Genomic DNA, 72089 nt, shown 5'->3' on the forward strand with positions numbered 1-72089 from the left:
GCTGAAGGGAACAGCTCGGGAAGACAGTCTTGCAGAGCCCCAGCCAACCTAAGCCAGGTGTTATCAAGAACATGTCAAGATGGTGAGAAAACAGCATTCTCAAAATCATCCGCTTCCTTCTCCATCACAAATACAAAGTTGATTATTTTAGTGGGAATTTAGAAATTTGAAAAAAATATTCTTAAAGTCGGTAACAAGCTTCATTATAAAAACAGTTACTGTGAAGGTGCTGGCGTAGCTCTACTGTCCCAACCCCTCTTCTGGAGGAAGCCAGAATGGGGTCATGTAAAATGTTCACTTTACCAACAAACTCTGTTTTTCTAATGAGGACACTAAGATCCACAGGGGTAAATTATCTTAACAAGGATTAAACAACTAACTAGAGCTCTGGTTCTTTGATTAAGTACTGAAATCTGTATCCAATAATAAATTTGTTCAATAAAAGGAGCTTCCCTAATGCACTGGTTCTAACTCATGATCTTCAAACAGCCCATATCCCGTACACACATCTAGAGGGGATTTTCCTCCACTACCACTCCCAAGACAGCAAGGCCTAAAATGCTGTGAGTGACATTCTGCCATTCATGTCCCAGTAGCAGTATTGTGCCTGAGCTTCAGCAAGGCCATCTAGGCTCTTGATCTGCTCAGATGTTTAACTTATCCTGTTCAGTGAGCACTTGATTCTAGCTAACTAAACACCCACTTTGTATAAGGCACTACGGAGGTTCAGAGGTGAAAAACATGATGAGATTCCTCTGCATCCTATCAAGCATCACTTTGAGAAATTTTAAAAATGTGGGTAAGCTCCAAGGCCACAAACTCCAATGCCTGCAGAGGCCCAGCTGACGACATTCCGGCTGGGTTTAAAAGAATTACGGGGAGGGGCAGCGTGGAGTCAGGACTGTTTCCAGCTGGAGAGTGAACGTCTGCGCTAACAGGGCAGCTGCTCCTCATTGACAGCCAATTGTATTCCCACGTAGAAATGTAGGCCCAGTGTGGCCAGTGCTGAGGATTTTTCAGGAAAAGCCAGGAATCTCAATTTTTGTATAAAATCTTTCAATTTTCCAAAAAGACCGTCTAGGCCAAATGTTCCCAGTTCAGTTTTCAGTCTCTCACTTAGCCCATGCGCAGAGCAGTCACAGAGAGTAGTGTGTAATGCTCTCCATAATAATTCTTTTCCATTTCATTTTATACCTTCTGGGCTGGCTGGTTAGCTCCGTTGGTTACAGCGTGATGTCATAGCACCCAGGTCAAGGGTTTGGATCTCTGTACCAGCCAACCATCAAAACAAACAAACAAAAAATCATTTTATACCTTCCTCCCTCCTGCCTGTCTTTAACCTTTCTTCTGCCCCCAACCCCTCCAACCCCCACTTGTGTTCAATGAACATTCAGCAGAGGAACACAGAGCGTCAATTGCTGGTGCGTTAACAGGCAACCTTGAGATACACTCCTCTTGTAAGCACTTCACTGTAGATTTTTAATTTTAAACAAGGCAACATTTATGATTTTCTTCTTTCAGAGAAGAGCTATATCAGTTTTTGTAAACACTTCAAGGCTGGGATACATTAAGAGAGTTGTGCCATGTTGCACAGTGAAGAAGTCCATTTTGACATGACTGAAAAAAGCACCAAATGTCACATAAAAGTCACTGCCTGAAGGGTTACATTAGTATTAAAACTGGTTTAAAAAGGGACCAAATAGGCCAGCCATTGAAAGACTTGCATGCGATCCTTCTCTCTAAGAGATAATGTGAATATTTGGACAATAAGTACAGACACAAAGTAGTCTACCATATTTAAAACACTGCCTACTCTGCAGGCATCAGGAGCTGAAGGCTAAGTAGCAACTGTGGGACGTGTATGAGGAGTCGATGAGAGATGGGTAACGGGGAAAGAACGGGATGGGGGAAAGAATGGGACCAGGGAAGAGAACTCGGGGGTTACCTGTAAGTAGAGACTAGAAAAGTAGAAACAGCCGACCCTCAAAGAGCATGGGATTGGAGGGCAGTACTACACGTATTATTGTAAGAGCTGACTTTGGGGTAGAAAATAGGAAGGGAAATAAAATCAATAGGAGGTGACAGACAATAGTTAGATGCGAAGGGATCAGGGTTTATGATATAAGTATGTAATATATATAGTGTTGTGCTGGAAAATGGTAAACAACTGGTTCTCCTTGGGGGTTAGGGGGATGCCCTGATGTTTAGCATTTGCTTATTTCCACGGTGGAAATACTCCCAACATTACCAGTTTCAAGCTTCAATGTGAAGTCACTGAAAGCAGGGTTGGGGAGAGAGAGACATGCTGGTCCCCCGCAAGTTGGAAGTTTGTAAAAAGGTGAAATCAACAAGATCCAAGAAAACTCAAACTCTCGAGGTGCCTCAGACCTGAGGAATGGTGAAGTCTACGGAGTGGCTGTACTGGGTTGGCTGAAGCAGGGTGACTGCCACAGCTGTGAAGCTGAAAAGGTAGAAACAGATTAGAAAGGCCCCCCCTAAATCTATAAGGGTGACCGTAGAGAAAAGGGTGGAGGATAGAATTCAGGTCCAGAAGCCAGGGAAGCAAGTGGGCGTTGTGCTTGAGATCAGCATATGGTAGGGTGAGATGTCACATGATGTTGTGACAGATATGGAAGACCTTCTATGAGCATGATGTTGATGAGGCAACAATCCTGTCCAGGTAGCAGGGAAGATGAGGCCTGTGTACAGGTGATATAGAGTGCCATGTGACTGGTGCAGATAAGGTATGCTAGAAATTAAAAGGTGAGGCTCTTAATAGTAGTGACAGATGCCACTTATTTGAGCCTCTAAATGTGCCTAGCATTGCGTTAAGTGCTTTATCTGCATTCTATTTAATCTTCAGAACAACTCATTTTACACATGAGGAAGTTGGGTCATAAAGTTTAAATATCCCATCCAAGTTTCCACAACTGGCAAGTGGGCAGAGCCGAGCCTGGAATTCAGGTCTTTCTAATACTAAAGAGATTGTCCCCCAACCACTGTGCTATACTGCCTCTTCTAGAAGATAATACTCTGATGGAGATGAAGAATAGTGTAATAGGAGATTTGGAGTTTCTTCAAAAAAATTATTGAGCCTGGATATTCCTAAAGAGTCAATTCATGTTAAAAAATATTCCCTTGCGCTTGCATGTGACAAGTATTTTTAGGATCTGCTGTTAGCAAGTGTATTTTTGTGTGATTGAGTGGGAGAGTGGGAAAAGTTTTGCAGAGCTATTTAAACCAGAATGCGGGGTGGTGTGGGGGGCCACAGCAGAGCCTGTAAAATCTCTGCTATCTAAGGTCTTGGAAAAACCACAAAGAGATGTGTTCTCAATTTATTATTCTATGTACATCCCCAGATGAATGACTAGTTAAAGGTATTGTTAAAGCATTTTAAATGACCCACTTCCAGCAGCGAACAAAATCACTTACTGTGCCAAGCCAACTGGCGTTTCTGAGATTATAAAACCACCAAAGTGAGGAGAATGTTAAAACTGCTAAGGCAAAAATGATACACAGTAATGGAGGAGAAAAATTGAGCTTTATTGTCTGCCTAGGCAGATGGCTGACCGCTAGGTGGGCCTCTGTGTAACATCCAGGGTAATTGGTTGCTGGGGTTTTTCTGGCAAGGAAGGTTCAGACCTCAGCTTGGTTCCCAAGATCCTAGCTCATTCTTTCCTAGGTTCTGCTATCTGCCTCTTCTCCACACTAGATCTGATGGTTAATCCACACAGGCAATTGAAAACAGAAAGTTACCTTTACCTTGAAATGCTTTTCTGGAAATAAAGACATGAAAAGTAATTAAAGACCAGATTTCCTAGCCGTCTTTCTCTCCTGCATGTATGATTATCTGCAGATATAAAATTGCCTGCCTGGGTAATTACATCCTCCAAATGAGGGGCAAGTGGCTAATTATGCCCACATGTGGCCAATTGCACTCTCCATTAGCCAATTATGTGCACAATCATTTGTGCACATAAATAATTGCACTCAAGGAAAATAATGGCCCTCCTTTCAAATCTTCCTGCTTGGAATGGCTGATGGAGTAATTGTCACACTGAAAATGCACTTGGTGAAGAGTGAAAGAGTATCAGATACCAGGAAATGCATAAGTGACCAGAGCTCGCAGATGTGCACTGCCTCAGATGGCATTAGGAGGCAAAGAGAGCGGGAAGGACCAGGACAAAATAGGGCCAGCCTGTGAGTTAGGTTAGCCTGCTTCTGAAGTTGGCTGGGCAGCTCACAATGTGGTGACCTTGGGCAAGTTGTTAACCTTTCTTCAGGTCTACTGGTGCTGCATACACAATGAGGATAATAATAATGCCCAATTCCCAGCACTATTGTGGAACGGAGCAGACAATTCAGAAGGATTCAGTCTCCTTTGGATAAAAGCATTACATAAATATGAGGCATTATCGTGTTGATTGGTACGTTTTCAATTGTGAAGGAAATGTAATGCCCCTCCATAGCAAAGCAGAACCACTGGTTTGGAGGGAGGAGAGGTTTGATAAGGGCAGGAAGCTTTGTTGCCCTGGCACTGAGGTTTCTACTGATGAGATACCAGAAAATGACATGTGGTCACACAGAATTCATTCATTCATTCAACAGATATCTACCAACTCTTACACTGTCCTGAGCATTTGTAAAAATGGTGAAAGACTTGGTCCTGCCTTAAGAGGTCAGTATCACATTGGCCTGTGCCATTGACCAGTGGGTTTGCCTTTTACTCTGACCTGCTCCAATTAGTAAATGAAGGAAAATTTCGCCTCACGTCTAGGAAATCCAGCACGGGATTTTGTTTTTGTTTCTGTTTTTGTTTTTAATTTAATTTTTTTATTTTTTTAAATTTATTATTTTTAAAATTTTACTTCTCAATATACAGTGTAGTTGATTTTCATGCCCCTTTACCCGTTCCTCTCCACCACCCCCCACATTGTATCCATTCACTTGACTTAAACAGTTTAAGGAATTTTTGTGGTTATTCTGTCTTCTCCCTCCCCCCTTGATTTGTTTGTGTGTTTATTTATTTATTTATTTTTAGCTCCCACAAATAAATGAGAACATGTGGTATTTCTCTTTCTGTGCCTGACTCATTTCACTTAATATAATTTTCTCTAAGTCCATCTATGTTGTGGCAAATGGCAGTATTTCATTCTTTTTAATAGCAGAGTAGAATTCCATTGTGTAGATATACCACATTTTCCATACCCACTCATCTGATGATGGACATTTGGCTGATTCCAACTCTTTGCTATTGTAAATAGAGCTGCAATAAACATTGGGGAACAGGTATACCTTCGACTTGATGATTTCCATTCCTCTGGGTATATTCCCAGCAGTGGGATAGCTGGGTCATATGGTAGATCTAATTGTTTGAGGAACCTCCATACCATTTTCCATAAAGGCTGCACCATTTTGCAGTCCCACCAACAGTGTATGAGAGTTCCTTTTTCTCCACAACCTCGTCAGCATTTAGAATTCTCAGTCTTTTGGATATTAGCCATCCTAACTGGAGTGAGATGGTATCTCAAAGTGGTTTTGATTTGCATTTCCCGAATGCTGAGTGATGTTGAGCATTTTTTCATATGTTCATTGGCCATTCGTATATCTTCCTCTGAGAAATGCCTATTCAGCTCCTTTGCCCATTTTTTAACTGGGTTATTTATTTATTTATTTTTTTTGCTGTAAAGTTGTTTGAGTTCTTTATATATTCTGGATATTAATCCTTTGTCAGATGTATATTTTGCAAATATTTTCTCCCACTCTGTTTGTTGTCTTTTCACTCTGCTGATTGTTTCAACAGAGGGTTTTTATGGTTTGATTGCTGGGTGAATTCAATGATGGAGAATCTTATAGGTTATGGTTACTTTCATTAACCTGAGAACTGTGGTTTTAATGATAATGCTAATAAGTGGTACATGTGCCAGTGAGGTATGAAATAGCTTGGTATAGGATTAAGAGTGTGGACTCTGAAACCAGACTCTGCCTGGGTTAGAATCATGGCTGTGTGATATTGGCTGAGTTACTTAACCTCTCTGTGCTTTTGTTCACTGTTCTATAAAATGGGGATTATAATATACCTGCCTCATAAAGTTGTTCTAAGAGTCAAATTAGTAAATATGCAAATAGAGGTATTTGGAATGATGACTAGCACAGAGTTAACCCTGTCTAATTTGTTCACCATTATTATTACTTGAGTAAAAATACGTAAAGAAAGTCCATCTGAGAAAAGTAGTATCAGTGGTTCACAAAGTTTGGCATGTCTAAAAAAAAATCACATGAGTAACTTATCAAAGAAAGCAAATACCTGGGCTCTATCATCAGAGATTCTCATTCTCTAGGTTGGGCTAGAGCCCAGGAATCTTCACTTTAAAGAAACCCTCCACCTCTCACCCCATATGATCCTGATGCAGGTGAACTGAGGACCACACTTTAAGAAACAGAATCACATAGAAGTGGCTCTGACTGCATCCCATTTCTTACCTAGCGTATCTAATGCTAGAGAAGAAAATGATTCTAAGGTCTTTTGATGAAGGTGTTTTGCTGGGATTGTTGCTTATTTTAGGTGGGCCTCTTAATAGTCAGTGAGACCCTGACTTGCTGTAGCGGTCTCTTCTGAAGCAGTGTTGTGTCTACAGTGTTATGGTCAGGTGGGGATCTGTTGGGCAGACTTAGAAGTTTCCCTCTCTTACTCTTCTGTATTTTCAGGAGACAAGATTTTTTTAAATTAGCATTTTTATTATAAGATGAATCCTATTTCTCTAATTCTGTAACTAAGAAAAAACAATCAAAAGCATCTACACTTAGGGCAACAAGGAACCAAAGCTAAAAGCTTCCAGCTCCAGGTGATTCACAGCAACAGAAATGGAGCTGGAGGGCTGGCCAGTTATTTCCTTTTTTAAAAAAAGTTTATTTATTTATTAATATTATTTTTTTTTACTTTCTATAATGTTGTTGTGGAGCAATTGGGGGTGAGGGGGAAGGAAATAGGGTGGGAGGAGGAAGAAGGAGGACGTATAGGATTGAGGCCTGTGGAACCCCCTCATTTCTGCAGGGGAGACCAGAGGGCTTACAGCGGTGTCTTGGTCAATGTTGAGCTGGGTGCACATGTCAGGGAGTGTGGCTGAAACCCTCACTCCCCCACCACCGCAGCTTGGGAGCCTGGGGCACTTCTCATGGTGGCTCAGTTGTCATCGCTGGGCTAGTTGTGGATGTCAGGGTGGCGTGGCCAAGGCACAAGGCCTGCCACCTCCCCAGCTTGGGAGAGCCTGGGGCTCCTCCTGTGGTGGCTTGGTGGTCATCACTGGGCTGGTTGCAGGTGTCAGGGGGGACGTGGCCGAGGCCCTCGACGCCCACCACCTTGGCTCGGGAGAGCCCAGGGCACTTCCTGAGGTGGCTTGGTGGTTGTCGCTGGGCTGGTTGCGGGTGGCTGGTTATTTCAGTTGATTGGAGTGTGGTGCTAACACCAAGGTCCAGGTTTCAATCCTTGTACCAGCCAGCTGCCCTCCACCCAGCGCCCCTGAAAAAAAAGAGAAAGAAATGGAGTTGGGATTTGGCCACAGCAAAAATATTGATCTGTTGCTGGATGCTCTACATTTTTCAAAAAGAATTGGTTCTGCCTGCTGTGCTTTGATGCTTAAGGGAAGTGGTTCTTCAAAATGCTAGTGTTTCAGCCCAGCTTCCTTAAATAGGAACATTCTAATAGTAGCAAAAATAAAAACTGTTTCTGGGTTAAGAAGGGACCCAGCACCCAATGGTTATTACACACCTTTCTCCTTAGGTGATGGGTGGATGGGTGGCCTTGTGTATTTCATAACATCTCCCAGGGCCCAAATGCTAAAGCAATTGCTGAAAAGACACCATGTATACTAGACACTTTCAGAAGTACGTTTTGGGCATAAAAAGAAATCTTGATCATTTATAATGAAAATTGTTCTACTTTAATACTATTGAGGAAAAAAAATTGCTTTTCTCAGATCTATTTACAAGTTCCCCTAAGTACACACTCACACCATATTGTGTGCTATACTAGCAGACACTGAATGGTCATCTGCTCCCCGTCTAATGCCCACGTTCCTACATTGCATCCCTAGGAATGGCATCCAAGCTCTGCTGGAGGGCAGGCTTAGCTGCCAGCTGGGGAGAGCTCTGTCTTCAGCCCTGTTCTAGTCAACATATTTATCCGTGGCCATCAGATGAGAACAGTGGTGGCATGCCTATTTAAAAAGAGCTCCTCAGGCAGCAGGGCAAGACTGGACCTAATGAGATGAAATGTAATAAGGATAATTGTGAAGCCAAACTCTAGGCCCAAAGACTCTAGCATCACACTTTTGAGAATAGTAGAGATGAGCTCTGGCTGATGGAAGCTGCTCAGCCTGCCAAAGCAGCCCATTCCATTTGGACGGCTCAAACCATTGGAAAGTTCTTTTCCACGTGGCGTTCATGTACCTTCAATCCATTGCGGCCATGGACCGCATGCGCTGGCTCTTCCTACCTCTCCCACTTTGTGCCATCCCACCTTCCTCCTGACTACCCTATTCTACCACACTGGCCTTTCCTCTGGCCCTGCCTACAAGCCCTGCACCTGCTGTCCATCCCACCTCTGCACAAAGCTGGCTTCTCCTCCGCCTTCAGGACTCAGATTTCTTCTCCCCAGCCTGCCTCAGGTGACTCTTCCAGTCACTCTCACCCTTTGTACCCTATCAATTTCCTTCATAGCACTTGCCATGATTTGTATTTACTTTAATTTTATTATTTAGTTACTTGCTCAGGAACTATCTCTCCATGTCTTCCTTGTCACTGTATACCTTCATAAGCCAGTAATTTAAACTCAGTTAATGTTTATTGCACATTTTCCTTCAGATAATTGTACATAATTTTTGGTGCATCCTTAGTTGATAAATATATATTAATTGTATTATGGTATGAGGAGAGCGAGAGTATTTGTTCACCTGCTCTTACCTACTGATGTATCTAAATGATTCAAAGTAGATATTTTACAGTCCTAATATGTGCTGTGACCAGGCAGTCTTGTATTCCCCAATATCCAACTCTTCTGGACCACTTTCCTGGATTGGGTGTGTCAGGCCATAGGGCCTGTCAGGCTGTGTGGTCTATGGAGCTGTGGCTCCCCAGGGTTGGCAATGTGGATTAGGATTCACCTGGCTTAGGATGTAGCCATTCACCTTGAACACATTTTGCACTAAAGTACCAGTCCACCCTGACCTGGTCAGTTGCCAGAGCTGTCCAGAGTCAAGGGGATGGGTGGCTGCTGCTGTGAACTCCTTTCACTAAGACTGCCAAAGAGCCACCAGACTATGTTAATGACTTCTGATTGAGGTATGGATGGAGTGGTCCCTGGGGCCACTTACTGTGCTGCATCCTCCTCTTTGGAAAATGCTCTTGGAGTAACTGCTGAGCAGGCTGAGGAAATGAAAGGCTCTCAGAGGGAAAAACACCGAGAGTCTGACTTCTCAGAACATGGTGTTTAGACACACACACACACACACACACACACACACACACACACACACACACACACACACACACCCCTACTCATTGCCAACAGTAGCAGAATTGCTTCTTCACCTCTTGGAGGAAAACCTCATCCTGTTGGAAACCGTGCTGACTAACCTTGCTTAAGGCATGGAGACAATGCTACATGCTTTTATCTTTGTACAGCTGAAAGGCCCGGTGGAAGCAGTCCTCTAAATGGAATAAAATAGAAGGGTTCCTGCCAAGGTTGGCAAATCTGCAGTCTTCCATCCCCTCCTCCACACTCACAGTATCTGAGCAAGGGGGGAGCCATCTTCCAGGAGCTTGGGCCATGGGAGGCAGTTGAAGGGAAGATGGGTGAAGAAATGAACATGGAGGTCATGCTGGCCACACTGGCTGTGAAAGAAAGGATCTACCACTGTAGGAGCTGCTCTACCCCTTTGGTAACTGCTTTGAAATTATAACTTGGCAGAAGTTTACAGGGACCTATTGCAGGTACTAGAGGAAATTCCTAAGGTTGAGGCATTTATTCCTGCATCAACACATGAGAACGTACCCTCCCACATTGGTCAATGTTCTTGCTCTTGACAATGGTGATGGGGAGGGTTGCAGACCATGGCTGTGCTCCCAGAATTATAATGGAAGCTAACATCTCTTGAGTGTTTACTATGTGCCAGGACTTGCTAAGTGCTTTCCTGTATTATGGCATCTAGGCCTCACACTTAGAAGGGAGTGGACATGAAGCAAAAACAGTTAAGGACATACTGGAATGGCTATCCTCTGTGGGCCCCTGCAAACACAGTAACAGGTGTTCTCTTCTCCAAATCCTACATATTGCTGCAAACCCTATCTATTCCTGCGGTACTCATTGTAGAATGATGACATATAAAGTAATAATAATGTAATAGGGTGCTAGTCAAGACAGTGATCAAACATGGTATCCATTGAAAGCTGGACTAACAACTCCACATTGGAATGAAGACTGCCTGTCACTGGAGCAAATCTTCTGGTTGAAGGAAAAGCCAGGTAAGTGGCCGCTCTTTGTCATATGCATGTTGGATGAGCAGGCTTCAAGGAAGGTATAGAGAGACACTTGTGTTTTCCGGGACCAAAAAGCTGCCTCACTCTTTGGGTAAAGAGTGGCCAAGTAAGTGTTCCAGGTAAAGGGGATGTGGCAGACACTGAAGTGAGAGCCACACTGGGAGCTAATACGCTCCTGACCCTGTGCATGACCTGCCAGAGCTAATCACTAACAGCTGGAATGCTGGGAGCACGTGCTGCATGTCCTTGGCTGAGGTTACCCTCACAGCAAGGACTGTCCTTTTACAGAGAACCATTGAATTTGTGTCTTCAGCTAGGCTAGAAAAGACATCAGGAGAGGGACTGTGACATCTTGTAGAAATGATGGCCCAAAGAGTCTCTATTTCCTTTTGGTACTAAAGTAAGACTGACCTATCTTTGTGCTTAGCAACTCCCTAAAACTCTTGGGAGAAGGAAGCCTTAAGAGGAATCCAGTCATCCTTCTGTATCAGCAGGGGGCTGGTTTGAGGACACCCCAGTGCAAACTCCAAGGATGCTCAAGTTCCTGATATAAAATGGCATAGAATTTGCATTTAACCTATGCATATTCTCCTGAATAATTTAAATCATCTCTAGATTTACTTATAATACCCAACACAATGTAAATGCTATGTAAATAGTTGTTATACTGGATTTATTTGTATTTTTTTATTATTGTATTGTTATTTTCTATTTTTTCAGTTTTTCAAATATTTTCAGTCTGTGGTTGGTTGAATTTGTGGTTGTGGAACCTGCAGATACAAAGGGCCGACTATGTATTGCACTCTCTAGGATGTTGGTGGGGGAGGGGGCAGAGAAAGGGAGTGCCTGCTTCAGGCTGGTCATTCAGGAACCCAAGCTGGTAGGAAATCTGCATTTTTAACTTTTGGTTTCCAAGATTATTCCAGTCATTGAATATTCTTTTGCAGCCCTCAGGAAAGAGAAGATAACTTGGAGGAGCATGTGTGGGAATTGTTATGGGCCAGACTTAAGATGCACATAGACCATTTCAGATCATACTTAGTGGAAGGGGGTCTGAGAAACATAATCTAAAGAGACAGCATCTGTAGATATCTCGTAGTCTCTGCCACCTAAGATATGATGGCTCTAATTTTCTAATTAGAAAAATATAATCAAGAATATTGATAGCTAATGTTTAGTCAACACTTACTACATACCAGGCAGTGCTTTAAGTGTTTTGCATGAATTAACTCATTAAATCCTTATAGTAGCCCTTTGAAGTCAGTGTTGTTGTTATCCTGAAGTACAGGGAGGTCAAGAAGAAATGGCCATATATGCACCTTCAGTTTTTGAAGCAGCTATTACAATTTTTGAAGCAATTCCTACAGGATCTGGTGTGAGAAATGCCCTACCAAGGTGTGAGCAGGGGGCTGCGGGGCACAGACACTATGTTAGGCAGCTGGGGATGGGCGAATGAATGGGTTGAGCTTAAAGGGTAGTTTGACAGAGAAGCTGATGCTTGGCAACTTTTGGGGGGCCTTGGAGGTTGAGAGGGACTTCACCGGAGAAATGGTGGGCAGGGGCAGAGGGGACTGAGAGGAAGGAGGCAGAGGAAACTGTAACACGACAGAGTCTGAAGATACGATAGCATGTCAGGATATTAAAAGATAATTTTTTTAAAGGTGAAATCATGACCTTGGGCAAATATAAAATGAACAAAAGTCAATGATTTTATTTAATTTATTGATTAATGGGGGAACCAATAAGATATTGCAACCAGTTCAAAGGAGAATTCAAAGAATCATGCTTATATAGGCACTGAAGAATGCTGAAATAAATTTACAAATTGCAAAACTGATTAATCCACAGAGAAGTAATCAATTACATTCCATGTGACATGATTCAATTGCTTCCTATAAACAGGAATTGTTTGCATCATTATCAATTTTCTGCAACTAACAGAGTTGTAAAATAGCTCAAAGAGTGAAAGACAGAGATAACCCAGAAGGGTGTGCTAGACAGGACCCCACATTTTTTTTCCCCCTCATTTCAAAGTCTTTCACAATTTTTCCTGATAAGGGAGTATCAGTGATTTTGTATGACAGGAGATGAGACTGGAAAGATGGTTGGGACTAGGTTTTAAGGGGTAATAAATGCCATGCAAAGGTATGTGGATACAATTCCACATGTCAGTGAGGCTCCAATTATTAATAGAGTGTTTAAGAAACACCTGTAGAGCTTGATATAAATTCAAATTCCCAGGCCCAACTCCTCAAAGTTCTGATAGGGTAGGTTTGTAGGAAAGCCTGGAAAACTGCAATAGTATAAAAAGCAACCCAGGTGATTCTGATGCACTTCGGGAAACACTGGCAAAACTATTACAGAGCCATTGAAGGTTTTTCAAGCAGGGTAAGTAACACGAGGATGTCTATGTTGGAGTGGAGGAAACTCAATTGGAAGTGAAAGATGGATGGTTTTAAAAGACTGCACAATGATAGCAACAATAGCTAATATCTGAGCGCTTGTGATGGGACAGAGAATGTGCTAGGCCCACAGCATACGTGAAATGTAATGGGAGCCTGATCCAGTTCAGTGTTAGCAGGATGAGAAAAGGGGCCAGAATTGAGAGATTTTCACCAAAGCCTAACAACTCAGCCTCCTTTTCCCAAATTCACACTCATGTGCCTCCAAGCTCTTCCTGGCCCTCAGGGACTGGCCCAGGCTCCTAACAAGTAGAGAGATGAGACTTTCCCGCAACGTAAAGCCTGGGCTTTGGAACTCCCTGAATATTACTTGGGTTTTCTAGTAACAGAGCAGATCTGAACAATAAAACATTCCACGTTCCTCAACTCATAAAGCTGCTCATCATTTGGAGGGGGTAGGGCTGAAATGCAATGATATCACTATTTTCAGTCATCCGTGAAATGAACATTCTGAGCAGATACAGTAAGTTGATGTACCACCCGTGAACAGGGTGAAATGAACACTCATTGGGAACACTTGCTATTCTAAAAAGAAGGCAAAAGAAGGAATGGTGGTGGTGGAGCAAACCCTTTAGATTTCCCCCAATCCTATAGTGCAATGGAAGATAATTAAATTATCATTTTAATTGAGTAAGCACTCATAAGGCCCTTATTATTTGAAAATGAATTTCCTCCTAATTTTTAGTGTGCAAATATGATACAATAAACTTAAGCTGTTTTAATAAAACATCGATTTGCAGAAGCTGTAGTAAGTTCTCCCAGGTCAGATCTGAGAAGCCATGAAGAACAAATGCCACCTCATTTTCCCATGGAACTGGAAAACAGAAATGAGTAATTCAAACCAATAATTTAATTTTAGCCAATAGTTAGACTCTCCTTCCTCTCCTAACTTTTCACCTGAGTTGTTACCCAGTATCCCCACTGGGTGGCTTGAGCTATCCTGTTTGTGTCACCATTTCCTTGACCCTAACTTTGCGTCTGTTAAAGAGTGGTTATGCAACTGAGGCTACCCTAAGCGAGGACTCTCCAGGCCTGGGTTCCGACTTTCTCTTCTTACCGGGAAGGCTGTGAATGACCTTCGCCAAGATACTTACGGTCTGTGCAGAACTGCAGGCTTGTCATTTCCAACGTGGAGTTGATAATCCCGTCTCTACCTTGAGCTCACACTGAGAACAAGAGTACATGACTGCAGCTATTTGAGAGCCTCATGGAAAGATGTCTTATAAATATTATAATTAATGTTATCATTAAGTATTGCTTCAGTGAAGATCTTCCAAGTATAAATATCAGCCGAGTAAGAAGTCAGTTTTCCCTGAAGCAAAATTGAAATTTGAAAATGAGAGTGTCGGGAGCTTATTTTGCAAAATATGATTCCAGCAGTTCCACAACACATACTTGTACATAATATTTTTTCTACATGGACTATTGACAACAAAATTTGACTTAAATGACTTAAATCCAGGAATGACTAGAACCTTAGTTATAAACCCAAAGGGAGGTTTCTAAAATGTTTTTATGTAATGGTTTTCGTGACAATTAAATTTTCTGTATAACATCAATCTTTACAAAAGCTCAGCACCACCATGTTATGTCTATTGATTAAGAGAAAATATGCATATTTACAGATATATATACAATCTTGTCTTTTGTCTGGTTAGTTTAGAGGTTAGTATAAACTATTGCAATGTGTTGTAGCGGACAGAGTACAGAACTGAAAGTCAGAACACCTGGGTTCCCAGGAAGCCATTAATAGGCTGTATGGTACAGCTGGTAGGGGAGAAAAGGTGTGACACCATTCCTCACCCATCATAAGGGGCACGACCAACATTCCTATAACAAAGACAGATTAACAAGAGAAAAGCATAACAGATTTACTTAATCAGAGTTTTATGTGACATGAGAACCTTCAGAAATGAACACCCAAGACCCAGGGAAAACTATTTTCATGCTTAGGTTTGTTTGACAAAGAACGGACAACCATGTAGAATGTGATTGGACAAAAAGGTCTGATCTAATAGTAACAGACTGAGGGGGAACCCAGCAAGGCCTGTCTGTTCAGATTCTTCTTCGCCTCTCTCTGTAGCTTTCCTTCCTCCCAGGTATGGGACAGGATCCTTCTAGAATGAAGGTCTTCAAGGGAGAAAGGAGAAAATGACCTTTCTAGATTTTACGGCTTGCTTTGGAGGAGAGGGGTTGTAGTTTCTATGACCCACCTTGGGAAAGAGGCATTCTGGCTTCTATGATTCACTTTGGGGGAGAAACAGGTTGGGGAGACAGGAGGGTGGTAGAAGTTCAGAAAGACCTTGGTTCTGAGGCCTTTCCCACTTCCTTCAGTTCAAAGTTCTCGGCATGCCAGAGCACCATTCTTTGGGGTCTCATTTTCTGAGCCCCCAATAGCTCAAGGCTATTCAAAGTGTGCTGCCCAGACTATCATGGGTATTCCGGGAAAGCTAGTTAAAAATGTAAATCCTTGGGCCAGACCCTAAACCCATCAAATCAGAATCCCTAGGTGTGGGGCCCTGAAATCTGTATTTTAGCAGGCTCTCCTGTGATTATGATGTGCATTAGGGTTTGAGAAGCCTTGTGTAGCGGATTCATAGGATTGCTTTATGAATTAGACCAGATGTCATTGTCTCAGGTTTATAGCTGACATTGAATAAATGGTAGTTGCCTTGTTTCTGCTCTGCCACATACTAGCTATTCAACCATGAACAAGTAATTTAGCTGTTCTCAGTTTAGTTTCTTCATCTGTAAAATGAGGAACATATCTATGATACCTACTTTATGAGGTGGTTATAAAATAAGTTGAAATTATGTGCATAAAAGCTCCTTGTACACTATACAAGGACTAAACACATCTAAGGGATTAATGACAGGAAGTTGATGATGTTAAGCACGGTGTGAGTAGAAAGATTGACCCTGTTCTATGTCTGCATGGAAACTCTAAAGAATATGCACATTGGAAATGGAGGTATCATATGCGGAAGCTGATCTGCTCACCCAGACCAGTTTATAGAGACTGGTCCTCTGGTGGTGTGCAGCCAGCTGTGACAGCTATTGAATGCCAATTGTGAAATTTTCAAGAATTTTGTTATCTGATTGTTAAAAATGGTCATTATTTAAAATTAAATTATATAAGCAAACTTACAATAAAATAAAAACAAAAGTACTAATTACACCACACTCTTCCCTTCCTGATTATTTTACTCTCTGTGCCTTGAGATTATTTACATTCATCATATCCATATGGTGGCAATACTATATAACGGTGTGCTTCACTTCATAACTCCACATGGCCCGACCTTGGATTAGTTAGTAGCTTGAAATTGGCCACAGTGGGAGTGTGAGTACCTGTACCATGAAGATTGGCCAATGCTACAAATTCAGGCTAGCCTGATATATATAATCAGAACACCAATTTATTAATTTACAATGAGAAGAGTTGCCCCTTGGGCATTCCCCAAGGGAAGGCAAAAGAAGCCAGTTATACATTTTGAATGTTTAATGACATGGGCTAAGGCAACACACAATATTCACTTCCACAGCTGAGACACCAGCTGCCTTAAGGAAATGACAAGGAAGTCCTTGGGCAGGGGCACACTCTCTCATCACACTTAGATGGTCACCGTCCATCTTGCTCAGAGACTGTCCTTTGTTGGCATGACTATGGCTGACAATGCCTTTCTACCCTACTGATGGACTTATCTTTTCTTGACCTGTGGCAATGCCTTCAATCAGGTTGTAGTCAAAGCCTGGTAGCTATGCCTTTATCTTCAAGGTAGTATTTTTCAAAGATAAGTTCATGGGCTATAAGCATCAGGATCATTTGGATGTATTTTTAAAGTTCAGAGGCTTAGGCTTTCTCCAGATCTACTAAATTAGAATCTCTGCTGGTAGGGCCCAGGAATCTGTTTTCAACAAGTTACTGGGTGATTTTTATACACACTACAGTGTGAGGACTACTGCTTGAAGGTTTCTTTGCACATCTTCACTAGAACAAAAAATATTGACTCCTGAATTTAACTCCTGAAGCACTTGTATTTTTAAGTTCCTGGGGGCTCTGCACTGTAGTCCCCCTCACGTAAGTGCCACTCACACATTAGTGATGGAGGACGTTATGGACTGAACATTTGTGTCCTACCCTAAATTTGTATGTTGAAATCTTGACCCTCAATATGATCAAAGTGCATGGATTTGCTATCATGTCTATGAAGCAAAAGGCATAAACTTTTGTGAGTAGAGACTGGCACATTATCAGAAATAGAATCATTCTACCTTGGTGGGTCTTAACCAGGAGTGAATTTGACTCTAGGGAATAGTTGGCAATGTCTGGAGACATTTTTCCTTGTTAAGCTGGGAGAGGAGGTGCTACTGGCATCTAGTGGGTAGAGACCAGGGATGCTCTTAAACATGCTACAAAGCACAGGACAATCCCCCACAACAAAGAATCACCTGGCCCCAAAAGTCAATAGCGAAAGTTGAGAAACCCAATCTAGCTTCCTTTTCCCTTGCACATTCTGCTCAATTATTGTCATTTCAGCATTAGGGTTCATCCAGCAGTCTCTTGCCTCAGCAGTTTTTGGAGAATTTTTAAAGGGCTGAATCATTTTGATTTCACAGGAAAAGAATAAATCCACATTAAAGGATTTACATTTCATCTAATGATGTTTTTGCCTTTTACACAGCGGGAGCTCAATAAAATATTTTTAATTAAATAGTGAATAGATTAAAACATTAATTTCACATGCGTTTTCATAAATATTGGGAAGATAGCTTCATATATATATATATATATAACTTGTTGTCTTTGTCTCAGGTGTATCATCAGACACAACTACATGCTTTTCCTTTTGAATGGATCCAATAATAATGCTCTTAAAAAAAAAGTAAACTGATTATTATTTGCTGAGAATGTAATGTTAATAAAAGCCAGCTCTGAATCCAGTCCCCTAGATCTATTTAAAAAATTCAAAGAATGTCAGAAAAGCATGTGGCTTCAAGGTTAATGTGTAAGATTTACGGGAACTTGAAAAATCACTATGACTAAAAAGCAAGTATGAGCTCCCTGCATGCTTTTAAATTAGAATGACAGCCAAAGCCAGTTAATTATAAAAACAGCTAATTTAACAGGTTTCGTGTTTGCTTCCTGCTCAACTAGCATTTAATCAATAATTTTTAAAGAGAAATAATGAAGAAGGGGATGCTATGAACCAAATCTGCTTTTTTGTACACACCCAGGTCAAATGTCGAGTTTTTAGCTGCAATTTAGGTGTTTCCATAGTTTAATAGCCACAAAGAAATGGAAATAGAGGGAGAGTCTAATGGTAGAGAGTGAGAACGGTGATCAGGGAGTGATCAGGGAGACTGAGCAAAGAAGTTAAAAGAAGCCCTAGATAAAAGATCCTCATAATTGTTACAACATAAAATCATGGACTCAGAATTACAGCTTACACGATTAGAAATTTAAAAACCCAATTTCATTCTCTTTCAGATGGGAAAAACAGATGGCCAGAGAGCAAAGAGCACTGACCACCTACCACCCTAGAATGCAAACTCCTTAGCATACCATACAAGGCCTTTGATCTCCTGTCAGAATGAACTAATGCTTTCCCAAGTACCATTTCAGACTGTTTAGCATGTTTGCCAGTCTGCCTAGTTTTGCAATTGTTTAAATATCTGTCACTTCCACTGTACTGTAATCTCCTCATTCATCTTCTATCTCCAGTGCCTTGAATTCAATAAATAGTGATTGAACAAAACTGAATTAAACCCAGGTTTTCTGATCACAGTCTGGTGTACTTTCAAATTGTCAACTAACTGGGAACCAAAAGAGCATGTGATTTGTTTAAAATTATTTTTTCTCATATGCTTTTTCCACATATAAATGCTCCCATAAATGTTATTAAAATCTGATACAATGCTATATTTGTACTCTTGTGATTAGATTTCTTAAATGTATCCTGGCGATCTCTACACATCAAATCATTTTGAATTTTAACACATAGCTGGGTGAGTCTTGGGGACGTGTAAGATCCCAAATGTATTTTTGTTTATTTTTATTTTTCTTTTGTTTGTTCTTTTTAAAATAACTTTTGTCTTATTATAATAGTAATTCATGATCATTGCAGAAAACTTAGAAAATAGTACATAAATAAAGGAGAAAAATTAAAATTACCCACAATTGTACCATGTATTCTGATTTTTTTTTATCCCTGAAAAATAAGCCTTAAGAACGTACTAGGAATAACAGTGTAGCACTGAAGGTTGAAGTTTGGAGAAGCATAGTTGACTTAAGAAATTATCTAGTTAGACATTTTCTTGATGAAGTAATTTTGCAGATGACATAAGTAAGAGAATAAGTGATTTGCAAATCTCACACAGCTAGTAAGGGGTTGGGAGGATATTGGAACCAGATTTCCCGTCTCCAGTGAAGAGTTAAGGGAGAAGTGCTAAAATCTAACAATATTCCTCTGGATGGATATTTATTTTATTTCTACAATAAGCCAAGCAGTAAGTCATAGGGGCATTTCGTTCATCTAAAATGCCTGTACTGTATTTAGAATCTGATAAAACCCCTATTAGAATTCATCTCTTTAAGAATAAAAGGAACTGAGGAACTAAAGAGAGGGTTGGAATAATCCATTAATTATATCGGTTAAGCTTCAGTTACAGCTAATAAGGGATATCACATGACCACGGTGTGTGCTTGTTCTGAACAATAAAGAACATGAGGAAAGATAAGATTCAGGACTGAAATGTCCTTCAGCACTGCCTAGGTAGTGGTGATGAAAGTCATTAAAAGAAAAATTGATTGAGGTATTTTAGTAAACAAAAGAACTCACTGCTTACCCATCAGGAAGTGGCTTGTTAATATAGTGCTGTTCAGCTTTCTGGAAGAAAATGTTTCTTTATGCTTCTCTCTAGCCTAATTCTTATCCTGTCACTTTTCAGGCAAAAGAAAAAAAAAAAGATTGAAAATCATGGCTCTATTTTATTTGCTTCAAAAGAAACAGGCTGTTGCACTGTGCTTGGAACAGTTTATTCTTGGCCTTGATGTAAGTGTGAAGAAGGACCATGTAACTGACTAGGCAGTCTCTGAGGTAGCAGCAAATACAGTGTTAAAAAAAAAAGAGAGAGAGAACAGGCATGAAGACAATGGCTGTTTGATAAAAGAAATTAACTTCTGCAGCTCATGTGTTCTTAATATGTTTTCTTTGATACCGACTTGCTTAATAGGACCACAGCAGAACTACAGTAGTTTGTGAGCATTGCCTTTCTTATATTAATCTTTTACATTATTGAATTTATCATCGTTCGCATTTGCGTTACCTTTGGTTACTGAGGATCTGTAACTTTTATTAAAATCTGGAGCATCAAATACCCGACATATATCTGGATTCTCTGAAGCCTTAGGGCTGAACTAGAACATTCTGTGAACACTGATGTAAGACATCAAGATGGAAGTTTTGTCCAAGACTCAAGACAATAAAAACACCATATTCCAAAATGAATACCAGTCCACCATACAGGATTTTTTTTTTTTTTTAAGTCTGCGTGGGGTGGGAAGAGGTGGGGGAAAATCAAGTTTACAATTCAAGTTATTTCAGCCTTAATAAGGGTACATAAGGGTAGAAGTTGGAAATCAGGTAGAAAATATTTTGGAGAGAGGTGTTGGTATGTTATGAGCAAGTCCCCGCCCCTACCCACATGGAGGTTGGGCGGGAGAAGCTTGTCTTGCTCCGCAAGCATAGTTAGAAAGGGACCTCAACAAGCGCCTAAGATGTGAAAACTGTTGCTTGGGGGACATAATGGCCTAGTTTCTGACTCGCTGCTACGGGGGAGAGAGGTTGACTGTTTTGATGATGGAATCGAGCAGATGGCCTTCATGGAAGGCATCATGACTGTTGACTTAGGTCTTGTCTAAGAGGTCCCCGTGGAGGAACAAAGGCAGAGCACCAGTGAAGCTGGAGGTACCTCCAGTGCCGAAGCAGGAGCAAGCAACCGACTGGAACCTGGATTCATGCCCCCTGGGGCGAGAATTGACTGGGGATATCTCTGACAATTACCATCCTCACCAGCTACTCGCCTCCACACACACACACACACACGCACACGCACACGCACACGCACACACACACACACACACACGCATGCACACACACGCATGCACACACACACAACCAGCCAGCTGCAAACATATACTGAGCCTAGAAAACTCAGATACTAAATCACCACTACGAGGGTACTCTGCAAGTGAGAACTTCTCGGCTGCCCTTATCTCTTCTTGCTCCGCCTTCCAGCCTCAAGGTTAGCAAGAGGGGGAGAGTCAGAGGAGAAGTCTTAGGTAGGAAAAAAGAACAGATGCTTTCCCTCCTTCAACTGCAGAATTCTCCCTTGCCACAGGCCTGAGCTGGGAGAGGTGGAGAAGTTTTTTCATGTTTTGTTTTAAATAGAAAATTTTATATTTAATTTAAAAGCATTTAAAATTTTGACAGTATTGGGTCTAAAGATTTTAATTATTGAACAAGACCATGGTTTGTAGTGTGAAGAGTTAAGAGAATTCTTTCTATTAGCTGAGAGCATCCAGAAAAAGCCTACCTAAGTGTTCATCCAAGGGCAGGGATAGAATGAGCTTCTAGCGAGATTTCAAGTGCAGAGAGAGCCTTTATAAACTTGTTTAATGTAGTGGTTATTTCTGCAGACTTGGGGACGATAGCTCATGTGGAGGGCAGCAAAGATGTTGTTATATTTTCCCATTCTTTTTTCAAGAAGAAAGCTCAGCTAGTATAAAAGTTGAATTCAATACCCAATGAGTATACTTACATATTCAAGCCTAGGACATATCATATAAGCATCTGTTATTTCAAATGACAAGCTAGTTTGTTTTTTCCTTCTAATTTAACGAATTAATTTTCCTTGGAAACTTTTGGTTTGGATTTTAAGATTCTAAGCTTTCATCACAGAAAAATGACAGCACTGAAGATGAAAGTGTGTGGGTTCTTCTCAAGATGTTCTTAGCCCTGCAAAAGGTTCTATGCATATTAGAGCTTTCTTCTATCTCATAACCTGTATTTCTTACTATTCTCTTTATAGTCTGTAAGATTTTTAAAAGAAAAAAATTCTTCTGTGGTTAAAGGATATGTCAAAGAATAGAGAATACAGTTTTATATCAAAGGAAGTTTCACGATATGACTTTAGAAGCTCATTTGACTTACGACACAGCTTCTCCTCATGGAAAGAAAAGAAGAACAAGGCTGCAGTCTTTCTGTAATATACAGTCTTTTTTCTCCTATCCTAAAAAAGTGCATATTTCAAAGTGTGAATATTAGCAGTTGAAAAACTATTTTTTTTTTTACTTTTTCAAGGTTCTCAAAAACCTGTACCTAATCATGAATATTTTTTTCTCTGCAGATTGTTTTTTTTTCTCCCTCTCAGAAACTTTGAGGTTTCTTTACTTGACACCAGGACCAATGTCTTTTTTTAATCACATAGAGATGAAAGAGGGCTGCCATATCTCCAACCAGATGTATGAAATCCTAAAGCCCTATTTTTGACTTTGTTTTGCAAAGAGGCCCTTCTCTTTGGGTAAAGTAATTTGTTATTCACAGTTTCCTTGTCCCCGTATTATCAAGGGAAAAACTGTAGAAATTCTAAAGAAAGCTCTAGGCAATGTTTTCATCTCTGAATCTATGGGGAGTTATAAAAACAAATAGATTACTGAAGCTTCAAGAGAACTAATCATAAAATCATTACATTTAAACATAAGCAAAACTTCCTCTTGGATCATTAAGTTATAGAAGAATAGAAAGATTGCATTTTGAGATTCAGGCAAAGCTAGGTAACTTGTAAGTCAAATAAGTAAAATTTTACGATTCAGGAATAGTGACAGCAGTTGAATTTAATAGACTTCTCAAATTCCAAATTTAAAGTCTCCTTCACTGTGTTAATAAAGGTAGTGCAGCAGTAGGAATTTAAGAAAAAAATAAATAGAATGAATCAACAGTTTAAGACCATAATATGTTTTTTATTCATTCCCCTTATTCACATAAGCTTTTAAAATCATCACAAAAGATTTCAAAGGAGGGGACAGAAAATCATCTGCTTTCCCTCTTCCCAACTATCTCCTTCAAATCTGTGCCTCTTCCTAAGGCCAAGGTCCCTACTTACTGTGTAGCCTACACCCACAAGAAGGAAATCTGGGCAACCCAGTCCTGATCAGACCAAAGCCATTGACCCTCCCACTTCCTCCCAGCCAATTTGTTCTCAGCCCTTGACTTTGGACTTCATTTCTGTTCAAGTCCTAGGATCTGATTTGACTCATTGCCTAGACAGTTCATACACCTCCTTCCCTCCAGCCTCTTGTGACAACTGAAGATGACTGCTTCAGAACGAGCTCCAAGCCCCAGGCCTCTCTCTGGTTTTAGTCCATGAGGCAGGTGCCCTTGTTGAGTGAGCCTAGCCAGATAGACACAGAGCAATTTGTAAAGATTTGGATGAATTTCCTTCCAGTCTTTTTCTGATACCTTTTTTCTTTCCTAGGTACAACCATACACCCACACACATATTTGAATATCCTGACTTTTTATTTAAAATGACATGATAACATTCTATATAGTCTCTGTAATTGTCATTTAAGACAATAAAATACTCACCAATTGGTATATAATAATCTATTTGGCTACTCTGCCCTAGCAGGAACCTCTGTTGTTACCCTGCTCAGCATCTCTCTTTCCTTTAGGTAAATGCCACACTCCCTTTTTATGGGATCTAGATCAGACTATTTTTTGTTTTTTTGGGTTAAAATTTGGTGGCTGTCCAGTAAGGGGACCCGAAACCTTGACCTTGGTGTTACAAGGCTGTGTTCTAACCAACTGAGCTAACCAGCCAGTTGAGACTATTGATCACGGTGTTCTCACTCCCCATGTGGTATCACTAAAGGTAAGCAAGGACCCAAGCCAGGCCAGTTAGATTCCATCTCCAGATAATTACGGTCTTGAGCACAAACTCAAGGTTTGATTGGAGATGAGCAGAAGGTGATTAAAGCTGGGTCATTGTAATACCTGTACCCCAAAGAAAGACTGTCAATGAGGGCTTTCTACTGAGACTCCTGGAGATACCCTGGTTCCCAACCTTCCTGATGACATTCATTCAAGGAACTACCCAATCTTTCCAATATTCTCTTTTGTTGAAGATAGAGTTGCTTTTTGTTCTTTGCAACCAAGGAACTCTAAATGATAGACTTGTTGATAGGTATTTTAGTTATTTTTATTATTCTGAATACTTCTATGATAAACATCTGTGCATGCTTGTGTGTATAAATATGGCTTTTATATATTTTGTATAATTTCCCAGCAACAGAATTAACTTAGTCAAAAGGTATGAATATTTTTCTGATTCTTAATATAAATTGCCCAATTGTTCTTTAAGAGGATTATACCAATTTGCATTTTGTATTATATGTTACAAAAAGTACTACTAAAAAATATTACAAAACCTTGCCTCTATGTCTAAATTACTCAAAATAGGAACATAGAGTGCTTTCAGTTTAACTTTAAAATAATGCCTTTGGGGTGTTTATGGGATCTTACAGAGTTATGGCTAAACAGGCATTTATAGGTTGATCTGTACTAAACCTAGGCTGGTAAACAGATTGCTTATTCAACTGATTTAAATCAGTAATAAAAAGCTGACACTAACTGAACGTTTAATATACATTTTGCTAGAAGCTTTGTATTATTCTATGAAATCCTCAAAATGACCCCACTATTATCTCTATTATATGTAAGGAAAGAAAGACTTAGAGAACATGATTAACTTTCCCAAGCACTGTATTGGAGCCGGAACCCAAATCCACGTGGCTCTTAAACCTACATTATAACCAGCTGTTCCTGTAGAACTTGGGGTTGGAAAGTCAGGTTGGAGACCTGACTTCACCACTTAGTAATGAGACAGCCTTGGGGCCTACACTCAACCTCTTCGAATCTTCATTTCCTAATCTATAAAACTAAGATAATAATAGCTGCTCTACCTACCTCACAGGACTTTGTGAGTCCCAAATGTAAAGTGTCAGCATGATTACATAGAGTAGCAAACACCATAGGTAAATATATGACCACTCTGATAGGTCAGAAAGAATATTGGGGACTAGGGACACTCACTTCTCTCTTTCTGTCTGGAGTTCTGAAGCAGTTGGGATTCATAAACAAGTCCAAGAATGAGGATGAAAATACCAGCTGGACCGGGAAATGTAGCTTAAGTGTGTGGTTACAGACCTACCCACCCAGTCACTGGTAGAGCTGACATTTGTGTCCCTCCCACAGGGTAACCTCTTAGTGCACGGCGGTGGCGGAGACAGTAGGCTAAGGGCAGGCTACTCCAAAAAAGCAGAGCACAAAAGGCACTAAGCCTCAGCTGCTCAGCTCCTCCTTCCTAACCGAACAGTCACATGATTCATTCTGGACAGAGCCAGCGAGGTGGTGTGGTGAAAGAGTGGGCAAGGTTTGCTCCCAAGGTTTACCCTCCTGGAATTCTTTATGGGAATATGGGAATATGAGATTTGGGAGAATAAGACTTCCTTCTTAACAGTGAAGAATCACCGTCTCTATTAGTAATAGGAAATAGCTTACAAGGATCATAGGAAGTCTTTCCTCAAATTGTTCTGCCTCCTACTTGGCTGAGTCGAAGGAAGCCATCTGTGGCTGCTGCACATAATATTGTCAACTTTGTAATTCTACACCCACTGCCTAAGGCCCCACCATGTGGCCATAAGATTCCCTTTAAAGTGTTCCTTTAACAAACAAAATGTGTTTCCTCTTCTGTGAAATACAGCTTAGTGTCAGAACCCTTGCACGGTTTGCTGTCTGATGTAACCATTTCGCAATGTTTGGGCTGCTTACTCTGTCTCTCTGTAGGATCCTCAGGCCTAAGTCTGTGCCAGTCTCATTCGGGCAGGAGGTGCCCTGTGGAAGGGCATTGGAGACAAGAGCTAATTGGAACTTTGTGATTCGCTGTCATGGATGCCTGGTCCTGTCAATAGTGCTCAATAAAGCCAGAAGGCCAAGCGTTCGCTTCTGCATGCTGATGGCTGAGTCAGATTTCTCAGTGCAGAAGGGCTTCTAGGAGTCACTTTTAGAAAATTAGTTTGGTTCTTAAGCAGTTAAAACTCCTAGCTGGTTCTTAATCTGAGTCTGGAGAATTCTTAATTATGGCTGAGATTCTGCTATGATATTTTTGCCCTCAATATCCACAAATCTTTCTCCAATCTCTTAGATCCCTTAGTCAGTTATATCTGATCAACTTCTCTTTCCAGTCTCTGAGAGCAATAAATACACATTCTCTCAGGTTTAGGGAACAGAAGAACTTTTAAATGTCTTTCTCCTGGAGACTTCTTCCTTCTCACTGCCTGCCTTCTAGGTCCAGGCCCTTATTCTTCATGCTTACACCATTATGATTACCATTGAGGAGGTCTTTGGGGGCTACCCTGGTTCATGTCCTCCAGAAGGTCCGTTGTTCAACTCTTTCTTCAGTCCTGTGAACTGCCTTTTCAATAAATCCCTATTTAGCTAACATTGGCCAGAGTCTCCTTGCAACCGAAGAAATAATAAAACACCAGCTTGTAATGATCTATGTTGCTTCCAAACTTATGCAACATTTTCTGTCTAATCGACTTACTAATCTTTAGTACCTGCTTCCTTGTATTGGGTAATTGTCTGTGTGCATGTCTTGTCTCCCCAAATAGAATGTGGTCTTCTCAAGGGTGTTAGACCATGTTCTATCCATCTGTAGATTTCATACAGCACCTAGCAGTGCCTTTCACAAAGGAAGTACACAATAGACAGCTATTGATTGATTGCTCCATTTTTTCTCCTTCCTTATTTCCAGCTGCTCCCCAATTACTTTAAACATCTCCATGTGGGTACCAGAGAAAGCAATGAGCTTTACCTACAGCTAAAAGAGAACCCACAGAGGCAAGTTTAAATTCTGTCCTTGTATCAGACCCTCAACCTTCTGATGCCTCATGGCTTTTGGGGGCTATTGTTTAACTATCCCCTCCCCCACCCACTCTGTAAGCCTAATCTAGGCTCTCCAGGAAGTCATTACGTATTTTAATCGTAAGCAGTATTCTTGTATGTGTTTACGATACACACACCTTTATTTGTATGCGAGAGAAAGAAAAGCAGAGTGAAAACTAGATAACAATGTGTATTATTTAGAACTCTTGGATTGCAAGTGACAGAAACTCAATTCAAAGCAGTCAAAGAGGAAAATTATTGGTTCGTGTAACCTTTTCACAGAGAGGTCAAGGTGGAGAGGGCTTCAAGGACAAGGGAATAGGATAATAAGATTAATCCAGTGTGGGTCACATGTCTGTCCCTGAGGTGGTGGTGGTAGTGGTGTTAGTGGAATCTTATCAGAGGAAGGGATGTGTGTTAGGGAGGGGATAAGGCCATCATATCATGTTAAAAATGGTTTCCTTTGATGTCTTCCTAAATATTACAAACGCTTCCAACACAGTAGTACACAGGGGAAAAGACATTAAACCAGTGGGTGCCTGTATCTTGAGTCCTGTGCTTGCCTTTAACAGCTCACTCAGCCTTATACCCGAGGCTATTGGTGCCCTGCAAAAAGCTTCCACAGTGTTGCTCCCAAGCTGAGCTCCTCATATGGTTCCCTCCCTTTCTTGTTGCTTCACTTTAGTGCTCTTCCTTCTTTCCTTATCTCTGGGACTGGTGGCTGGTTTGCATGGACTGCCTAGCTTTGCTTTTGTATTGTCCCAGAGGACGATGTCTTCTATAGGTTATCCTAGACCAAATAACTGTAGCCACTGGACCATGCTCCCAGGGCTCTTCACCTTCGCTTGGATTGAGCACTCTTGCAAAAGGAAAGGCCTAGTTCACAGTAGACATTCTAGAAATGGATTGTTTTGACACATTGTAAAGTTTATTCACATTTTGGAACTAAAGCATTCCCATACTGAAATCAACACCAAATGAGCTGCTCCTGGAATATAGGGAGGTCTCCTAAATATGGGATGTTCTAGAAACTGTCTTTTGGGCACTTAACATATTTTCCAAAATATGTGCTTAGGGCACAGCACTGAAATTAACACCATCAAGTCTGTCATGTCCACGGATTTAGTACTAAGCAATGCAGCCTCCAAAGTGAAATCAGTCTCTTTGTGTGTCTAGCCTTCCTTCCTTCAGAAGTCAGCTGTGGTTTCTGCTGACTCTCCACAGGAAATCAGTGCCTGAATCCTCAAACGACCACCTGGAGCAGTAAGTACTCCTGGCAGTCCCAGAAAGCATCCCTCTCTGGAGCTCCAAAGTCTGCGATTATGAGAGAGAAATGAGAAAGCTGAGCTCTTGAGGTAAACCTTGCTTTTTAACAAGCCCTCTAATTTTACAGCGTAATTATTTTGACTTCACTGATAATTTGTGCAATTTTCCTGTAAGCCATTCACACACAATTCCTTCTCATGCAACACTTGGCTTTGCTAATACACATCTATTAATGAGAGTTGTGCTTCTTAAGTGTAAATGTTTTATATGCTTTTAAGGCTCTTGCTTACATATAAAGGGGTATTAAGGAATATGGTATGGACATTTTTTCTCTACAACTCTCATGTGTTAAAAAAATCATGGGATTGGCTGAAATAGGCTGATCTGTCCATTTCTGTGCTCACTTATAACCAGGAAGTCATTAGCTAAGAAAAAAAAAAATACAATCCATGCAATTAAAAGAGCATGCTGGCTTTATCTGATTTTTAAAAATAAGAAAAAAGAAACTGTGTGAAAGACTAAGTATTTCTTTGGTCGGGTCGTTGAGATTCTATTTAAAAGATTTTTTTTACTTTATGATGAGAACTATTTTGACTCAAGTAGGCAGTCGTGACCTCTTTGACCTTTTGTACCTAGATGAAAAGGTGACTTTTCCATAAAATCTCACAAGGCACAGGTGCTGAGTTAAGTGTCCAGGCTTGCTCCTAAAAGCACTCTGGATTGTGTTTTAATCTTTCAGTGAACAGAAGTGAATAAACAAATTCCTCTGTGAGAATACCTCCATTCTTGGCAGTCATTCTGCCAGAGTTCTATCTAGTAGTTTCCTTTTCCAATTCATTAACCGTTGCCCTAGAGCCCAACACTGGTCATTTTTCTGTCATTTGTGATCATTTTAACCACAGGGAATTAAGTATTCAACTTCTTGCCTTTCAGGATATATTCAGCCTTATCACAAAGCTCTTCCAAGGAAGAAACTTAGATTCTTTGAAGAATTTCCCTGCCATTATCCAGACCCATTCAATTGTTAATTCTGTCCACAGACTCTGGGAGCTGTGCAAAGGCAAACAGCCTATACCCTGCTCCATTTTCAGTGCAGGAGAAAAAGCATTTGTGACAAGTCTGACCTTACAAAGCCTCATTAATGCTCAACGACTTTGAGGACCTTCTGTAGGTTATTCCTTTAAAAAAAATCTGCACACATGCACGCACACACACACACACACACACAGCATTACTGCAGCACAACTGTGATGGCAGTTAGCATACTGAACCAGCTGTTTTATCCAACATCCTCTCTAGACGGTGAATGCAAAAGACTTAGGTTGGAAAAGTGCATTAGCTTTTGATTAACGGTTGGATGAGGGCCAGTTAAATTTTTAAATCTGAATGAGTTTGCTGACTCAGGCTCCTTAGCAGCATAATGGACAGACAGTCCTCAAAGCTTTCATTAAAAAGGTTTCTGGTAACTGATGTCTAGAGAAATGAGTTGAAGTGCAGTTCGCTGAATTACTCGGCTTTCATCTAAAACAGAAAGTGTAATCTCAAAGAATTCAACTGGTCTCTTGAAATTTTCAGGTAAAATTAAATTAAAAGAAGCTAGAGCTTCAATATTTTGGAGAAAGAGAACTTCTGGTAGCTTTGTGACTATATCACTTTATCCTTTTGGATCCTGTATTTAATTATGTTTACTGCATTTTAAGTGCAGCTGATGTCACCGATCTGCTGATAACAAAGTCTGGAATGGTTTGTGGGAGGTTCTCAGGATGTATCAGAGACTGATTTGATTTGAATTTTATTTTTAACTTTGGATCCTTGCTGAATTCCACCTTCTCATTTTTGTCTTTTTTTCCTTACTAATAAGAACAAACCGTGCCTTTGCAGAAATCTCCCCAGAAAGCCTGGCTACAGAAAGGCCACTGAAATTACCCTGACTCCAGAGGCAGTTTCATAAATCAGGACAGATGACTGTCAGCGTTTAGGCTATAGCGCAAAATGTGCCTGCTCTCCTTTTGCAGTGATCCTGTAGGTGACAGTGCTCTCTCTTCTGTTTCTCGTGAAAGAATGTAAATGACGTATTTTAACTTCCTTCCCCAGTCCAACAGTACCTTGTTAAATTTACAAGATTGTAGCAGTACTTCCAAAAGGGAACATGCAGATAGATGTTAACCAATCAGGTATTTTTTTCTTGTTCTGTTTCCTTGCTCCTACCTTATGAAACCCACTGTTCTGCTGTTGCCTGGTAGGAAGTTTCATTCTATTTTGTAAAATGGAAGCTGCCCTGATTCATGAATTGCAAATAAAAGCCAATTAGATCTATAACTAAATTTGTTGTAATTTTGTCTTTTGACACCGCCCAGTTCACAAAGACCACTGTCCTGTCTCAAAATCAGTCCTCGCAGCCATATATGTACTATATGACTCTTTTGGAGGCACTAGCTGATTGGAACAGTGACAGACAATTAGCACAAGCTGGGCCAATCAGCCATATTCTCTCTCTTTCTCTCTCTCTGAAATTTTGAATTGAAATTCAGAAACAGCTATTTAGTTTCTGCATGTGGCTGAACTCAGAGTTATAGGGAGGCTACATACTACCAAGTAGAGAGACGCAGAGGAAGCCAGTTTGCACAGAGGGAATGAAGTTGCATACAGAAGGAATGAACTTGCACACACAGAGAAGCAGACGTGGACTGAGCGAAGTCTGACTCCTTTCTGGTTAGATTTCAATCAGTCCAGAGGCCCAGATACATTCCTGTCTGGGAGCATCATGTTCCTCTTTTGTAAATCTATGGTAAGTCCCTTCCCATTCCCTTTGTATGTTAGCTTAAGTTCTCTTTTGCTCTTGAAACCAAAAGAATTCTAAATGATATAAAATGTCTGTTAGAAAACAGAATGATGGTTGCCAAGAGCTGGGGGGAGGAGAAAGTGCAGAGGAGTTGTTTAATTGTTATAGTTTCAGTTTTTCAAGGTGAAAAAGTTGTGAAGATTGGTTGCACAACGATGTGAATGTACTTACCACTACTGAATGTTTGCTTAAAAATGTTAAGATGGTAAGTTTTGCTATGTGTATTTTAACATAACTAAAAAAAAAAAAAAACAGTTAAAAATGTCTTTTATAGTCACTTCCTTTTCTTCCTCACTAATTCAGCACTAATCAGTTCTCTGTTGCTCTACACATGGACAGATGTAGTCACCAAACTGACCTCACTGGAAGTTAGTCCCCAGCAATCTAGCCTGCATGCATGCAGCAACTAATATTCCTAAAACAGCACTAGAACTGTGCTGTTCTCCAACATGCAAACCTTTGTGGGTACCCATTGAAATCAAGATCAATTGACACTCCCAAGCCAATCATACAGGACCCAACAGACCTTTCCAACCTTCTGACCTACCGATTCCCAAAAGGAAGCAAGCCCTAGCCAGGTTGGTCTACCTCATCCCCAGAACAGTGCTTATGCTGGTTTCCCCACCTTGGATACCTTCCTCCTCCTCATCACATCTCATCCCTCTTTCGAAGCCCAGCTGCATACCCACCAATTCCATGAAGCATTTTCTGACCATGTTAGTCTTCCAAGGACACTTGTTTGAATTGTTCTTCCTAGCATTTAAACACTCATCTATCTTGTTCCTTTGCTAGTTTATAAATTGCTTGATGATAGAGACTGGGCCTTGCAATCTTTGATTTTTTCCCCAGATACTGTGTTCTTCATAGGCTCTTAGTAACGCTTGTTGAATGAAATCAGTGTTGCTTTGCCTCACATGGATCTATCACCTCTCTTCCCCTGGGTGATGGAGCCGCAAAAGGATTACTCAAAGCTCATTTCTTCTGAGCAGTGAGAGACCCCGAAGGGGTAATTTCCTGGAACCCTCAAGAGAGAGGCATTCCTTCCTTTAGAAATTAACCACAAACTGGGGTTCTCTCCCCACATTTATTTTCCAGACCAGGAAGTTACAGGAAAAGAACATAGTTGGGGTTATGGCCAAGTATAGTTTAACAATAGAGGCTGGTAACATCAGTGAAACAAGCAAAATGACATTCCATAATGCAATTTGCAAAGGTTGAGTTGATCCACCAACAAAAGCTTGATCTTAGCAAACACTGGTTTTCCCTAAAGCAATTTCCCCAGTATTTTTACATATCAACTAACTCGTCTGTCCTTGAGTCAGTAAGTTTGCTATGTTACAAAGACTTTAGCCTGAGGAAAGTTTCCTGTCTTTTGCAAGGTTAACATTTCTATATGTAATTCCAAAAGGTTAGGCTAAAACTTAAACTACAGGGCTTTGGAGAATAGGCCCTGTGAAATATATTTGCTTTATAGATGTTAATGTATTTCACAATCAGAAATGAAGAGAGTCTTTACTGGCTTGCCTCTTTAGGACAAACACTTGCAGAGAAGTAGTAGAAACATCTATTGAACAGTTAGTATTTGCCAGATACCATGTCCAATTTTTTTTTTACATGGATTATGTACCTCATTTAAGCATCCAACAACCCTGTTAAATAGATATGATTATTATCTTCACCTTATGGATGAGGAAACACAGACACATATAGTTAAATAACTTGCCCAAGATTGTATCTATTGGTAAGAGGCAGAGTCATGACTCTGAGCTGAACCATTTTGTCTCCTAAGCCAGTGCTCTTTCTATTATATCATCATATGTCCTATACTCTATTGTTATTGCTGGCTTTCTTGCCTGTTTTTCCTGTGAATTATAATCTCCCCAAAGGCAGGAATCTTATCTCAATATGTCATAGAGTCTCACTAATTATCTATTGAAGAAAGGAAGGAGGGAGGGAAGAAGGGAAGGAAGAAAGGATGGAGGGAGGGAGGGATAGAAGAGAAGAAACATTGGGGTGGAATTAGGTCTGCTCCTAAGCTTGGCAAGAGTCAGTCTTGCGAGGGCTTGAATAGAAAACATGGGCTCATTTTTCTGAACCCTATTCCCAATATCATTGATCCCTTTACTCTGGGAAGTGATTCAACCATGTGTTCACTGTATGGATGATACCTGATGATGAATATTCTCTTGGCCCAGTCTCTTTTGGCAGGGTTCCTTGGATTCCAGCCTGTTCCTTGCTTGTTTTGAACGGATAGTACACGACCTTCCTTTCTGTCTGGCAAATGCTGAACTATGGCCTTTCTTAATCATAAGTTTCCAGATAAAAAGCAAAATATGGAGCTCCCTAACCAACCCTTCCCCCCTACACTCCTGACCGGTTACACATGGAGAGCTACAGACTATGGGAGGTGACACAGGTTTAAGGATGGTGGGCAGATAACCACTAGCTACAGTTCCTGAAATTATACTATCGGGGATTATTTCATTGGGTTAAGAGTCTCCTTACCACCACATCTCATCTCAGTTTCCTTACCTATAAAAGGGGAATATTAGGGTTGTTATAAGGTTTAAATGAGTTCATGTGTATAATGTGCATAGCATAGTGCCTGCCACTCAATAAACAGAAGTTGTAGTCATATTGTTGTTGTTGCTTTTTTTATTATTGTTAATAGCAGTAGCATTAGTAGTAGTATTAAGATCTGCAGTATCCCAGGAAAAGTAGTACATTAAGCCAGGATCCATCATGAGTTACCTTGAGAGGATTAGTTTACTAGCCTTCTCATGATGTTTCGCAAAAGGATGGTTTATCGAGATGAGAAACATGTAGAAATGATTTATTACAGATTGAAATGAAGAGTATTATGTATTCAGGTGCTGTGTGAGGAGACAGGAGGAACTGAGGCAGGGCACAGTGGCACAGTTGTGTTTAGTGAGAACTCTGGTTTGCAAGGGACAGAAAGCTAATTCGGACTAGTTTAAGTCAAAAGAGATTCATAAGAGATTTTATTAGAAGAGCATTGGATAACTGCAGGGACCAGGGAGCAGGGTCTCTCCTCTCATTCCCAATTCTTCTGAATTCTGCATGGCTTTATTCTCTCTTTCTGCACATGGAGACTTTCTTTTCACGGTGATGATGATAACCAGCAACACCCCTAAGTCTCACCTTTCCAGCTCTGTGACCGAAAATGCAAAGTCTTTCCTTCTTCATCTTAAAAATTTAAAAAGAATCCCAGGATAGAACATTTATTGGCGAGGCCTGGGTTGTATGTCTGTCCCTGGAGAAATCACTTTTGGTAGGGGAATTCAGAACTAGGATTAGTAGTAGCTCCATAAGACTCACAAAAATGAAGCAAAGTAGGAACTAATCAAGCAGAAAACAACAGATCTTCACTTATTTCATAGTATGGGGTTCTAGAAAACCAGACATTCGGTGCCTAAATGGACCTGAAAATTTTCCTTTAGGCAGATGAAAAGCCACATTCTTCCAGCTAAAATTTTTCCATTCTTTTTGTGAGGAGTTTCCATGGAGAGGCTAGCTTCATGGGAGAGAGTGTGAAGAAAATAACTCCTGCTGCCTCTCACTGGGCCACATCCTCGGTGCTGCTTTAGTCCAGTTCTGCCCACAGCTCACTCGTTATTTCTCACTCTTGTGGCTTCTGGGCTTTTTCTTTTCTCTTTACATGTTGCTCATATTCCCTTCCCTAAAAAGCTACTCTATTAAGAGGGAGATTAGCCAAATGGACTGGTTTGATTATGTGCTGATTTAACTCATAATCATATACCTGAAAAAGAAAATGTCAGACACACTTTAACAGCTCCAGATATAAAACATGGAGTGCAAAGACCTCTTTAGCAAACTTTGGGCTTTCTAGTCACCCATAGAAAAACGGAACTGTGATTCTACTGGAACAGGCAAGAAAAGAACACAGTGGAGAATAGTGTTTAATATCAATTGTGGCAACATCCATTTTTGTCTGGGAAGACCATTATGATGAGGGATTTAAGGAGATGACACTAAATCTTCAGAACAGTGTCTATATGTTTAGGGCTGAGAGTTAAATAATGAGAGATGACAAATGCAATGTAATCTCGTTGGCTACCTGGGTAGGCCTAGCATGAACTGCGTCTGTGATGGTGCTGATAATTTGGAGAAACTGGGCATTGACCTTCCTTATTTGGCAAGGGCTTGATTCTTATTGGAGAGAAATAATAATTCTTTGACAGTATACAAAGCACTTTCCTATGTAATGTACTATTTTAATCCTCCCAACTAGTTTGAGGGACAGTGATCTTATTCCTATTTCACAAAGGGAGGAAACTCAGGCTAGAGCCCAGGAACTTGGCTGGTGAGTTTGGAAAGCTGAGCATTAATGGTTCTAAATTTTAGTGCACAGAAGCATTTAATGAACTTCTAAAATGCATATTTCCATTCTCTACTTCTACAGGGTCTGATGAGTCAGTCAGTTTAGGGAAGGACCCAGGAAACCGAATTTTTACCATGCACCCCAGGTGATTTTGAAGCATGTGGCCCACTGGGTATATTTATGAAACGTTATCCTAGGCACTAACTTAGTTGGCTGTGTGAGAAACTGAAGCACACAAACCATGTGACCAGATTATTTAACCTTCCTGAGCCTCGGTTTCCTCATCTGAAAAATGGATGACGATAAAATAGCTAGGCTACGTGCCAAGTGACTTACATATTTTACCTTAATTAATCCTTCCTAAAGTCATAGGAGGTTGGTGCTATGTTGTCCTTATGCTATTGGATTCAAACCCGGATCATTTGTACTCACTCTTTGTGTAATTGCCAGGAAGATTAGAAGTAAAACATACAAAGTATCCAGCAAATATCTCTGATGTTGAATGAATGACAGCGGCTGTTCTAGCTATTGTTAAGACTGACAATACTGAAACACAGCTACGGCCAAAGTGCAGGAGGTGAAGCAGATGATCTCTAAGGTCCCTCCAGCTCTACCATGTCATGATTTCAGTGAACTGATAGATGCTATGGTTAGGGGGGTTCCTAGAAAGGAATGTCAGTAACTGAACTCAATTGTACCAATCTCCCAATTCTTCCTTTAATTGGAGATTTATTAATTTGTTGTTGTTGTTTTGAGTGAGCCTACAGACAAATACTAGACAGACACAGAGAAAAGTGAGAATTATTGTGCTTTTATAGTAGGGTTAGGGGTGATTTTTTTTTTCAATTTAAAATTTTCCTTTTACGTATGTTAATATACTCATACTTTCTACAGCAAATGCAAATTTGGAAGAAAAGCAGGATATCTGATTTTTTTCTTGTGCTGCAAATTTACAGTATATTTCTTAAATGCATTTTCATTACAATCAGCAACTGAAAATACACTATAAAAAAGAAAAAAAGCCAACAAAAGAAAGGTAGCAGAGCTAGAAGACTTTAGAACTAAGCTTAGTTTATATGCCCATTAGCCTTGGCTTATTCGAAAATATTAAAAGTAAAATATGATCCAATCATCACCTATTGCACAATGTCATGTCGTTTAAATAGAAAGTTCTTGGAACAACCTGTACCATCATTGGAACACTTCATTCAGTTTTGGGGCATTAAATTCAATCTTGTCTTCCTGCCTCGTATAATCAAACAGTACTTTGACCTTCACTGCAGTCAACTCTTGAGGCCTACTGCTGTACTTCTTATGTTGGACATGAAGCATAAACATTTATAGTTCCAAACCTAAGTTTTCCTTGCTTCAGAAACAAGAGGTGTTAATGAAAAAAGAAATCTCTTAGACTCTGTAAACCTTACCTGCAAGTATAGGAAAATAATCTGTGAGTGTTTATTGCATCCTCTAGTGAAATCACAGTAAAGTTACTATCTTTATTTTCATTTGCTCCCTAATTATCCTTTAGTTAACAGAGTGAACTTGTGTATTCATATTTTAGGTCAGAGAACATGATCGCTGTAGCAATGAAGTGGGTAGTCCATGTCTCAAGGTCCTGGATTACATTGGTGCTCATAAGAGAGCATGGGTTTAAAGATGAGGCAGTGTAGTAGAGTGGGTAACGGCTTGGACCCTGGAGCCAGACTTCCTGGATTCAAATCCTGGCCTTGCCACTACTCTCGGTGTGACCTTGGGCAACTTACCCAATCCTCGTGTGCCTCTGATTTCTCATCTTCGATACAGGGATAGCAATAATGCCTATCTCATAGAGACACTGTGAAGATTAAAAGAATTGATGTTTGTAGAATATTGATGAGTTGGTTTTGTTAGAACAGTGTCTGAAACATATTAAGTGCTAAGTGTTTGTTAAATAAATAAATGTTACAAAGATCAGAATAACCATTCTGCAAAAAACAGTGATTGAAACAGAAACAATGGCTGCCCTTATAAAGCTTACATTCTAAAGAGAGAAAGTAAGAAAAATAAATTATACAGTGTCTATGTAAAGCAAAAATAAAGCAGGGGAGCATGGAGTGGGGCAGATATTGCGGTTATAAATAGGGTGATCATTAAAGCCTTCACTAAAATGGTAACATTTAAGCAAAGTCTTCAAGAGGGTGTGGAAGTGAGCCATGTGGGTATCTGACTGTACCGGAGGCAAAGCTTCCTTCTACCCTCTTAGGTTCAGTGGCTAAACTAAGAATTAAAAAAACGTAGATTAACAGAAGAAAAACATATACATTTATATAACATTTGTATGTGTATACAGGAGTCCTCAGAGGAATATGAAGACCCAGAGAAGCCTTTACACCCAAAAGTTTATAGACTTTTTAATATAAGCTTTTATATAAGCTTTTTATATAAAAATGTTAAGTTGTGGGGATGTGACAAGACAAAGAGGCTTGGGCTAGGGTCGGTAAATTGTGGGAAATTAGTGGAAAATAAGGGTCATTTTAGGAGGTTGGTTTTTACAGGTCCATTTTGGTAATGACTTCTAGTCTCTGATGATAAGAATGTTCTCTATCTGGCACAGGGAGGGCACATTTGTCATGGTAAATTTTATGACCTACTTTTAGGTGGAAAGGGGAAGTCTGAGAGTCATTTCTGTACTTGCTGTTTCTTAAGTGCCTTTGGCTCAAAATAATCAATATGTGTAGTAGTCATTTCTGTTGCTTATAACAGAATACCAGAGACTGCAGAATTTATAAAGAGATAAAATACGTTTCTTACAGTTTTGGAGGCTGGGAAGTCCAAAGTCCAGGGAACACATTTGGTGTGGGCCTTGTTCTTGGTGGTGACTCTACAGTGACAGTGTCACATGATGAGAATGGGCTGAGCAAGAGAGCTAACCTTTTCACTCGCTCTCCTTATACAACCATCAGAACCACACCCATTACTCCATGAATGAATCAGTCCATTCACAAAGGCACAGTCCTCACAATCTAATCACCTTTCAATGCACATAATTGGATTTCCCACCCTCTTACCACTGTTACAATGGTGGTCAAGTTTCCAATACATGAAGTTTTGGGGGACACATTTAACCCATAGCAATATGCCAGTGTGGTATATTTTAGGCTGCCATGTTCTGAGCCCCTTCCTGAGGTAAGGATATTCCAGGCCAAAGGAACTGGAAGTGCAAAGACCCTGAGGAAGGAGCATGCCTGGCATGTTAAAGAGACAGCCAGGAAGCCAGTGTGATGAGAGCAGAGCAGGAGGGGAGGGTGAGGGGGCACAGATCATGTAGAGTCTTACTGACCACCGGAAGGGCTTCACCTTTTATCCTGAGCAACATGCGAGACCATGAAAGGTGTTCAAGAAGTAGGGGAGAGACGTAATTACTGTGTTTAGAATAGACTGCAGGGAGATAAGGGTGGAAGTGGGAAGACCAGTTAGCAGCTATCACAGCAATCAGATGAGAGAAGATGGTGTCTTCGACCTGTGTGATAGCAGTAGAGATGGTAAGAGATGGATTATGGAGATGTCTGGCCAATCCACTCTCATATTCCCTATGCCTAGGCATTGTGCTTGGCACATAGTGGGAACTCAATAAATATTTGTTGAGTAAATGAATAAATGAGATGTGAACCTGGGTAAAGGAACTTCTTGAAGGCTCTGTTTCTTCCGTCTAAAATGGGAGTGAAGAGGATATTAATATTTTCTACCTCCAAGGTTATTGTGGGGATTAAATAATTCCCGCAAAGACTTAGCACAGCAACAGAAACAAGATAAAAGTAAAGATGTGTACATACACATAAATATAAAACATTTTTGGAGGCATTTACCTTTGGAGAGACGGAGGAGTGTGGATTTCACTCTTAACTTTTTACACTAAAAAATAAAGAGAAAGAAAGTACTGGAATTAAGAGTCATTTTTAACTTCCTTTGTGTACTTTTCACTAATTTTTGAAATATTTTTATGATGAACATGTGGCGTGGAGACCAAAATAAAAGGATAAGATCACTCAGAATTACAGGTTTTTATAAAGCATCAGAAATGTAAGACTTTCTGCTGGCTCTGCATGGCCCGTTTCTCTGACTCTTTGAATGTGGGTATTAACCTGGTCTCCTCTCCTCCCCCTCTTTTTCGTGAGTAAAGTGAGCTTTTGAAACGATTACAGAAGAAGAATAACAACAAGTTCATCCTAAGGGTTTGAAGCCTCTTATTCCTTCAAAAGAACAAACGCATCTATTTAGTGGTTAGGAGTCCCTTGAGCTGAAACAATTCATCACTTTAAGTACATTCAGTCTGTCTGAGGTAAAAGTTATCACTACTGAAATGGGGCTTCTTGTTGGAATTTACAAATTGAATATCCAAAGGGTTCTGATGCTTTTTTTAAATGGGGGCACCAAAAGGTAAAATAAGATATATGGTCGGACACAGAGGAAAGGACAGAAGTCACCAGGAAACTTGATTGTCAACCTTAACCTTAGGGCTACCTCAAGAAATGCTTATGCTAGAATGAGCCCTGAGATATGAGCACTTTAGCCTGGCTCTCCCTGGACAAAATTAAGAGGTCCTCCCACCCCAATTTCTCTTATTCTCTGGTCTTCATTATCCCTGTTTGCCTTTCCTAGTGTTAGTGTGCTTGTTCCCAAGGTTTGCTTCCAGCTGACTTTCAGCCATCCTTGCAAAGATCCCTGGCTGTACATTAGGAAACTCCTGAAGAACTGGAAAAAAAAAAAAAAAAAAACTGGAGGGGAGAGGGGTGCCTAAGCCCCATCCAAGACCTGTTAAATTAGAATCTCCTCCTGATGGATCCTGGACATTGCTTTTCTTTTCTAAGAACTTTCTAGGTAATTCTAATGTGCAGCCAGAGTTGAGAGTCACACTGATAATGAAAGCCAAGGAGTGACATCCCCCCCACCACCAAGGAGAGTTTGCTTTTTCTGGGGATCTGGAAGACTACAAAGTTCTCGATATCCAAAGGTATATAAGAATAATATTAACCATAATCATAATAATATTATTAATATTAATAGCTAGCATTCATTGAGCTTTAAATGTGTTATCTAATTTAATTCTCAACAACTCTATGAGATAGTTAGTATTATTATTAATATACCCATTTTACAGATGAGGAATCCAAGGCACCAAAAATTTATATAATTTACCAAACAGGTGAATGTTCAAGCTGGGATTCAAGCACAGACAGTCTAGCTTCAGAGCCCACACTGTGTTGCCCACCAGCAAAGTTAAAATCACATAGGGTGTTGCTGATATTGCAGACACACTGCCTGAATTTTATTTCCTCCTTGTTAGGCTAAGCCATGAGTCTTCTGCGCCTTCAAGGCAGGATATGGTTAATACATGCAACTTCTCTGATATAAACTAACCAAGAGACTCCATCCCTTCTTTTTAAGGCAATGTAAATTATTAATCAGTGTTCTGTGATTCCTTTCAGAATCTAATTCATAGAATAAGTCCAGGCCGTAATAATTTATCATAAGTATCAATAGTATCATCGGTTTTCTACAATTGTGCATCAATCAGTATGCGAGGTAAGATAGAACAGTAAGAGCTTACCTCCCAGAGAATGGTTTTTCTGTTTGTGATAAATTATTCTTGGCAATGTAATTAGCCAGTTGGGTTATTGAAACAGATGGGAAATGTTTCTTCCATGGAACTGAAATGATTCTTATCCTGTCTGGTGATAAATGTCAATTAAAATAGTTGTTCCTTCACAGGAAAAATGAAGAAAAAATTAGTTTAAGAAAATAATCCTGATTGCCAGGGGAAATTTGTTTCTGCAGTAAAACAAGCAAAACAAATCAAATCCCTTAAAATTAGGAACAGACTGTCTTCTAAAGTCAAGTTCACATGTGGAAGTTTTTATAAAATTTATTGGGAAAATTCTGGTTATGTATATTTTTAGCATAATAAAAAAGATTCTTATTGTTTGCTGAATTTGATCTAAAATGCTACTTTTAGCCAAGTCCTGACATAGCTCCTACATGGCTGGAAAATGTTCTCTGTGTTGACAAAGATGCAAAGATCTTAGATATTAAGGCCATCAATCAGGGGGACACTCTTAAACACTGTAAATTATGTCTAATGCCCATCATCACAGGTTTGACTAACAAGCAAGGAGCTGACAGTAATAGCAAAATTAACAAATCTCTGGTAAGCACATTGTGTTTATTAATCTTCTTCAAGTGGATGAACTTAAGTTGAATTTAAAGAATGCAACTTAGACTAGGCATTTTGTCAAAGATGGTTTTCACTACGGTGTCGGAGACAAAAATACTAAATAGAATGCATTAAATGACTCATCTGTGTAAAAGTCAGATAACTGACACATTCTTTCTAATCTCAAGATATCTTTTGGTCACATAGGAGTTTCCAGGCTCAATTTTTATTTTTTTAAAGAGCCATGAATATGAATCAAAATTCACATTTCACAAGTAAACTGCCTTTTTTTTTTTTTTTTTTTTTTTTTGAGAAAAGCAAGGAATTTCCTGTCCAATTTCTTAAATTTAAAATTACTTTATTGGATCACTGCAGTGGGCCCAGACTTGTACCCTGATTTTGTAAATGTAAATTGGAGAAGCTAGTGGCACTGTGAGTGTTCTTTTGAGGTAGTGTTGTAAGACCTGTGCACCGTGCACAAATCCCACACGTCAGGATGGCTCACCTCACAAAGACCACGAGACAGAGACCGTTGCAATCAAGCAAGAGGAGTTTATTCCAGCATGCTGGGGTTGCTCTGTCTTCAGGACAGAAGCGGCCCTGAGCCCTTAACACAGGAGTTTTTATACAGTTTCTTAGACAGACTTTTGCAACAGGATGAGTTGTATACTGCTTACTGGTTATCTGAAGCAACCTTTAGATTTATTGGTGGGCTTTAGTGGGCTGGCACACTGATAAGGAATAGTGTATTTCCCAATTGTTTATCTTCCTTGTGGCCAGGTGGCTTCTAGATAAGGAACTGGTTAGTTCCTGGAACCGGGTGGTGGTTACTCCCTTCCTGGAATTTAGTGTGCCTGGGCCCACCTTGACTATGCCTGGCATCTGCATAACCCCTTAGAAGCTGCCTTACTTAAAATGGCATTAGTTATGTTTTCTCATTTTTAGCAAGCATTAGTAGAGAAGCAAATGGCGCATGTTAAAGTTATATTTTTCTCTACAGTGTCTGTGATCCAGTGCAAGTTGAATCATTGTTCAAATAAGGTGTAACTGACAAGCCACTCTCTCTTCAGAAATATCTAAAGCAAACAAATCCAAACCTAGATCTTGCCCTTTTCATTCAGCATCTGCACCAAGGTCTAGTTCTTATTCATTTCAAAGTCTCGGTCCCGAAGCTGATCTGTCTCTTGTTCATGGAAGCGCAGGCTGAGGTCTAGGTCTCTTTCCAGATCATATTCTCCAGCTGAAAACAGAGAAAGAAATCACCCAGGAGTATATCAGAATCGGGATTTCTGAGGTCACATCAGAGGATATAGAAGGCCCTTTTATTTCCAAGGACGTAACAGAGGCTTTTATCCATGGGGCCAGTATAACGAGGAAGCTATGAAAACTGCTGCTCAAATTGGCAGAATTACTGGCAAGCATATAGCCCCCGTCAGGGCCATTCCATATCCCAGTCCCGAAAGAGAAGGTCCCCTTCACCAAGGTCCAGGAACCATTCTAGAAACTCCCATGTCTTCTTCTGACAGGTCAAGGCACTTCTCATACTCTTGTTCTTCCTCCAGCCACAGCCAAGTTGAATCTTCTAAGCACAAGTCTGCAAAGGAGAAAAAGTCCTCTTCCCAGGACAGCCAGCCATCTCAGGCTGCCAGGGATAACCAGGGAGATCAGGCCAAGGAGCAGGTGTTCTCTGGAGGCACCTCTCAAAAAGCATCTAAGAGCTTGAAGCCATGGCTAAGTGCCACCGCCTACAGCACTGGTTCTGCATCAGGGGCCTCAGCGGTTTCTGAGATGAGTCCCCGGGAGCAGAGCTCAGCTCTCAAAAGCCTCCTCCAGTCTGTGATGGTGAAGCGGCAGTCACCCTGTCCTAGTCCTGGGCTAACACCTAGTCCTCTGCTTTCCAACACATCCCAGATGGGCTTGTGTCTGCCGAGTGGTGCTGGGGACAAAGTCTCGGATACACTAAGGTCAGTTCAACCATGGTTTTGGGTCTTTGAGTCCATCCAAAATGAGCCCTGAAGGTAGAAGTCCACCGGCCACTGGCTGAACATATGGCTCATCTCAGAATGAGGAGAGTGCTGCTTCCGGAGGAGCAGCCTATGCAAAGACGTATCTAGAAGAGCAGAAGACAGAGAATGGAAAAGATAAGGAGCAGAAACAACAAATACTATAAAGAGAAAATGAAAGAGAAAGGGAGCTTCTCTGACACAGGCTTGGGTCATGGAAAAATGAAATCTGATCCATTTTCTCCCCAAACTGATACTGAGAAGCCTTTTCAGGGCATCCAATCTCCCAAAAGGTGTAAGTTCCAAGATGACTTTGAGATCGCTGACTTCCACAATCAGGAGATGGACAATCAAGATAAGGACAAAGCTAAGGGAAGGAGGGACTTTCCGTTTTGATGTTGAACCCAAATGTATGTCTAAAGTCATAGCAGGTGCAAACAAAAAACAAGAGGAGGAGAAGTCAGGCTAATGGGGAGGCCTGGTGTATGCAGAAAAAGCAGAGAAAAACAGAGGAGTTGCAGGAGTCTTTTGCAGAGATCCAAAAAGGAGGCTTGGGGAGGGACCGAGAGAGCTGAAAGTGGGCACAGGGGGTTTGTATCCCCCCCAAAAAAAATTTCTGAGTGACTGCTTACAAAGCAGTCCAGGAGAAAAGCTCATCATCTTTCCCTGAGAAAGACCTCTGAGAGATGAGACAAGCTGGGAGCCAATGGAGATTTTTCCACAGGGACGTCTCCCTTTTCTATTACTTCAGATGCCCAGGTCAGTGTCCAGATGGATTCTTTTGATGAGGACCTTGCATGACCCAGTGACTTATTGGCTCAGGAATGGGAGCTTTGTTGGAACCTATTCCATAGCAACATAAAGGAACAGGAATTTTGTTCCATTTTCCAGCACATACAATCAACTCAGTCTCATTGTAGCCCCTCAGAAGTGTTTGCCCAGCATGTAGTGACCATTGTTCACCACATTCAAGAGCATCACTTTGTGTCCTCAGGAATGACATTGCATGAATGCTTTACTAAATACCGAAGAGAGGAACTGAGCAGGAAGCCACTAAAAACAGGAAAAGCCCAGAGATACACAGAAGGATAGACATTTCCCCCAGTACGTTCAGAAAACATTGTTTGGCTCATGATGAAATGGAAAGTCCCTGGGAACCTGGCTACAAGGCTGAGGGAAAATACAAAGATGATCCTGTTGGTCTCCAGCCTGATATTGAAGGCTGTAAAAAATGCAAAGAGACACAGACCTTAAACAGGGTAAATCAAGAGAATCAGTGGCTTCCCGAGACTCAAGCTGCTCAAGGGAAAGATCAGCTGAGAAAATAGAGAAAATGCATAAAGCATCAAAGAAGCAGCAGGAGCACCTGAGAGCGCACGAGGGTTCCAGGTCATCGTCCTCTTCCTCCCAGTCATCTCACTCCTACAAAGCAGAAGAGTCCACTGAAGAGACAGAGGAGATTGACTAGGGCTCCACAGGCTTTAACAAATCGAGACTGGGGACCAAAGACTTTGTGGGGCCACGTGAAAGGGGAGGTGGCAGAGCTGGAGGAACCTTTCAACTTTGAGCCAGAGGGAGAGGCTGGGGCAGAGCCAGCTATGCTGGTAACAATAACAATGACAGCACCAGCAATTTCCAAAAGAGAAACCAGGAAGGGGAATGGGATCCAGAGTACACACCCAAAGCAAAAAGTATCACTTGAGTGATGACCACGAAGGCGAAGGCAGTGACAAGTGGGTGGGCCGTGGCCAGGCTGGGGAGCCTTTCCCTGAAGTTGGGGCCAATTCATGTTCCAGAAATCCAGTACCAGCCCTAAATGGGCCCATGACAAGGTCAGTGGAGAGGAAGGAGAGATGGAAGACAATGAGAGTGGGACAGAGAACCGAGAAGAGGACAATTTACAGCCCACAACTGAGCAAGGGCCACTCTTATGGGAGCCCTTGCCCAGCTCAGAGAGGTACTGGGAAGATGGCTGGTGAAGAGCTAAACAGAGGAGCCTCAAGAAAATTCTGAAAGTCCCACCCTCAACCCCCACCAGCCATGCAGAATCCTGCTACAAGTGGAGAACATCCTGGCGCTGCATCCTACAGGACAGAGGAGGCCAGCCATGGAGCCTGGGGTCAGACCCAGCTCTTGAGCAGGACACAACACATTGGACTGGAGCTGTGTTTCTCATCTTTTGTTGGTGTGTGGGGTGGGGGCTGAGGTAGGGAGGGAGAGTGATGCTTGGATTTTGGTTTGTTCCCTATTAGAAACCAACAGTTTTGTTCTTAATTTCATTTCATTTGGAGCTAAGAAGACTAATTTGATGATTTTCAATCTCTTCTCTCCTGTCCTGATTTTAAAAGCCCTTCTTTTTTACTTTTCTTTTTTAGACATATGTAGTAATATTAGCAGAACGATTTAATTTGGGTAACTTTGATCCTAAAAGAGAAAACAAAGCATGTGAATAAACATCAAAGTGTTCACCTTAAAAATAAATAAATAAAATGAATATATTGAAATTTTAACCAACATTGAAAACATTTGCATTTTTTTACACACAAAAACCAAACTTTTCTTTATTATTTCTTATTCTGGGCATATGGCAGATTTTTTTTTTTTTTTTTTTTTTTTTGGTCTTTTAAAACAGGAGATATTAGACAAATACTGTAGTCTTAATTATTACGATTGTTGTTAAGTCATGAATAGTAAAGGTGGGACTAGTAGCACCTTGGAGGACAAAAAAACTGTTATTGGGAATGGTTAGATTTAGCAGACAGAGGCATAGACTAAAGGGATACTCTAAATTCTAGGCTTAAGAGCAAATATGTCAGATCTCTTTTGACAGAAAAATTTTTGCCACAGATCCTAGGCAGTTACATTGGTGGAAACTACATAAGATGTTGGACTTTGTGGGATTTCAAAGTGGGAGATAGAGTCTCAGCTAGGCTCAGCTATACATGACCTTGAAACTGAATTTGAAATACAAATGTTCTATGAGTTAATTGGACGTTGCAGTTATCCCATCTGTGTTGGGATGAGTTGGTTAGGTCTGGTTAAGACTCATGTCAGCATGACAGGAAGTGTGGCATTTAGGGCACAGTGTGGGGACCCAGTGATCACTACTTGGACAATGCTTTCTAAATCAACTTAATTAACCTCCCTAGGCCCAGAGGCTGAGGCTGCTCAAGTACTTCCTGTCTGGCATGTGGGGCAAGGCTGAGTCTACACAGGTGGGGATAAGCGGCAAGACTGAGGCCTGAGGGCTACATAGCTGATGAGTGTATTCCATGAATGAGGGCCATTGGAATGGCTCCACATATAGGACATGTTGATAAATCATATTAAAATATTTTGCTTTCTCCTTTACTGGTGGCCCACTGAGAATAAAAACTTAGACTAGGTGACTCTATTGAGCAATAGAAAATAGAACCAGGTCTGACAATGACCTAGGGAGTTCTGCAGCAAGGCTGGCGCCATGATCAGGACTTCAGTGTAGTCTGCTTACACAGAATTAAGACAGTTCAGAGTTTGGTGAGACAACCTCAGAAGGCAGTAGGATAGTATCTGTCCTGGGAGTCAGTGTGGTAAGCCCCCTGGGAGTGGCTCGTGGGAGCAGCGGAAGCCAGCTTTCCCTGGGATGGCTGCCAATGCCCACTCCATTATGGCTCTCCATGGAAGGTTTTCCCAAAGTGGTGCTTCAGAGCCTTCTTTATACCCTTCTCCCATGGTTCTTGCACCTCTTTTTCTAGTTTTGGTCACATTCATAGGCAGAAGTAAGTAGAAATACATTATCAGACAAGCTAGCAGACCTGCATGTATTTACTTCCCTGCTTTCCCTACAATTTCTTCACTTGTGCCTCTGACACTCTCCTCTTTCTCTGTTAAATCTGGCGTCTGACCTTGGAGGCTAGTTGGGAACAGGTTGCTGTCATAATGAAGGACTAAAGGAATAATCAATCTTCTGTTTATTAACAAAACTTCTCTTTCAGGTCTGGATTAGTGTCTCTCTAGCAGGAATTATTGGCATGTTAAGGGAAAAGAGCAAATGCTTACTGAGTGCTTACTGATAAGGGCTAATACTAGTTTGGAGATATTATGGCCTGGGACCCAGAAATGCCAAAATCTTAACTCAACCTACAGCCACCCTTCCCCTTTGAGGTAACCTAGGTGGTACACAAAGATTAATGGAAAATAGGAAATCAAAGTACCACTTTATTTCTCTCTGGGGTTGTGCCGTAAATTTCAATACCGAACATGCTGACAAAATAGACCAGATTAAACGATTTAGAGATAAGGTCCAAGAGGTAGGATTGGAGGTGAAGAGGAAAATCTGTATCTTCTTCTAAGCCATAGTCACTCCATGACAACTGAGATAAAAAACGGTGGGAGAATCCAAGCATACTTTATCAAAGAGGAAGCAGAGCTGATAACCTTTCCCTCTTTTCTTCTCATGATGACATGACCCTCCTCTTATTGCTCTAGCTACTTGGTTGGTTAGAGGAAGCAAGGAAAAAAAAAAGAGAGAGAGAGAGAGACTGCTGCATTCACATATGCAATTTTTTGAACACACAGTTATTCTGAACACTAATATAAATACCCAATCGGTTATAATTCCAGACTTTCAACAGGGAGTTGGAAAGTGTATCAACCCCCCAGAAGTCTACACCTACTGTGCTCAGGTTTTATACGTACTATTTTATATAATCTTTGGACCTCTTCTCTATCTGTCTTCACTGACTTCACTCAGTGTCATCATTTAAAAATACTTTAAATAATCCCATATACTGATAATTTATCTCCACCCCTGATTGTTCTCCAATCTCTAACAACTAACTGCCTATTTAATATCTTCACTTGGATTTCTAATAGGCATCTCAAATTGTCATGTCCAGAAGTGAAATCCTGATCTTCCCTCCCAAACCTCCTTCTCCCACAGTTTTTTTCATCTCAGTAGATAGAAATTCCACCCTTCCAGTTGCTCAGACCAAAAACTTCAGAGTTGTCCTTGATTACTATCTTTCTCACACCCCACGTTCAATCCATCAGCATATTCTGATGCCTCTATCTTCAAAACACTCCCAGAATTTAACCACTTTCCTCCACCTCTACTGTTAACACTTTGGTCCAAACCATTGTTATGTCCTCCTTGGATTATTGTAACAGCGTCCTAATTTCCTAACTTCTATCTTCCATCTTTGCTCTCCCTCCAGTATAATCTTAAAAAAGCAACCAGAATGGCTGGCTAAAACCTTTAAAATCCTAAATCAGATCTCTTATAGGTATATTCAAAACCTTCCAATGGCTTCTCACGTAGGTAAAAGTCTCTACATTGGCCTATAAGACCGTATGTCACCTACCCATATCCTCCCCTTTCTGACCTCATCTCCTGCTATGCTATTCCTCAACTCACATTGCTCCAGGCACTCTGGCCTCCTCCTCAGTCTTAGCACTCACTGTTCATTTTATCTAGAACCCTCTTCCTCCAACTGTCTGCTTCACTCACCCCTTCCTCCTTTCTATTTTGGCTTAAATGGCATCTTATCAGTGGGCCGTTTGCTGACTACTCTCTTTAAAAATCACAACTCCCTCTTGCTCCTGCCCTCCCTGTTTCCCTTGCTGATTCCTTTTTCTCTTGAGTACTTACCACCTTATGGTACTCTTTATATCTCACCTGTTTATTATTTCCTCTCATTACAGCAAGGAAGAGTGAAGAAAGTTGAAATACAGATTCATTAACTAGATCAACTTTGCATAGTTACGAGAATCGAGGTCTTCTCACCCCAAATCTTCCCAATTCACCATGCTTTTGGCTATAAGTATGGGTGCTGCTCTTGAGTACAACCCTCTTGATAAGGTTTAAACATAAATATATGTAGTAAATATATTTTTTAAAAAACATACTAACAAAGAGTACACTTCCTAGGAAAAAGTATGTTTTCTGCTTTCCGATGTTTACTTTTTTCTTTTTTTAAAAATTAGGGTATAACTTACATATAGAATAGTGTTCACATTTTAAAGGTATAGCTCGATGAATTTTTACATTTGTGTACTTCTGTGTAACCACCACTCAGATCAACTTATGGAACATTTCCAGCACTCTGGAGCTCCCTTCTCATAGCTGTCCCTGACCTGAGGTTACCATGATTTTGACGTCTATCATTAGACACTAGTTTTGCCCATTCTTTAACTCCATTTAAAAAGAATACTACAGTATGTAGTCTGTTGTCTCTAGATTCTTTTGCTCTGTGAGAGGCAGCCATGGTGTTATATATATCCACAATATATTTTTTCATTGATTTCTTATGTTCCATGAACATACTACTAATAAATGTGCATGTATGTATGTATGTATGTAACTGACCTACTGTTGGTAGATGTTTTGGTTGTTTCCAGTTTTGAGCTATTAAGAATAAGGCTCTTAGGAAAGTCTTGTACATGCCTTTCAGTAGACGTATCACTTATATCACTTATTTCTCTTGGGTATATACCTACTAGTAGAATTGCTATGTCATAGGCATGTGTATGGTTAGGTTTAGTAGATATTACCCAATGATTTTCCAAAATGGTGTGCCAACTTACTGTCTCACCAGCAATGCATAAAAATTCCATTTGCTCCATGTTTGGCAATATTTAATATTGTTAGTCTGCTTATTTTTAGCTATTCTGAGCGTTGTGTGTGGTATCATAGTGTGGCTTTAATTTGCCTTTCCCTGGATCACTACTGACATCAAACACCTTTTCATATGTTTATTGGCCATTTGGATACTCTCATTTGTGAAGTACCTATTCAAGTTTTTGCCTATTTTTTAATTGGATTGTTTATGTGTCCAGTGCTCACTTCTAAGTTTAATATATTCATTAATAATCTGGAAGAGAGAATGAATATTAAAATGTAGATTATGAAGTTGTTCATTTATTCATTAAGCTCACAGGTATTTATCAATTGCCAACTATTTCCTAGGCACTGTGCTAGAGTTGGGTGACAAAAAAGACTAACAAGACAGTTCCTGCCTCCTACAGTCTCACTGTCTAGACAGGAAGACCACATAATGTGAAATAATGTAGATGTTATGATAGAAGCATGTGGAAGTCATTCTGGGAGTAGACAGGGGGCACACTAGGCAAGGACAGGTGGCATAATCTGGAAAAAGTGCTTGTGACGCAAGGTGACCTGAGCTAAAGAACAGATCAGCCTGAGTACCATAAGTAGGCTCTTGGGTTTCTAGGACAGAGACTCATTCAAGCCACTTCGAGTAATATAAATACAGATTTAAGATAGAACCTTATGAATGGAAACCACAAAGACTGGAATTCAATGGCCATTTTGAATCCAAGGTGGCTCTAGAATCCACAGTAGCAGGAGTTCATGGATCTTTACTGCTTAGCTAGGAGGATGACTCAACAACTCTCTGCGTGTCTGCTCTACTGTCTAATCATTAGTAGAGAGAAATCTCTTTGTCTTCTACTCTATTATTTCTCTACGTAACAATGCTACTAAACCATAATTTCTTCTTACTCATAATTTTGAGCTTCTTATAACTCGAGTTATAAGATACCATTTAAATTTAGCAATTTTCCCTCAAGAGGATATTCTCTAGATGTAACCTTTAAACTTAAGCCTTTTTTTTTTCGTTGCCCCTCCTTTACCTAATGGTTTCTCTTTTTCTGCACAAATTTTCAGCCTTAGTTCCTATTCTTAATTACTTAATTCTTTCTATACTTCTGAATTCAAATTCCCCAAAGTAAGAATTCGATTGTCCCAGTGCATCCTTGTGCCAAGTCACCTTGTAAAACTGTTGGTGAGCTAAGAATTGTCTGCCCACAGTAGCTGAGGAGAGCAGAATCATGTGTATAAAATATGCCTGCCTAAGGAGGCTTTATCAGTGGAGAACAGGGCAGGATAGTTTTCCTTTGAAGGAGTTAAGGGCTTGTCTCTCATCATAATTATCTAGTGCTTATGGTAAAGGAGTAGTGGATTATTCAAAACCCATAATCAGGGAAATCTAGAAGCACATAGACATTTTACTTAACCATATAGATGAACACACCGAAGATAAATATTTACCTTGAGATTTTATGTATGATTCTAATGAATCTCAGAAATAAATAATTTAAATAATATCTGTATGGGTACTGAATTAGTTCTAACCTTTTTGGAAAGGCACGTAGACACCATTATGGACAGTTCAAAGAATACATCTTCTTCAAGAGCGGTGTAATAGAATAAGTAAATAAGAAACTGTCCTGGTTGAAAAGGGTTTTAGTAAACAATACGATAAATTTGTGTTCATTTTTACAAAGTACATATCCTAATTTTGAATGGCCTGTTCCATTTTATCTTCTTTGTCTCAAAAATGACTGTGCTAGACAAGAAGCAATTTAAAGAAGTTCAGCTAAAATAATTACAGTCAGTGTAGCAAGATGGAGCCCAGATGTGAATGTCTAGGACTTTTTAGCTGGGAGAAAAACAGTAGAAATCTGATAAGAGCTATAAAATAATAAATGTTGAAGAGAAGGAGAATTGGATGCTTTTATTTCTATTTTCTAATAATAAATAAATAAAGGAATTTGGTAAAATGAAAAGGTAGAAAAATTTTAAACTAATAAAAATCTTTTTTTTTAAACTTAACAATTAACTTTAGAAATTTAATCATGAGATAATTGCTACAGGTAGCATAGGACAATTCAGAAAGATTAGGCGTTCATGTAAATGAGGATAGTGTTTGCAGCAACAGAGTTAGAGTGATAATAATGAGCACTAGGAAGTCCTGAGGCTTTAGGGCATACACTGATCATAAGTCAGAGGAAATGTTCCCACCTGGTATAATATTGTCCACCTGCCGTGACTCCTGGGCATCTAGAAACCTTCTGAGCATGTGCTGGGGGGGTTGGCACTAGCTTCTTTGGCAGTCTCTTTTGAGTCATTGCACCCTCAAAGGCCATGATGCCAACACAATATTGCTGCTTTGCTGTTTAACCATACATATTTTTGGTGTCTGGCTAGCACAGAGTGCCCATATTTTTTCCCCTTTTAATGAGGCTGATTTTTTTTCTTATTTTGAGTGATCATTTCCAGTTTCACCCATTCCAATCTTTCTCTAATAAGTATTTCGTTTTGACTAGTCTGCATGTTTAAAAGAAGAGCCAAGAATCTGTCGGTAATGATGTTATTATTTATGCAGAGGAGACTTGGGATAATCTTAGAGATTGACATTTCCTTAAGCATCCTCCTAGCCATTAAAAATAGTCAGGAGTGTTGCTGGTGATATCTGCCAGACTTCAGTTTGGGGAGGGTGTTTCCTTGTGAAGACCTAACCTTTCATTTTAACTCTCCTTTTAGAGTCATTCATTGTGTACTCAGAGATGCCAAAATTCCACTGTTAGTTCCAATCTCCACTTGGGGGAAGTAAATAGCTACCTACAATTGACCTGAGGTATACATCAAACCTTTCATCCAGGAGTCATTCTGTCTAAAATTCCACCATTAGTATTTAATTCCTTTGTGTTTGTTTCCTCTTTTGGGCTTTTAAAAAACATTCCTTTCAAGGACATGATATCACACTAAAATCACTGAAGGATGTTAGTGATTTCTCAGATTCATGTTCCCTGTAATAGGCCATGAAGAAGTGAAAGAATGTTCATATTCCGTGTGTGCTTGGGAATAGAGGTTGTTAGGGGTGGCAATGGACGTGATATATATTTATACTTTTCTTATATTCCTTATCAAAACTACTCTCAGTAATAGGTCAAAATCATTCATGCTAAGATGTTAATGACTGGTACAAACTAAACATGTTAGCCCTTCAAAGTCATTTGCAATTGAGCAAGTGCCTAAAAAACCTTAAGCTAAAGGACAAAATCTCTAGCTGGAGTTCCAAGTTTCAGCAAGAGTGGGTTTTGTTCTCTGGGGCCTTCCAATGATCACTGCAGTCACCCCAAACCTGTGGTCCCTTACCTTGCCTAGGCATAAAGCAATGGGCTATAAAGTTGTGACAGGCAATGAGGGATCTAGATGCAGGAGAATTATTAGACTTGTTCTATGGTTCTCTAGTGTCACATGGCCCCACTGGGTCCTTGTGCAACATGCTCTAGGAAGGAATCGAAGCTGACACAGTTATACAGGGCTTCGCAGTTTTAAAAATAACTTTGACATTTTATCTCATTCGGAATTTTGATCCTCCCAGCAATGTGCAGGGAGGGCCAATATTTTTTGCTGTTTCATAAACGAAGGAACTGAAGATGAATGAGGCATACACTGTTTAGTTGGAGAGATTGTGTCTGCCGGCTCTTTGTCCAGTTCTCTCGGCACTACCTCCTGTTACCGCCATAAACTAAAGGACTGTGACAATTGGTAATTGATAATCTGTGTCCAGTGATAAAGAACATAGCCATAAACATGTCCTAAAATGTCTGCTACCAAGTGGTTTAGCTAAATTAACAAAACTTTCCCACATGCTTCCTAGCAGTAGGTATATTTTCTCTGTTTACTCCAGAACCAATTTTCCTAGAAAAGTATGTCTTTTTCATAAGCACAAAGACTTTCAGACTACGTTCCAATTAAAAAATGCAAAACTTGAGGCTCTTGCTGAAAATCAGCAATGTCCATATTGACTTTTTCTTTTTTGTTTAATTTGGAATTTCACATCAGCTTTGCAGAGGGATATGGGTGAGGGACTTACAATAAGACGAATCATGAGCCTGGTTTTAATTTACTTGTGTACATTTTCAAAATTACTGTGCCTGAAGTCTTCCAAGACTGATGTTTTTAATAAGTAGAATGTCATGTTATCTGGATTTGTGGGGCTGGGCTATCATTTGTCAGATATTTCTCTTTTTTTAATATGCATGCTCTTCTGTGATTCTTTGTCTTTGAGCTCTGTTCGAGGAAACCTCGCTGCATCCTGATGGCTTAGTCTCTCCTGATGAGAGGGTCCATAATTCTCTTTCATGCTTTCCTTATAAACATAAACATATTTTCCTGCGTCAGGACCCCAAGCAGCTTTCTCAAAGCTAGTGTGTTATTGTTCTTATGAATTGTTTATTTTGCTTGGGAGCTTTTGTTTTTGGAGTATTTTCTGCTTTTCTTACTGTGACTGACTTTTCTTTAAATAGAGGGAGCATGAAACAAACCTCAACTTAGCTAAGGTTTATAGAAATTTTTACCTGGTTTATTTATATGTGGGCAATCCTTTATGTGTTTGATTGTAGGCAGTTGTTAGATTTTCTCACAACCAAAACAATCTTTTCTATTTCTCAGAATCACAAGTACCTCTGTCTTTGTGTTCAATGACGCTATTTTTCAGTATATGACCCTTCTTAAAGTTGGTTTATTTGGATTTAAAGTGATACAAAACAGGGCAGTGATTCTTATACAGGTCATCTTGAGAAATTAGGATTACCTATTAGGGATAAATGATGACTTCTGAAAATAAAATAGTGTGATATTTTTTGTTACTTGATTCAAATTGAACTTTTGTTCATTTTTATTGACAGAACTGTATTTTTAAAAAGGGTTTTGTTCCCCCTTTTCACGGAGGAAATTTCCTATATGGAATGGAGAAAAGACCCCCGACCTTGTTTTCTTCCCTGTGCCCTCATTTCTTTCAAAATTATCCCAAGGAGGAGAGGACTTAGCCACATTTAGGCGCTTCTGCTTGACACATTTGTCAGATACTGGACTGTTCTCTTTCTTCCTTTGTTTTCTTTCCTTTTTCACACCCTCCCTGATTCAGTAATTTAAATTGTTACAACTCCATTTTCAAGAGGAATTCTGCTGCTGACTCTGCTCTAATTGTTTTTGTTTGTCTTTTTTTTTTTTTAAGCATGCCTATTTTTTGTCTTTTTTCTCTATGCTTAGGCAGGAACTGTGGTTAATCAGTCAACTGATATTAATTGATAATCTGCTATGTTACAGACTCTGTGCTAGGTTTTCAATTTTTGCCTTTAACTCTTCTGGTGAGCTTTCATTCGGTTAGGAGTTTTTGGTTCAGGGTTCATTCTTTGGCTGGCTGTCCTCTTGTTTGGTTTAGTTTTGCATCAGTTACCACTTACCCATTATGAGACCCTGGGCAAGTCACTTAACTTTATTGAGCCTTGGTAAATAAAGAGCTTGGGCTAGATCCATCTTTAAAATTATCTGGTTTTCTTATAGCTCTGCCTATTTGTTTCTTTGTTTGTTTGTTTTTGTATTGACCCAAAACTCTTCTAATAATTCTTTCCCTCACATGGGAAAAGAATTCTGTTCCTAAGAATAATTTTTGATCACTATTAAACATCAAAGTTCACTTAGTGCTTTACTATTTACTAGGTGCTTTCATGATTATCCTGTTTGAACCCTCATCACAGCCCTAAAATGGACATTGACAGGTAGCTTGGCTACTTCCATTGTATATGTGAGGAAACTAAGACAGAGAGGTTAATTAATCACTCAAGGGTAACCGGCATATAGGTGGCAGAATTAGAAAGCAAACCCAGTGCTATGGGTCAAATGTATCCCCCAAAAGTTTATGTATTGGAGATTTAATCTCCACTGTAACAGTGTTAAGAGGATGGGAAATCCAATTATGGTATTTAAAAGGTGGAGTCTTTAAGAGATGATTAGATTGTGAGGACCATGCCCTAGTGAACAGATTAATCCATTCATGCAGTGATGGGTTGATGGTTTAATGGGTGGTCATAGGCAAGGTTCTGATGGCTTTATAAGGACAGCAAATGGGCAGTTTAGCCCTCTTGCTAAGCCCATTCTCACTATGTGATACTCTGTGTAGCTGTAGAAGGCCCTCACCAGATGGGTTCCCTGGACTTTGAACTTTCCAGCTTCCAAGACTGTAAGAAATAAATTTTGTTTCTTTATAAATTACCCAGTTTTTGATATTCATCATAAGGAACAGAAACAGACTAATAAACCCAGGTTTTTATGAGCCTTAGGCTCCATGCCACTGTCTTTATTTTCTTATAAACCCACGTATCTATTTAGTTATTATTTTTGTCTTTCTTAGAATTAATTTTTAATTTTTAACCACTCGAAGAGTACTAAAAACCTTATACTAAAATGTGGCATTTCCTGCCCCTCTCCCCTATTCTCAAGAGAAAGCAGCTTTCAGATCTTTTCTTGAATGTACTATGATTATACTCTTATTTCTAGATTTATCAATTTTGGATATATGATTATTTCATATTAAGGAATTAAGGATTTAGCACTACCATTTACTTCCTTCTATCTTTTAAAAATAGATTTTATAATTTTTTGGTAGAACCAATGGTCAGTGTTTACCCTATTATGACTATGTAAGTAAATACTGGTCACCACTGAGCCATCTTGTACAGGCTTTCATTTTTTTGTTTTTTATCTAGTTAACTATTGCTTCATTTTGTTCATTTGCTTAGGTTTCTATGTGTTTATTCCATTTCTTCCCAAATACTCCAAGATCTGTCACACATTGTTAATTTTTTTCAAAAAGCTCAAACAGTTCCAAATATTCATATCCATGTTCTCCCTGGATGCCTACCTCCCTCGTCTTCTATTCTAGTTGCTGAGTTGGCCTGGGGAACAGCTGTCTGTCATCCTGGGATATTCCTTCATGATTCCCTTATGTTCAGTCTCTTCTTCCTTTATTACATTTTCCAGTAGTTTTCTAAAAAATGGTACAATGAGATATAAATTTTATGAATGCTTGTATGTCTGAAAATGTCTTTATTTTCATTCTTGATTGATAGCTTGGCTGGGTATAGTATTCCAGGTTGAAAATAATTTTCCCTTATATCTCTACTTAATTCTAGCATTCAGTTTGCTGTTAAGAATTTTAATGCTGGGCCGAGCCCGTGGCGCACTTGGTAGAGTGCGGCGCTGGGAGCGCTGTGACGCTCCCACCGTGGGTTCGGATCCTATATAGGACTGGCCGGTGCACTCACTGGCTGAGTGCCGCTCACGAAAAGGACACACACACACAAAAAAAGAATTTTAATGCTATTCTTACTTCTAATCCATTGAATTTGCCTCCCCCCCCATCATTTGTGAGACTTTTTACTCAGTGTTTTAAGCTATGGTGGCTCTTTATCTGGTGGCTTAGTTCAGTTCTGGAAAATTTCCTTACGTTAATGCTTTGATGAACTGATAAAACAAATTTTGTCTGCTCCTATATATGTTGTGCATTAATGCATTGTCACATTAATACATGTACTCATATTATAAATACTTACTTTAAAATAGTATCTATTATGCATAATCATTAGTGCATCCTCTAATTTTCTTAGTTTTTTTCCTCTGTGATAAAGGAGAAACTTTCTTTGCCTTTTCATTCTTAATTCTAGAAGATTTTCTAGACTTTGTTTTCCAAACTTTTATTGCAGTCTATTTTTATTTTTTATTTTTTATTTTTTTGTTCTCTGATTGTCCCTTTATGTTTTTTAAGAATATCTTACGGTTGCAAATATTTTCATATCACTTGAGTTTGTTTCCTTTAATTTCTTTTTTGCCATTTGTTGTTTTGGTTTCTATCTTTTATGTCTAGTGAAACTTTACTGGCCTAATTTAAGAGGGAATCTTGGAAAAAATGATCCAGTAAGGCTTTGACTAGCAGGCTTCACTTGTCATCATTTGACTAGAGGCTCTTTTGTCATCTGGTTGTGTGACTCCAAATGGGAGTATTTTTTGTCTTGGAACCATTCTACTTCTGCAGATCAATATCTTTCAGTTTTCTGCCTGAGGGCTCTTTAGCTGGTTATAGGTGCTCTGAGAACAGGTAGGAGAAGATGGCGGCAAAATTTTACCATGTAATATGTAGATTTTCACTTAATTTCTCCATTTTCAGCTGTGTACTTCATTCCCTCCTTCTGTTATTCCTGGTGTCCCAAGTCTGGAGTCTCTGATTTGATTTCCCAAGAGATTAAACGTCCTGCCAGGGTTGGGGTTGGGGTAGTCTGTAGGTACTTGGGGTGAGGAAGGGGACTATGGGTCCTATTCTGCCCTCAACCATTCCTCTTGTTTTCATCCTACAGCCCGACCTCTGTCTTCCATGGTAACTTACCTCTGAGTCCTGAGGCTCTCCTGGGCTGTTCATGGCAAACAGGATTGTTTCTTGTTGTTACTCATCTCTGCAGACATGTACGTTTTAGTTTTCATATCTCCATTCACTTTACTCCTTCATTGACACTTCCAAATGCATTGCTACCTCTCATCTACAACTGGGTTCTTTTTTCATTTTGTCATTGTGAGTTTGTATCTTTACACTTCATCTTAGCCAAAAGGCCAAGAAATGATATGACTTTATATATTTAAAAAAACTAAAAGATATATCTTTCCTGTCATTTTGGTAGAGTTGTGGAGGGAGCAGAGGTAAAAGCACAGACTTAATCTGGTACAATTAACAGGAAGCCTTCACTCATATTTTTTGTCGAATTAAATTTCAGAAAAGACAAATTTCTGCAATTGACTACTAGCAATCAACTTTTTTTGGTAACAAATCTAAATATTTAGGATGAAAAGTTTAAGGATGCTCATTTTATTTTGCAGTTCAAAAAGAAATGTTTTAGCCCAGCATAGTGAATTTAGAATCTTTGGATTTATTTCCTTGGATTTACTTATAACAATATGTTTGTCATGAGTTAAAGTAGAAAAATTGGCAGGAGGATCAGAGTGTATGTGTGTGTTTATAAGAGTGACAGCAAGAGAAACCGATGGAAGAAAAGAATGAATCCAAGAGAAAGCAGAATGTTGAGAGGGATGGTGGTGTATCTGATCACAGCCATATAAACATTTTTAATGCCATTAATAATTTTTTAATAAGTACCTAAACTTGATTTGTTTTTCTTTACCGTGTAACCACACCGACCGCAGACCACTTATGCTCTGTTAGTATCTTAAAAATGCTGTGCCAAGCTTTTGAATGAATGCATTTCTGGCTCTTGGGACCTGGCTTTCTGTAGCCTTCACTCTCGCGGCAGCTTTAAGAAGCCTCATATGAACCAAATGGTGGATGAACAATAACCAAAGTAAAGATCATTTTTCAATCAAGCAACCGAGAAGGGTCTGTTTTGGTTCATTAGCTCAAACAGAATCTTTTACTTTTTGAGCAGCATTCAAAAGATTAGTAGATTGATCACTTCTGCTCTTTTAAAAAAATCATTTGAATTTCCTTCAAACAACTTGGTGATGTGAAGTCTTAGATTTTTGCCCATGATATTATAATACCGTTGTTAAGTGGTTTGAATAAAAATGAAACACTCCCCCCAAGGTCTTGATTTAAGGCTATTTGCGGAGAAAACATGTATACTTTTCTTATCTTTCCCCTTGGAGATCTTATCAGTTTCATCCTACTTCAGTATAACTGACTTTTATCCCACTACCTCCTTGGAGTAAATTTTCATCTTTCTGCTAGATTTATGACTGCCATTACCAGTACTATGAATTATTTTAGTGTCATATAGCATTCCTAGGATGCTGACTCTATTTCTTTAGGAAAAAAATAATATTAATAACGGGTGGGAATTTTAAAATTTCTTGATCATAGAAGATACTGAAACATAAGTCAAGATCCTAGGCAAGCTTTGTCATTGACTTTTTGTGTGACCATTTTAAATCATTTAAGTTGTCTCTCTACATTTGTAAAATATATGACACTCATCTGTATAAAGAGCTCACAGGTTAGTAAACCTGATAGAAAAGAAGCTTATTTGGGGGTAGAAATTATGCTTCACTCATCTTTGTTTTCTCTTGCTTAAATTTATAATTGTTACTCAGTAAGTGTTGACTAAAAGAGTTTGAAAGAGAAACACAATATAGGGTAAGTAGAAATTCTGTGAGATCCTTATGAAAGCAATTTTATATAATTTTAATATATTTAGCTTGATTCTAAAGGTAATGTTGAGAGGTGGCCTGTGGGGCTGCAGGTTCTTCAGTGGAACGTGAAGTATTGAGCTGATTACAGTGGTTAGTCAATTCAAAGATAAGTATTTTTAATGGGCAAACCTTTTGCTCACATATAGGCTACAGTCAGTATGTGGCTGATCTGTGATCTCTCTTTCTTGTTAAAGGGACTCCAGTGCACCCTTTGAATTACCTTCACACTCACTGGCAGTTTTAAGAGCTTGGCCACTTTCCACATGTCTGAAAGCGACTCTACATTAGATGTGAGATAGATTGGCTGACTTTAAACTTTGGCTGGCAAAAGAAGAATGGAAAAGCAGCAGAGATTGTTCATATATAGCTGATACTAGAGAGAATTCTTCTGGATTTCATAGGCATGGAAATTAAAAGCTTTGATACAGAACAATAAACTCCTTTCAAAAAATTTTTTTAGGGCTGGCCCGTTGTTCACTCGGGAGAGTGTGGTGCTGATAACACCAAGGCCACAGGTTCGGATCCCATATAGGGATGGCCGGTTAGCTCACTGGGTGAGCATGGTGCTGACAACACCAAGTCAAGGGTTAAGATCCCCTTACTGGTCATCTTTAAAAAAAAAAAAAAAACTTAATACAGTGGTTCTCTTCCGTTTCTTCCCCCATCTCAAGAAGTCTTAAGAGGCATTCTGATGTGGAAAAGATGTGAAAGAAGGTGCGCTCCTAATTTTAGTTTTCACGGTGACATTGCTGGAACTGATATGAGGTGGAAATTATGATTTGTTTATTATACCAATGAGAATCACAGTTTTCCTTTTTCTTTTTTACTTGCAAAGGAGCCACCTCTTTCTGGACCTTTGTTTTCCTCCTTAAGTCACTGCTCAGGTATTTGCAAACCAAGCCAACACATATTTTAGTCACCAAAGGAAGAACAAAGCATCCTGCTAATAGAATCAGGCTGGTAAATAAATAGTGGGAAAAACACGGAAGTCATAGGACCAGTATTTGAAGCTCTGTTTATTACATGCTCCTAACTGGCCATTGACCAGCATTTCAACCTTTCTGAGTCTCTTTCCTCATCTGCAAAATGGGGTTAATGGAGGATTTCATCTGCAAAGTGGAGATAATAGAGATTAAAAGAGATGACGCGGGTGAACATTATAACCAAAATAAACATGAACCGAATCTTAACAATAATATTATGACTGTGTGGTTACAGCTGAAACTTTTTCTCCTTTTGCTGTCAGAAACGCCTTTCGTAGAGTTCAAATTCTTTTTCATACTGCCTGCTCTTCTTCCGTGGGGCTCCAGCCACACTGCTGTAACTCGAGGATACATGGCTGCAATTTGTGTTTGGCTTCCTTTCTCAAGGGTTCAAATAAAAATCCTGTTTAGAGAAGGCACAGAAGTACAAAGCAAAAATTTCAGCATATGCCATCAAATCTTGGAAAGTCATCTAAAGAAGCAAGATTGCAGCTGAGGAAGGAAAACGGCTCTTTTTCTGGGCATCATTTCTGCTCTTCTGAAAAAAGCTCCGATGTCGCAATATTTTTCAAGGCAGAATATTGTCCCAGATGGAGGATGAAACACTGACAAGCAGAAAAGGACATACTTAGGGTTCCGAGGCAGCGTCTGGAAGGGGTGGAGCGCTAGGGGTTCAGAACCTCGCAGTTCTTTGTTGGGGGCGGGGGAATCATTATTTCCGTAGAAGAAATGGCTCCCCCTTGAAGAGGTCCCTCCGTGGAACCGGCTTAGCGACCCTCGCAGCCCCACGCTCTCGCCCCTCCCAGTCCTTGCAGACCCCACCACGCGGTCGGACTGTGGTGCCTTTAAGACTTTTGCTTGCTGCACATGCTCAGCTCTTTGTGTGCTGTGGGAGTTTTTCTCTTTTAAGAAAAAAAAGAAGAAATAGGCAGGAAGACCGGGCGGAGGAAGAGGGACGCGCTAGGAAAGCGCGCTGCACTTCTGCAGCTGAAGACCGCGGACGGGCAGGGCTTCTTTCTGCCGAAGCTGCGAAGCCCGTCCGATGTTCCATTTGTGGGGCTTGGAGGCCCGCGGTGCGGATGGGGCGGGCGTCCCGGGCGCGCCGAGGGGAAGGGCACGGCGGGCACGCGGGCCACACCTGAGGGGCCAGGCTCCCCTCTCGCGCCGGCCGGGCGGGGTGGGCGCGCGCGGAGGGAGTCCCAGGTCTCTGTCTGCGGCGGGGCGAGACCACGGCGCTGAGGCGCTGGGGGGGGGGAGCGTGGGCACGCGCGAGGGTGAGGCGGCGTCCCAACGCACCACGGGCCCCAGCCTCAGCCCCGGCGACTGGCTAACGGTCCAGAAGAGAGAGGGGTGCTGGGGGTTCGCTGGCCGACGGGCAGGGGGTTGCGAAGCTGACCGCCGCTTCCCCATCAACCCTCCAACCCCCGTCCGCGTTGGGCGCATCCACCTCGGGGCTCCCGCTCTGGCCCCGCCCCACCGGGCGCGCGGCGCTCGGAGTCGAGGCAGTTGGCGCGGGCCGCGGGCGAGGCGGGGCTGAGCGGGGTCCCCTCCCCCTCCCCGTCAGGTCCCCTCCGGAGCGCCGGCCGCAGCTCGCGCCGCCCGCTCCCCGCCTCTGACCCGGCCCAGGGCGCCGCGGCTGTGGGGTCTGCCCGCTGAGGACAAGGTCAGGAGACTGAGTGGCGATGCCCGAGTGCGACTGGAGGCAGCCGAGCGGAGGCGACAGCGGTGGGGATCTGTCCCTCCTGACCGGGGAGCGGGACGGGGGCAGCCGCCGGTGAGGAGGAGGAGGAGAAGCAGCGGCGGCAGCGGCGAGGTTTTCTCCGGCCGGAATTTCCCCGGGGAGCGTCCCTGCCCGCGCTCCGAGCGCAGCCCCGCCGGGCAGGGGCACTAGCGAAGATGGAGCCGGGGAGCCGGGCCCGCACTGCTCCCCCGCAGCCGGCCGCCCCGGGGCTGTGGAGAGCTCGGCCGGCCGGCGGCGGCGGCGGGGGCGCCTCCTCCTGGCTGTTGGACGGGAACAGCTGGCTGCTTTGCTATGGCTTCCTCTACCTGGTGCTCTACGCGCAGGTGTCCCAGTCCAAGCCGTGCGAGAGGACCGGCTCCTGCTTCTCCGGCCGCTGTGTCAACGCCACCTGCCTCTGCGACCCGGGCTGGGTGGGGGACCAGTGCCAGCACTGCCAGGGCAGGTTCAAGTAAGTGCCTTTGCTGGACCCCGAACCTCAGCCCTGCCCGGTCCCGGTCGCGGCCTCCCCCGCCACGGCCTCAGATCCCCGGGCGGGGAGCGGGCGGGAGCGGGGCCGGCGCTGCGCCCCTCCAGCCACCCGGGCCGCGGGGCGCTCGGGGCGGCGGGGCGCTCGGGCCCGCGCGGAGCACTGACCGACGTGGAGCGAAGCCTTTCCCGAGCGTTCCAGGTGTCCGCAGCGACTGCTGACCCCCTGCTCAGCAAGAACACTTTCACTCCCAGTTACAGTGCCAAACACCATTGTGTTAGGACAATATTTTAAAATCAGAAATCGTGCAAGTAACTCATGAAATACGTGCGCATTGCAAAATATCCAAATACAGAAGTGTAAAGGTTCAAAGTTATGGTCCACCAGTACCTCTTTCTTCCTCTATTCTCTTCTCTCCAGAGGTGACCCCTGCTAACATTTTAGTTTAGTTAGTAATCATAGTGCACAGTCGTAAGAGCCAAGCTGTGATTCCAAACCAGCCAGCTTTAATCAGAATAAGTACTTTTAGCGAATATTATATGTTGAATTTGGCAGGACAGTCTTGAGTTGAGATATACAAGGGTGACTTTAGGTTAGATAAAAGGATGAGGTACCCGGACTTCTTTGTATGATCAAGATAATGATTTTTTCCAACTGGTTAATTCATTATCAGCTGTCCTGTGGGAACACCACTTTGGTTTGTCTGAAGCTTAAGGCGCCTAAGGAGTTTGCTTTCCAAAGGTAAAGATACTTTATTGATTGATGTTTATTGCATTCCTGCCTGATATAAAAATAAATGGGTAGGTGTGGGAGAGCAGCACATAAGTTATTGGAAGTCTTTATTTAGAGTAGCATTCTGACAACTTGCAGACAACAGTCATTAAGAAAGTCAGCTTCTTAGCCTTCTAGATACTTAATATGAAGTTTGCTGGCTGGTTTATGGCTCTGAAATTACACTATGTAGATTATTAATATTATTGTTAGGATGGTAGCAGAATCTAGCTGAAATGTATTTTGGGCAAAAGTCAGAATATAGTTCATCTTCTTAATTTATTCTAGGATAATTTCCCGGAAATTTTAAACAGTATGTTTTCTTTTTTAAAAATAAAAAAAATTTACCGTTGCATGCCCCTTAAAACAATGCCCCTTAAAACTCAACATAAAAATGTACATATTTTAAATGACACTTTTAAATTTTAGGTAGATTCTACTATTTAAGTTTGCAATACCTTTTGGGAAGTGAAGTCTTGAAGTGAGGTTTTATGAAATTCATTTGTAGCAATAGGTCGAAATGTTTCCAGGGTTCATACTTTCACAAGTTCGTATGGTATGGTAGATTTAAAAAAAAATTATATATATATATGTTTTAATATGGAAGAGGTGCTAATTGAAAATTTAAAAAGTGTTTCAAGATCAAAGAGATCTTATTGAAATTGTGCTTCTTAATAGCCTTTTTTACTTAATTGTTCTTAAACTTTTGCTATGATAATAGCAGCCAGCATCTTCACCTCGCAAGAGAGAATTTTGAACAGATAATAAAACTGGTGGCCAACAGTGAAGAAACCTATGTCCATTTTTTTTTTTTTACATCTTTTTATACATAAGTAGGAAGATTTCCTGATTCATATGTAATTTAGGGATATTGGCCTTTGTGTGAGTGGATTAGCTATGTCTGTCTAAAAAAGGACAAAAATTGCTGTGGTCCTGAGAAGCTCATATCTATATTTTATGGTAGTGTAACTTGTTAATCAGCTGGATCTCCAGCCTATGACCTCACTAGCAGATGCTGTCCCAGTTAGTAATAAAATCACAGATCAAGTTAAAACTAGCTTATGGTGTTCATAAACAAAATACATTAGTGAGTAAAATAATAGATTTTTAATAAAGATGTAGTTAAACAACAATAATCCCTGAATTAATCAATGAATATTCATCATTTTCTTGGAAGCTGTTATTTCCTATGATTCATTATGCTCTGCTGGTAAATGCTTTGTAAATTTCTTTGCGGAATACAAGCTGTTAATTACAGCCAATATAACTGGTACAACTATCTGTATTTTGTTTTATATACTCTGAGGGATAAAGAAAACATGATTTTTAATGTTAAAGAGAAGAATCATACTTAGAGGAAAGGAATTCCTCCTGGTAAAGTACATGCTAAACAATGAAAGGTTTATTTAAAGATAGTGGCTTGTTTTATCTGACATTCGAAGTAATAACACAGTGGGAAAGACTTTAACTAGAAATTCTCACATCATTAATTATCTTGAAAATCTTTTACTAAACTGCAGGATAGCAACCTTACAAACAGACAACAAAAATGATCAATCTTGGTAAGCAGGTGTCAAAAATAATTGGTTGGTTCCATGGTAACGGCTTTTTTTCTACCATAGGGGTTTCACTGGGGAATAAAAGTATTCTTCAAATGCTTCTTTAGGATGGAAGATTGATGGTTGGGGGAAGAAATGCAGAAGCAAATATAGTATCAAAAGTGGTACTTCAGTTCTCTTAGCATTGATCCCAGTCTTCTCTCTGTTTCCATTTGAAAAGAATAAAACACCAAGAATCACAAGCCATCCCTCACACAGGTAAAACAAAAGGAACACTGATTTCAGCTAGAGCTTGACCAAAGGATTTAGGACTGAGGATCAGAAAGGACAGTGCCCATTTGAAATATAATTGGCAAGGGTATGATAGACTCTAACTGGAATTATAATTATTTGAGTGTAGCGTTAGGCTAAAAACTTTCTGTTACAATCTATTTGAATGAATGATATTCTTTTAGAAGCTACTTCTTTACAATTATTTTTGTAAAGTAGTTGAGAGTTGTATTTATATAAATTTATATTTTGTGTTCTCACTTAGACATTTTCTTGCTAATGTGGCTTTGGAACCTATGACTTCTAATTTCTCTTAGATGAACAAAATAACCTAAATTAATGCTCTGAGACTGGAAAATATCTCACTATAATGTGAATTATTTGTAAGTGTACATTTAATATTATAAGCATGTTTACTGAATCTTTTCCTAAACTTGGCTATTAAATCTTATTCAATGTATATGGGTAATTTTTCTTAACCTCTTAGGTTAGTCAAACTTGAATGCTAAATTTCACACGTTTATAATGGAACTATATATTCTATTTTCAGTGACAGCAAAATGAAAATAAAGTATCAGGAATCAAGTTGTTAGAAACAAAAAGGGGCAGGATAAAATGTATAAACATTTTTCCTAAACCACTATTAAAAATTATATGCATATATATGGTATCATTTTTATTAATTGCAGAGAACTGTCAGTAACTATAAAGTTAAATTGAATGTGTAACATTGTAATGGATAATTTATATCCACAGGTTCTTTTAACATTATTAAAATATATAATCACACAATAGGAATTTAAAAGTAATTTAAATAGGGTGTTTCTAAGATCCCGAATTGATAAAATATGTTACTTGTAGTAGCATGGTTTTTAAGGACCCATGTCTACATGATTTGGCTCCTATAGCAGATTAGATTCACCCCTCTTTTCTTCTGCACTGATCTTTTACAGTTCCTTGGAAGTATCACATTCCTTTTGGCCTCAGGGAATTTTACGCAGGCTGTTACTTCTCTGAATCCTCTTATCTGTCTGGTCTTTGCTTGGATAATTACTGATCATCTTTCTAATCTTAGCTTAAATACTAGTTTCTAAAGGAGGCTTTTTTGACTCAGACTAGGTTACTCCTTATTATATATATACTCTTATTGCACTATTTTTCCTTAGTATTTTCAAAGTGAAGTATTTAATTACAATTATAATAGTTAATTTTTTCCTTATTTTTTAGAGCTTTATTGATATAATAAACTGTACATTTTAAAATGTACAATTTATAATGTACAATTTGATAAATTTTGTCATATGTGTATACCTCTGAAACTATCACCACAATCAATATCATAAAAATATTAATTGCACCCAAAAGTTTTCATGCGCCCCTTCGTAATCCCTTCTTCTTCCTGTTGCCTGTCCTTGCCCCTGGGCAACTAACTGATCTGTTTTTTCTCACTGTATATTTGTTGGTATTTTCTAGAATTTTATATAAGTGGAATCATATACATTATGTACTTCTTTCTGGCTTCTATTACACAGCACATTTATTTCGAGATTGATTAATGGTGTATCAGTATTTTATTTCTTTTTATTGCTGAATAGTTTCCAGTGTATGTATATACCACAATTTGTTTATCCATTCACCTGCTGATGGACTTTTGGGTTGTTTCCAGTTTTTGGCTATTTCTTTCAAAGCTGCTTTGAACTTTAGTTTTTGTATGGACATATGCTTTTATTTCTTTTGGGGAAATACCTAAGAGCGAAATGGCTGGGTCATATGGAAGATTTTTGTTTAACTTTTTAAGAAACTGTCAAACTGTTTTCCAAACTAGTTGTATCATTTATTTACATTCCCATCAGCAATGTATGAATGCTCTAGTTAATTCACATCCTCACCAATACTTGGTATGGTTAGTCTTTTAAATTTTAGTAATTCTAATAGGTGAGTGGTATCTCATTGGGTTTTAGTTTGCTTTTCCTGAATTAGTGATGATGTTGAGCTTCTTGTCATGTGCTTACTTGCCATCTGTATATCTACTTTAGTGAGCTGTCTGTTCAAGTCTTCCGCACATTAAAACAATTTTTTCTTATTATTGATTTGGTGAGTTTTTACGTTTTCTGGATCTGTTTTTTATCAGATATATGATATATCATTTGCAAATATTTTATACCAGGTTGGTGCTTGTCTGTTTATTCACTTAAAGAACAGAAGTTTTAAATTTGATGAATTCCAGTTTATCAATTTTTTCTCTTATGGATTGTGCTTTTTTGTGTTACATCTAAGAAACTTTTGCCTAAACCAAGTTCACAAAGACTTTTCTCTACAAGTTTTGTAATTTTAGATTTGCATATAGATATTCAGTCGTTCCAGCACCATTTATTGAAAAGACTATCCTTTCTCTGCTAAAGTGGCTTTGTATCTCTGTTGAAACCAGTTGTTCATATAATTCGTGTGTCTGTTTCTGGACTTTACTGTGTTTCACTGATCTCTTTGTCTATTTATATCAATACAACAATGTATTGATTATTGTAGCTTTACAAGTCTTGAATTAAGGGAGTGGAAGTCCTTCAGTTTTGTTCTTTTTCAGTTATTTTGGCTACCCTGTGGCCTTTGTATTTCCATAAGAATTTTAGAACGAGCTTGTCAATTTCTATGGAAAGCCTGCTTGGATTTGCTTGCCTGTTTGGGATTGTGTTGAATCTATAGATCAATTTTGGGGAATAATACCTTATGAATTTTGAATTTCTTGGCATGGTATATGTCTCCATTTATTTGGGTCCTCCTTAGCAATGTTTTTAAAATTTTCAGTGGATAGGTTTTGGCATCACTTTTGTTAGATTTTCCCCTAAGGATTTTTAACATTTTTTGGTGCTGTTGTTGGTAGTATTTTTTTTAGTTTTGATTACTGATTATTCGTTGCTGCTATATAGAAACCCAGCTGATTTTTGTATATTTGTCTTGTATCCTGCAATCTTGCTAAACTCACTTAGTAGTTTTAATTGAGTTTTGAAGGTTCCTTATAGATTTCTACATAGATGATCGTGTTGTCTACAAATAAAGATACCTTTACTCTTTTCTTTGCAATTTGGATGCCTCTTATTTTTTTTTTTTCTTGCCTTATTTCACTGGCTAAAACCTCCTTTAGAGTGATAAATAGAGGTGGTGAGGGTTGTCAATCTTGTCTTATTCCTGATTTAGAGGAAAATATTCAGTCTTTAGCCATTAACTATGATGTTATCTATAAGTATTTTGTAGATGCTGTTTATCATGTTGAGAAAGTTGTCCTTCTATTCCTAGTAGCTGAGAGTTTTTGTCAGTGATAGATATTGACTTATGTTAAATGCATTTTCTGTGTTTGTTGAAATGATATGATTTTTCTCTTTTACATTACTTAATGATTGAATGTTAAACCAATCTTACATTCCTGAGATAAACCCCATCTAAAATGATATATTTTTCTTTTTATATTTTGGTTGGATTTGATTTGTTAAAGTTTTGTTCAGAATTTTTATATCTTTGAGCTGAGGATATTGGTCTATATTTTTCTTGTAATATCTGACTTGTTTTGAGTTTAGGGTAATGCTGGCTTCATAGGATGAGCTGGGACCCTCCTGATCATTTGCGGGAAGAGATTAGGTAGGTTTGGCATTACAGATTGAGCGTCCCTTATCTGAAATGCTTGGGACCAGAAGTGTTTCAGATTTCACATTTTTTTGGATTTTGGAATATTTCTATTATACTTACCAGTTCAGCATTCCAAATCCAAATATTTGTAATCTGAAATGATCCCGTGAGTATTTCCTTTGAGTGTTATGTCCTTGTTCAAAAAGTTTTGGACTTTGGAGCATTTTGGATTTTGGATTTTCAGATTTAAGATGCTCACCCTTATTTTTTCATTTTGTGTTTGGTAGAATTTGCCAGTGAAGCCTATAGACCTGGAGTATTCTTTAACTCCAAATTCAACTTATTTAATATAAATTCAATATATATGTAAGGGGATTTCAAAAAGTTCATGGAAAAATGGAATTAAAAAGTAAAAATTAAAAATATGAACTTCATTTCTCAACATAAGCTCCATGAAGTTCAAGATATTTCTGTAAGTGATGATACTGGTCATTTAGTCCATCCCTAAAGAACTGAGAACCCTGGGAATTTAACCATGTCATTGAGGTCTTTTTACATTAAAGAAAAATGGGTGCCCTTTAATGATTTTTTTAAGGTTAGGAAACAAAAAGAAGCCAGAAGGAACCAAATCAGGACAGTAGAGTGGGTGCCTAATGATTTCCCATCAAAACTCTCACACAATTGCCCTTGTTTGATGAGAGAAATTAGCAGGAGCACTGTCTAGTGGAGGACTCTCTGGTGAAGGTTTCCCATGCATTTTTCTGCTAAAGCTTGGGCTAGCTTTCTCAAAACACTCTCATAGGAAGCAGATGTTGTCATTCTTGGCCCTCCAGAAAGTCAACAAGCAAAATGACTTGAGCATCCCCAAAAACTGTCACTCTGACCTTTGCTCTTGACCAGTCTGCTTTTGCTTTGACTGGATCACTTCCACCTCTTGGTTGCCATTGTTTTGATTGTGCTTTGTCTTCAGGATTGTACTAGTAAATTCATGTTTAATCTCCTCTTACAATTCTTCAAAGAAAGCCTTCAGGATCTTGCTCTTGTCTACAGCCGATATGGGTACAACAGTTTTGGCACCCATCAAGCAGAAAGTTTGTTAAACTTAAATTTTTCAGTGAGAATTGTGTAAACTGAGCCAAATGAGGTGTTTATGGTGTTGGCTGTTTTTTCTGCTGTTAATTATCAGTCCTCTTCAATTAGGGCACAAACAAGATTAATTTTTCCTTGCAAATTGATGTGGATGGTCTGCTGCTGCAGGCTTCATCTTCAACATCATCTTGTCCCTTCCTAAAATGAGTTATTTATTTGTAAACTGCTGATTTCTTTGGGGCATTGACCTGTAAACTTCCTGTAGAGCATTACCGATTTGTCCACTTTTCCACCCAGGCTTCACCATAAATTTGATGTTTGTTTTTGCTGCAATTTTAGCAGAATCATTTTGTTCTGATAGTGGCTCTTCTCAAGCTGATGTTTTATCCTTCTTAATTCCTCAGACTAGATCCTGTTCCAACATGTTATAACGAGTTAGTGTGAGTTTATTTTGGTGCAAAAGATTTTTGGAATTCATTCATAGTTTTTTTTAATATGCATTTTTCACAAAATTTTTGAAGACCCTTCACGTATAACTACAAATTCCATTTACTTAATATATATTGGGCTGTATAACTAGAATCATTTAAAATTTGTTGGCCAGAATATTATCTGTCTTGGTAAATATTCCTGTGCATGTGGAAAGAGTGTGTGTTTTGCTATTGATGGGTGGAGTGTTGTATAAGTTTCAGTTAGGTCAAGTTGGTTGATAGTTTTGATCAATTCTTCTAAAACCATTCTGATTTTCTGTCTACTTTTATCAGTTATTGAGAGAAGGGTATTGAAATCTTCAATTATAATTTTTTATTTACCAATTTTTCCCTGTAGTCTTCTCTGTTTTTGCTTCACTATAAGCTCTGTTATCAGGTGCATGAAATTTTGGATTATGTCTCTTGATAAACTGACCCTTTTATCATTATGAAATGACCATTTGTTGAAAAGGCTATCCTTTTTTCATTGACGCCTTGCACCTTTGTTGAAAATTAATTGAATATCTGTATCTTTATTTTTGTTTTTGACTCTATTCTGTTCCATTGATCCATGTATCTATTGGGCAAATTCCTCACCTTCTTTATTACTGTATCTTTCTAATAAA

General features: G+C 39.9%; 1 protein-coding gene and 1 pseudogene across 4 annotated transcripts in view; both read left to right on the top strand.

Moving 5' to 3' along the window:
• Positions 1-9848: 9848 nt before the first annotated feature.
• LOC134381802 (thyroid hormone receptor-associated protein 3-like) lies at positions 9849-45653 on the top strand (annotated as a pseudogene).
• A 17403-nt stretch (positions 45654-63056) lies between these two features.
• The window catches only part of ATRNL1 (attractin like 1), an 819545-nt gene continuing 810512 nt past the window's right edge, over positions 63057-72089 (top strand). For all 4 annotated transcript variants that reach the window (XM_063102060.1, XM_063102061.1, XM_063102062.1 and 1 more), the window contains exon 1: positions 63057-63668. In XM_063102060.1, coding sequence (XP_062958130.1) covers positions 63376-63668 — 293 coding nt within the window. In that variant the 5' untranslated portion in view covers positions 63057-63375. The remainder of the gene's footprint in view (positions 63669-72089) is intronic.

This window comes from Cynocephalus volans, chromosome 7 (assembly GCF_027409185.1).
Source record: "Cynocephalus volans isolate mCynVol1 chromosome 7, mCynVol1.pri, whole genome shotgun sequence".
Lineage (NCBI taxonomy): Eukaryota > Metazoa > Chordata > Mammalia > Dermoptera > Cynocephalidae > Cynocephalus > Cynocephalus volans.